At 59.2% G+C, this 62,252-nt stretch overlaps 3 protein-coding genes and 4 long non-coding RNA genes across 13 annotated transcripts; 3 read left to right on the top strand and 4 right to left on the bottom strand.

Annotated features, from left to right (window-relative positions):
* Positions 1-2,762: 2,762 nt before the first annotated feature.
* Positions 2,763-13,428, top strand: PTPN7 (protein tyrosine phosphatase non-receptor type 7). 5 transcript variants are annotated; one of them, XR_011535386.1, is made up of 11 exons: positions 2,763-2,901; positions 3,926-4,098; positions 4,585-4,768; positions 5,041-5,125; positions 6,605-6,681; positions 7,846-7,983; positions 8,300-8,410; positions 9,077-9,234; positions 10,675-10,788; positions 11,724-11,869; positions 11,962-13,428. XR_011535386.1 is itself a non-coding variant. In XM_070602565.1 (11 exons), the coding sequence occupies exons 2-11, from the start codon at positions 3,977-3,979 to the stop codon at positions 12,143-12,145; spliced, it is 1,314 nt and encodes a 437-aa protein (XP_070458666.1). In that variant the 5' UTR covers positions 2,763-2,901; positions 3,926-3,976; the 3' UTR covers positions 12,146-13,428. The 5 variants fall into 5 exon arrangements, 3 of the variants coding, with proteins under 3 accessions (XP_070458666.1, XP_070458667.1, XP_070458665.1); XM_070602565.1 differs by having other exon boundaries at positions 10,680-10,788; XR_011535387.1 differs by having other exon boundaries at positions 2,764-2,901; positions 5,044-5,125.
* Positions 13,151-14,494, bottom strand: LOC139080684 (uncharacterized). The gene is made up of 3 exons (XR_011535388.1): positions 14,354-14,494; positions 13,979-14,056; positions 13,151-13,467 (listed from the first exon to the last, which is right to left on the bottom strand). It is a non-coding gene; the product is annotated as an uncharacterized lncRNA (long non-coding RNA).
* Positions 14,495-14,555: 61 nt separating this feature from the next.
* Positions 14,556-22,720, top strand: ARL8A (ARF like GTPase 8A). Its single transcript, XM_070602567.1, has 7 exons — positions 14,556-14,866; positions 19,191-19,271; positions 19,616-19,689; positions 20,661-20,754; positions 20,869-20,936; positions 21,137-21,207; positions 21,658-22,720. The coding sequence occupies exons 1-7, from the start codon at positions 14,744-14,746 to the stop codon at positions 21,705-21,707; spliced, it is 561 nt and encodes a 186-aa protein (XP_070458668.1). The 5' UTR covers positions 14,556-14,743; the 3' UTR covers positions 21,708-22,720.
* Positions 22,721-25,943: 3,223 nt separating this feature from the next.
* Positions 25,944-31,250, bottom strand: GPR37L1 (G protein-coupled receptor 37 like 1). Its single transcript, XM_008544138.2, has 2 exons — positions 30,180-31,250; positions 25,944-27,365 (listed from the first exon to the last, which is right to left on the bottom strand). Exons 1-2 carry the CDS (start codon positions 30,807-30,809, stop codon positions 26,547-26,549), a joined length of 1,449 nt encoding a protein of 482 aa, XP_008542360.2. The 5' UTR covers positions 30,810-31,250; the 3' UTR covers positions 25,944-26,546.
* Positions 31,251-43,412: 12,162 nt separating this feature from the next.
* Positions 43,413-44,781, bottom strand: LOC139080587 (uncharacterized). The gene is made up of 2 exons (XR_011535198.1): positions 44,536-44,781; positions 43,413-44,356 (listed from the first exon to the last, which is right to left on the bottom strand). It is a non-coding gene; the product is annotated as an uncharacterized lncRNA (long non-coding RNA).
* A 2,474-nt stretch (positions 44,782-47,255) lies between these two features.
* Positions 47,256-49,199, bottom strand: LOC139080600 (uncharacterized). Of its 2 annotated transcripts, XR_011535209.1 has the most exons (3): positions 48,992-49,199; positions 48,564-48,846; positions 47,256-47,574 (listed from the first exon to the last, which is right to left on the bottom strand). It is a non-coding gene; the product is annotated as an uncharacterized lncRNA (long non-coding RNA). The 2 variants fall into 2 exon arrangements; XR_011535208.1 differs by having other exon boundaries at positions 47,256-48,846; positions 48,992-49,198.
* Positions 49,200-49,370: 171 nt separating this feature from the next.
* On the top strand, positions 49,371-57,845 carry LOC139080599 (uncharacterized). Of its 2 annotated transcripts, XR_011535207.1 has the most exons (5): positions 49,371-49,690; positions 53,591-53,796; positions 53,913-53,992; positions 56,453-56,700; positions 57,008-57,845. It is a non-coding gene; the product is annotated as an uncharacterized lncRNA (long non-coding RNA). The 2 variants fall into 2 exon arrangements; XR_011535206.1 differs by lacking the exon at positions 57,008-57,845 and having other exon boundaries at positions 56,453-56,713.
* The last annotated feature ends 4,407 nt before the right edge of the window (positions 57,846-62,252 follow it).

Genomic DNA, 62,252 nt, shown 5'->3' with positions numbered 1-62,252 from the left:
GGGGAAGCCGGCCTGGGCTGGCCCAGGAGTTGGGGGGGGTCGGAGGACCTGGTAGCCTAGGGCTTCTCCAGAGAGGAAGGGGGAAGGCCAAGGAGGGGGACAGGACACGGGGAGTGTGCAGGACCCAGGAGTCCTGGCCTCAGCGACTGACCCTGTCCTCGAGATCCCCCTTTGGAATTTTATAGGGTGGCAGCCTTTGACTGGGCTGGCAGCAGCCTGGCCTGCTCCCTTGTGCTGAGCAAGGACTTCTGAGAATCCCGGATAACCCGCCCCTCTGAGGGGCTTCTCACACTGCGGACAGGGAGGTGTGGCTCGCAGCCCTGGGACTGGGGAGCGACTGGGGGAGGGAGGTGGTGTGCTGGGCAGCCCTCCCTGAAGGCTGGCTGGAGAGGGTGGGCAGTGGGGACGGGGGTCTGCAGAGAGATGAGACTCACACCCAGACGCTGCCCCGGCCCCCCTCCCACAGCAGCCCTGGCAGCCGATGGCTCCGGAGCACCGTCAGGCCGGTGCAGACACTTCGCAGGACTCAGAACTCCTGACATGAGGCAGGCGCTGGCCTCACCCCTGGGAAGGGAGAACGGATGAGGATACAGCCTCAGGGCGGTTCCGTCACTTCCCCAGGGTCACACAACTAAGAAGCCACAGTGCAGACTGGCTGCACGCAGGTCCTCCTGGCTTTCGAGGACTGATGCACTTTCTCTGGAGTCGAGGGTGGCTGGGACCAAGTCCCAACGCTGGCAGGCAGCTCATCCAGCCGAGTGACGAAGGTTTGAGAGCTGTCTGGCGGTTCCACACCAGAGACCGGGAAGGTTCTGGAGGGGGAGTCACTCCCAGGGCCCTCTATGCCTCCCCGCCCCCCTCCCAGAAGCCTGGATGGGGCCGAGTCCACCCCAGAGAGGGCAGAGAGATGTCCCAGGCTGCAGGACGATGACACGTGTCTTGTCCCATCTGAGGCTTGTGGGTGGTGCCTCCCCTGGTCACACCTCAGCGGATGTCCAGCATTTCTCAGCAGAAGGGAGAGAGGGAACGGGCAGGAGGCAAGGGATGGCTATGCCTGCTCCCCAGATGCACCCAAGGTCACTGGGAGCTCCTCAGGGTCTTGCAGATGTCCCACCGTGACCCCCACCCAACCACCTTCCCCGTCTCCTGCCCCCTCTTCCTTGCTCTCCACCCAAGAGCTCAGCTTCCAGCTCCTCAAACCGCAGCCTCGTGAGGGGAGGGCTATGCCCTCAGCCAATAAGCCTCAGACAGGGAAACCCAGGGGGCCCTGGTGGGCCAGAGGGGCGAGGGCTTTGCCCACTTCCTCGTCCCCACCCCTGTGGTATCCTGGCTTCCTGTTCTTGATAACAACCAGCAGCTTGGCCCAGAGGGGGTGGCCCTCTTTCCCATCCCCTCCTGCCCCTCTTTGATCCCCAGGGCCCCACTATCCACTAGTGGAAACACCAGCGGGTTGGGGGTGGGGTGGGGGTGGGGTGGGGGGGTGGAGGCCGAGGCCAACCTCAGTCACTTCCCACAGGGACAGCAGGCATTCCCAGACTCCTGCCCTCTCTCCCCGTCCCGGACACCAGCTCTGCTCTCAGGGAAGCCCCCCCACCCCCAGGGGAGCACGGATGCCAGGCTCAGACAGGGGCTTGTCCCAGTGCCCACCGCCAGAGCTCCACAGGTCATCCTGTCCTTTATCTCAGCCCTCCTCCCCGACGGGCCAGTGGAAGGCCAGCCCCTCCCCACCGCCCCCTGCGCGTGCCCACCCCCTGTGCCTATTGTACATCATTTCTTCTTTGCTGTCACCGTCTGACGGCTGAATCAGAGAAGTGGGAGGCAGAGCGAGGACAGGGATCGCGCGAGTCGGGGGCCGGGTGGAAGGGCGTTTGGAACGTTGCAAGGTGAAAGGAGACGAGCAGAGAGCATGAACCTCTGGGCTGCTGGCCAGCAAGGGGCCCGCCGAGCCCAGGCAGCAGGGGAGAGGGGGGCAGTAGAGTCTGGACTTGGGGGCAACTCCCCGGACCCCAGGCATGCAGGCGCCCCAGCGGCAAAGAAGACATGGGAGGCCCCTGGAGAGAGGGCCAGAGACTGTCCACGCTCCGTAAGTCTTCTACCTAGAGGTCGGGGCTCTGGGAGGAGGCCTGGAAGGGGCTGGGAGCCGGGGAAAGGCCCCCAGACTGTCCGTCAGGCTGTCTCTGCCGCCTGCTTCCCGGCTGGCTGGACCGTCTCAGACAGCGGCCGCTGAGAGCTGGGGTGGGGCGCAGGCCTGGGATGACCTTCCGGCCTGGCCTGGGCCTTCCTTTCCCACGGGGAGCGAGGATTGCTGCCTCTGTTCTTCCCCACCCCACCTCAGGTCTGCGCCCACCTCCGCTCTGGGGAGACGCAGCCGTGCTCCCCGTGAAGTCCCATGGCGGAAAGGACAAGGGCTTCCAGGGCAAGGCTCTGGGGCCGAAGCAGAGCAGTGGAGACTCGTCTGCGGCCAAGGTCGGCTTCAACAGGAGCAACCTGGGTTCTTGGTGGGACAGCCTGGAGCCGGGGGTCAGCCGAGCTCTGCCCAGCATGCAGGCAGAGGCTGGATGTGACAGAGGCCCACAGGAACGCTGCAGAAGGAGGAGAGTTTGGGAGCTGGGGCACCTGCGTGGTCGCCCCTCACCCATTCCCAGGCAGCAGGGCTTGGGCCCATGGCGAAGGTGCTGGGACGCGGCCAGCCCACCCCAGAGGGGCACAGGCAGGAGGCACCGACCCCTGGTGGCAGCGGCAGGCGCAGGAGGGCAGCATGCAGCTGGGGTGTGCGTGGGTGGCAGCGAGGAGGGGCTGAGGGAGGAAGCTGGCTTCCTGAAGCCTCCTCAGCCCTCAAAGACAGACCGACAGACAGACAGACAGCTGGCAAGAGGCAGCCTGGGGGACACAGCTGCTTCAGTAAGTACCTGAATGGGGGAGGAGGAGTCCCAGGCCCCGGGGTTGCGGACCCCTGGGGTGACGGGAGGGCATCCCCAAGGAGCAGGTGCGAGAGGGCACGTCGGGGGCCACAGTGCTGGGGAATGGGTGCTGACCTGGCTGACGTCCCCGAGGGGCAGGGCAGGGGGCGGCAGGAGAGCAGAGGCTGAAGAACCCCCTCCTGCTCCTGGGGGGGCCTCCCTCCACCACGCGCATCTGCAGGGCCACACTCTCCCCTCACTTCCATCCCAGCGGGCGTGGCGACTGACACCCCCTCCACCTGGGGAGCTGTGACCCTGGAGGTGGGGGCTGTCCCCCGGGAGGAGGTGGCCCCACCACCTCTGTGCCCCCTTGCGTGCCCCCAGCTGTCGCCTCACCATGCGCTGTCGCCCAAGGGCTTGGTGAGGCCATTTCCTGTGACGGTTGCAGAGGCGGGAGATCGGGGGGATGGGCAGAGGAGGAAGGAAACACCCCCAGCCTACCCCCTGGACAGAGACCCCAGATGCCAGGATGAACTTGGGAGGGGTAGGGTTAGGAGCGGGTCCCGCGGGGGGCCAGCAGCCCGGCATGCCTGGGTCCCCGACCAGCCCCAGTGCTGCGAGAGGCCTCAAATTCCCCATTCAGACAAGGCCCACCGGCTAGCCCTAGACAGGCTCTGTGGGCCTCCCTCTGGTTGACACAGAACACAAGGGCTGTGTGTCCTCCAGGACCACACTTGGGGCTCCAGCAGCCTCTTCTCCCCTCTCTGCCTCCTTCTGGATTCTTTCCCATCTTCACCCCCAATCTGGAACCCTTGCTCTAACCCAACACTGCCTGCCGCCCTGGGTCCCCCTGTTGTGGAGATCCTGGCCTTCCCCCAGTGAGAATGACACCACTGCCTGGGGAACAGAAGACACGCCCAGTGAAAACCAGTGCCGGGGGGCAGAAGGCCAGCCTGGGCCTGGGAGCCTTCCTCTGGCCAGTCGGGCAGGCCCGAGGTCAGTGGCTGAGGGGCCCTGTCTTGCAGGTGAACCCCATGGCTGAGTGAGCCTCCCCTGGGCCCTGCACCCACCCCAGCATGGTCCAGGCCCGTGGGGGGCCCTCCAGAGCACAGGCACCGCCCTCGTCTTTGGAGGCAGCCATGACCCAGCCTCCACCCACCAAAGCGCCAGCCAAGAAGCATGTGCGGCTGCAGGAGAGGTGAGATCTGTCGTGGGAGGGGGCCTTCCCAGCCCCCAGCACCATCTGCCCCTCGGGCTCCGACCGCTGAGTCCAGAGGGCCCTGGGCTGTTGACACCAACCTGAGAAAGAGACCAGATGTGTTTGCTTGCTCATCGTTTACATGCCCTTTACTTGTCTGGGGCACGAAGTTTCACATCCACCAGGATGGGCTGAGCAGCCCCAGAGCAGGGCCATCTTGGGTTTGGATGTGGGTGCAAGCTTTAGGGGCCGGGTCGGGGGTTGGCAGAGGTGGGCAGAGGGAGGCAGCAGTGGGGTTCCTGGCTGCCCTGTTCTGGCTGACAAAAGGAGAAGGACAGGCAGCAGGGGCCGGAACCCTCAACTTCACGGGGCCTCGGGGTCAAGGGGACGATAAGCAGCCACGTCCTCGGACAGGCCCCACAACCTAATAACTGAGAAGAGCCCGCGGGCTTGGGCGCTCACTGGACCCCGGTTCTGGGCCTGCAGGCGAGGCTCCAATGTCGCTCTGATGCTGGACGTGCGGTCCCTGGGGGCTGTGGAGCCCATCTGCTCAGTGAACACACCCCGGGAGGTCACCCTACACTTCCTGCGCACAGCCGGACACCCCCTCACCCGCTGGGCCCTGCAGCACCAGCCGCCCAGCCCCAAGCAACTGGAAGAGGAATTCTTGGTAAGAACTCGGGGTCCCCCCAAGCCCCTCTGCCCTCTGAGTCAGAGGCAGCTGGCACCGTTCTGCCCTGGGCCCTGCGGGCATGTCTCCTCCTTGGGCCCTTAGGAAAGAGAACCTCAGGGCTCAGGGGGGTAGACCGCACCTGCCCTCTCCTCAGCCCTCCACCTCATCCTGACCTGCCAGGAGGGAGCCGCCGGCCCAGCTCTGCTAGACGAGGGTGGAAGGGGTGGGGAGCCTGGGGACGGGTGTTCACTGTTCCCTCCTCCTGCCAGAAGATCCCCCCAAACTTTGTGAGCCCTGAAGACCTGGACATTCCTGGCCACGCCTCCAAGGACCGATACAAGACCATCTTGCCAAGTAAGCACCGTGGCTGGGATCCGTGGGGACGGTGCTGTCCCTGGGGCTGGAGAGGTGCCAAAGGCCAGACGCACAGCCCTCGACAGGGATGAGCCACCTGCCCTGGAGCATCTTCTTTCAGCAGAGAAATTCCAAAACCATGCCTGTCCGGGGGCAGGAGGAGCAGTAACCATAACCCCAGCGAGGAGACAGGCACTCTCCTGTGCAGATGCTTCCCGTGGCCAGGCATGCTCAGCGTCCCCTAGAGTAATTCACTGCTCACAAGGACCCCATGAAGTCGGTATTATGGTGTCATTATCCCCATTTTACAAACGAGGAAACTGAGTCTCAGAGAAGTTGCATAACTTGCCCAAGCTTGCACAGCTCGTTGCACCAAACCTTCTTCCTCCTCTTCCCCATGGGAAACGCCCAGCAAAGGTTTGCAGTAAAGAGCTGCCATCGGGACAGCTCCCCAAGAGAGGGCTTTGAGAAACTCCATGGAGGCGGGGCAGGGTCTGCGAGAGAACAGTGACAGGCTGGAGACCGGGGGTCACGGAGCTATAAGGAGGTGACCCTGCAAGATTGGCAGACCGGGGCATCAGCACCTCCTGTTGTTCAGCGGGAGGAAGAGTCCTTGGGGACTCTCCCTCTCTCTCCCCTTCCTCCCTCACGGCAGCCTTATCTGGCAATTCACCTCTGCACGGCCAGGGGCCAGGCCGAGGCCTCAGCTCTCTGCTCGCACTGCATTCGAATCCTCGGTCCCGGTCCTCTGCCTGCACGGCTGGGTCAAGGGCTGTCAGCGCTCAGCCAGCTGGAGGGAGAGGGAGCAGCCTGCTCTTGGCCTAATTAGGGCCAGCCTGAAGCCAGGGAGGGGGAGGTCCCCGAGCCTGAGGTGCCCTGGCCCCCTGCCTACCTCTGCCCGGAACAGGCTGGCGCTGGGAGAGCGAGCCCCTTCTCCGCTCCGCTCCTCTCCTCGCCTCACCTCTCCTGTCCTCACAAGCCAGCTTCTTCATCCTGCTTGGACTGGAGAAAGCCCTCGCCTGCAGTGGGAGAGGCTGACACCCCCAGTGGGGGTAGGAAACCTGGGTTCTAAGGCCGGTTCTCCATCACGACTTCAGACAAATCATCTGAATCCTGCATTCACCATCAGAAAACGTTCTCCCTCCACAACATCCCGTTCTCTGCTCCTACGGGCACAACCCTATTCTCCAGCCTCACTGACCTCAAGGCTAGCACACCACCACAGCATCCCGTTAGGTTTTGGCGTCTCCGTTGCCTTTCCTCGCTGGTCCAGGCTGGACAGCACCCCCCCCCCCGCCCCCCACTCTTCCCAAATCATGCCACTTGGATCGCGTCACTCTACTGCTCGAAAACATCCTGTGGCTCCTCACTGTCTGTAAAGTCATCCAGTGGGTACCGGGCCACCTGCTCTTCTCGGCCCCGCTGGAGTTGCAGTGGTCACCTTTTGGCCTCTGATTTCCCCTGATTTCTACCTCCTAGATCCCCAGAGCCGTGTCTGTCTAGGCCGGGCACAGAGCCAAGAGGATGGAGACTATATCAACGCCAACTACGTCCGGGTGAGTGGCCCGGCTGTGGCGGGGGCGCGAGGAACGGGGGCGAGCTGTGTTTGAAGAGGCCCACAGAGAATCTGCCAGCTGCGGCTGGTGGCTCGGGTGCCTGGGTTTCCTGACCCCGACTCATGGCCTCCTTGGCCCTACCAAGCTGGCACGGACACCGAACAGGGCCCGAGACACCAACCAAGAACACAGAGCAGATGTCAAACAACCTGAAAAGGAGAGACCACCCGGTCTCCTTACCCTGCCCTGTCACCTCCTCCATGCCGACCTGTAAAGGTGGAGGAGCAGGCATTGTTGAACCCAATTGCCAGCCTCTCTGAGGTCTGCATGGCATGTGCCAGCACCCACGGGAGCTCCCCGCTGTCCCCCTTTCCTCTCTCTCTGGCCTTAAATGCCCCCCGAGCAGCCCCTCTTTGTGGAGATGATTTAACATCAAGCTGTAGGAACCCGAAGGCAGCTCCACCTCCCTTCCCACCTCCGTTGGCCCCAAATAGATGTAAGGCAGCGCTCTCTAGTGGTTCAAAGTGGGCAGGACAGCGGGCCGAGATGAGAAGTCGCTCGCCAGGGACGCCGTGAGGAACGTGTTCTCCCCTTGGCAGCAGAAACCAGGTGGACAGGTGCTCCTGCATCCTCTTGAGGAGCAGGAAGCTGGGGATTCTGAAGCAGAGAACAAGAGCTGGCAAGTGGGCGCCACATCTTGCTACTAAATGTATACAAGTAATATGCAAAAGTGAAACATTCATTCAACAGACACACTGTTTTCTCACTTTGCAATAGTATAAAGCAGGGGAGGAAGGGGCACATGGTACAGAGGTCCTGATCCACGCTAGACTCTCAATGTTCTTTCTTCAATTTAATGTGCACAACATTCATGCAAGATAGATATTATGCCCCCTTTATGGATGAGAACACTGAGGCTACAGAGCTGGGTGAGCTGCTCACGGTGGCACAGCCAGAGACCAGAAGAACGTAGATTTGGAATCAGCTGTTCCTCACTCCAGAGCCTGTGTCCTTCCCACCACGTGGCTTCCTGTGTGTGCTTTTGGTGCATGTGTGTCCAGGTGTGCGTGTTCACAGCTTCAGCCTGGTCCTAGGACTTGCAGAGTCTGGGATCCCCAAAGGTCCACACTCACTGCTTTCCTGTCCCTTCTGCGCACCCCCCAGGGCTACGGCGGGCAGGAGAAGGCCTACATTGCCACCCAGGGCCCCATGCCCAACACCGTGTCGGACTTCTGGGAGATGGTGTGGCAGGAAGAAGTGTCACTCATTGTCATGCTCACTCAGCTCCGAGAGAGCAAGGAGGTAAGAGGCAGACCACAGCCCTGGGGACCCCAGAAAGGGCTACGCTCCACCACGCACACGCCCCAGCTCTGGGCCGCTCAAGACCAGGGGCTCCCTGGTGGCTGAGACCACCTGTAGCCGGGCCCAGCGTGCAGCTCTCAGAAAAGTCCCTGAGATGCCCCTGTGGAGGCTGGCACAGCCGGAACACAGGACGGGCGAGCACTTCATCTGCAGGCGCCAAGCTCTGGAGCCCCCAGCAGGTGCTAATGACCCCCCAGTCCCTGCTCCAGCTGATGGACGCTTTCCCCTTCTGACTCCCTCCCTCCCTCCCTCCCAGAAATGTGTCCTCTACTGGCCCACGGAAGAGGACACCTACGGACCCTTTCGGATTCGCGTCCAGGATGTGAAAGAGCACCCAGAATACACCGTGCGGCAGCTCTCCATCCAGGTACCACCCTCTGGGGCCAGGCCTGGTCAGGTCACCCCCCACTTCTCTGGAACTCAGATCTAAACCTTCTTGAACCCACACCTAAGAGAAGTGCTTGAGGCCCAGAAGACACACAAGGGCGCTGTCCTCAGGGAGCCTCCAGTCAAACAGGGCAGAGCCACCAAACCCAGTAGGACCCACCAGAAACCATCCATCTCTGCTGAATGGGCCAGGAGAGGAGAGCCGGGGTCCCCAGGAGCGACAGGAGGTCCACAGAGATGTACAGGGGCGCACATAAAAGTGCCTTAAACAGCCCATACCACTGTAGAGCGCTTTATGCTTTTCAAAGCATTTCTCTATCGACGCATTACCCTCCAAGCATCCTGGGAAGTAAACCAATACCACTGCACTGTCCCCACTTTCTGGGTGAAGAAAATGAGATTAAGGGACTTGCCCAAAGTCACGTGCTAGTCGGTGTCAGAGGCAGGCCCTGAACTAGGGTCCTTCTGCTCTCCCCTGACAGTGCTCCTCCCAGCGTTCGGAGGGGGGAATGGTGGGGTACGATGACCTGCTCGGGGCCGTGGCTGCCCCACGGAGAACTCCAGCCCTCACCCTCCTCTGGCACAGAGAAGGGGGGGGCAGTGTGCCCCCCCCGACCCCGGTTCTCAAGCCTTGTCCCCACCCCAGCACCAGGAGGAGCACCGGTCTGTGAAGCACATCCTCTTCTCGGCCTGGCCTGACCACCAGACCCCCGAGTCGGCGGGGCCCCTGCTGCGCCTGGTGGCCGAGGTGGAGGAGAGCCCAGAGACGGCCGCCAACACCGGGCCCATCGTGGTCCACTGCAGGTATGTGGCGTCTCCCTCCACCGCAGCCCGTGGCCAGGCCTCCTTCCACGGGGTCTCTCCTGGGAAGGGCTCCAAGCAGAGCAGTCGGGCAGGCCCAGTTCTCACTGGGACAGGAGCCTCTCGGTCATCCAGCCAGCGCTCTGTTCTTCTTCCCTCCTTCGTGCAGAACCTGGTCTTCTGGGCTGGACATCCAGGCACAGTCCAAAGAGGGGAGGAAAGATCAGGAAGCTCCCAGGCTGCTGGGGGAGGAAATAAACGTGGTCCCTGCTGTCAGGGAACTCATTCATTCATTCAACAAACGTTTACTGGAAACCTGCTATTGTCAGGCATGGTGTTCGATGCTAAGGAGACAGGATTCTGGCCTGACGGGTATAGAGTCTGGTGGGACAGACAGCAGATAACACAATTAAACACACAGTGGATGAGAGCTGTGACAGGCTGTGTGCACAGCACAGAACCAAGTCACCCCACCAGACTTTGGCCAGAAGCGGCTTTCCAGGAGTAAGGACGTCTAAGCTAAGACCTGAAAAGTGAAGAGGGGAAAGGGAAAGTGCTCTAGGCTGCTGGAGCAGCATGTGCAAAGGCCCAGAGATGAAATTTAAAGGGGGACACTTTGCTGGGAGTAAATTAGAGAGTGGGTGCTTGGCAGTGATGTGGTGGGGACAGTGACGAGAGATGGGTCTGGAAGGTGGGCGAAGTCCAGGTGGTGAGGGACCTCGTACGACGGGCTAAGAAACTTGGATTTGCCACTTGAAAAGAATACTTTGGCTAAAGCATATCAAGTATATTGAGGTGGACTAGGGGGTGACACAGGGGACAAGCTGCAAACAGGAAACCATTTGGGGTGCAGATCCTAACAGAACAGAGAGGCAGAAGTGCAGACAGCAAGGGCTCCCCACCCCACAGGGGCTTGAGTGCCGGGAGTCACGGGGCGCCTCCACCAGGGCTGTGCACGGGAAAGCTCCTAAGAAAGGAGAAGGCTTTGAAATAAAGGACAAGACAGCAGAGTGGAGAGGACTGTGGGGAGGAGCCGGCTGGGGACAGGGCTGAGTGTGGGCAGCTGTGAAGACGTGTCTGCGGGGAGGAAGTGGCGGTTAGATAAGGGGCTCAGGGGTCAGCAGGCCCAGCACAGCACCGTCAGTTGGAAACTGCTGTGCACTGCCAAGCGAGGAGAGCTCCTCACGCCTGCACCAGGACCAAGGGTGACCTGGAATCTGTTTAATGAGGCGGGTACAATGTAGCCTCCTCCAGTGTAAAGCTGTGACCCGTGGAGGCACTGCCACCTTCCTCCGTCCCCATGTCCTCCGCCCAAACACAGTGCCCTTAGCTCCTACTGTTTTCCCTATGGTTGGGGGCCCGGCCCCCACGTTCCCCGCTCACCTGACCCCCCATGTTCCCTGTTCTCCCGTGACCCCCCATTCGCTCCCTGGCTACGTCCAGTGCAGGGATTGGCCGGACCGGCTGTTTCATCGCCACCCGAATTGGATGTCAACAACTGAAGGCCCGAGGGGAAGTAGACATTCTGGGCATCGTGTGCCAACTGCGGCTGGACAGGTGGGTCCACGGAGGTAAACAGCACCGAGACTATTAACGAGCGAGCGGCATCAGTGCCTCCCGGGGTCAGAGCAGTCACAGACGCCCACCGCTGAGCACTTCCTGTGAGAAAGGAAGGGGCCCCTTTTGCTTAAAGACCTATTTCTTTTGTGATTAACACCCAGGAGAGAATCTCAATCTAGAATCTTAGCTTGGGGTTTAGGACTAAAGACGCCGTTCTGTGGCTTTCCCCGGGCCTTCGATCTTTTTTGTTTTCGTCTTGGTTCTTCTAAATTCCCTACTCAGGGGAAAGGCAGCGGAAAGGGTTGTGGCTGGTTCTAGACACCAGGCGGCCACAGGAAGTGCACAGACGCTCACTGGCTTTGGAGACAGGGACCAGGGTGCAAATTCTGACTCACGCCTCCCTGAGCTGTCACTGAATTTCTCTGGGCCCTTCTTTCTTATCTAGAGAGAAATAGTGGCCCCATCCCCCCAAAAAACTGTTGTAAGGAATGAGTTAACTTATGTGAAAGTGTTTGGGAAACATAAGAACCTACTAGACAAATGTACGGAATTATTATTGGTACTTTCAAGGTTATTGGAAAGAGGAAACCTTAGGCTCAGGGACATCCCTGGCCTGGTCTGAGGAATCAGGGGCTGTTTCTACCCAGGAGCTGGTGGTTAGAGAAGACCAAGTGCTGGGCGGGGGGGGGGGGGGGGGGGGGGGGGCATCTCCTCCTTGGCACAGCCAGTCCTTGGGCTCAGCCCTGGGTAAGTGGCAGGGGGCTTCCCTCGTGGGGAAGGGCTGAGGGGCAGCCAGAAGGAGCAGGAGGCAGAGGATGAATGTATGTGGAGGAGCTGACAGATTCTTGGGGAATGTCAGGCTCTCCCTGGAGGACAGCGATGACGGCCGAGCCGACCCTCGTCCGCTCAGGTCTGTGTGCCTCTCCTCCCAGGGGCGGGATGATCCAGACCACGGAGCAGTACCAGTTCCTGCACCACACCTTGGCCCTGTACGCTGCCCAGCTGCCGGGGGAGCCCAGCCCCTGACCCCCGACGCCCTCCACCAGCCCAGGCGCCGACTTCTCCCAGGCCTGGGAAGGTGGGTCTGGGGAAAGAGGGCTTTGTGGCCTAGGGTCCTCCTGGGTGCGCATGGGAAGAGGATGCCCCCTCAGTGAGCATGTGTGGTTACAGGAAGCTGACCAGCAAGGACCGAGGCCGGAGTGCAGGTCTTCACCACTGGCCAGTCCTCTCCTTCCTCTCGTGGACACTAGGGGCAAACTCCCACGTCCCTCTGAACTTAAAGATAGGAGGTGGCGTTGACAACAGGTCTGAGATAGAAGCCCAGGGGTCTGGTCTTCTCTCAAACCCTCTGTGAGCTTCAGTCTCTTCGTCTATGACATGGACACCTAAGTGCTTTGCTGCCTCACGGGGAAAACAATCAGAGAAGTTCCTAGAAGCCGTTCCAGCTGTATCCCCTTCCTGGGGCCGGCAAGAGAGTGACCCCAAGGTCGTTCTCCATGACCCTGCCCATGTACAGGCCAAGTGCCAGAGCTGGGATCAGCCTGGTCCTGACTTTGGCCACGTTCTCGACATCCCAGCAGTGACGCTGTGCTTCCTCACTCCACATCTGCGAGAGGTGGATACCCCCCAGAGAGAACAGGGACCCAGACTTCCCCTGCGCCCACTCATGTCCCTGGGGGCAGGCGACAGAAAAAAACGGGCCAAGCAGCTGAAATTTCTGGAAGAGGGAAAGTGTGGGGACCCTCAGAGGCCCAGAGGGCTGTCCCACCTCCATAGTGGCCGGCCACTCACCTCAGTTGCTCCCTAGGGAGGCCCAGCATCCTCTGTCTTCCTTCCACGACCTCAGAAGACATCCTGGGCATCCAGGAAGTCCAGAAGAAAGAGGAGAGAGGAGGAGGCGGAGAGCACGGCCTGGTTTTAGATAATGGGCACCCCACGGCCCTCTGCCCCCTGCGTGCACAGAGCACACCTGGAGAGCGTGGTTGTTTCCAGGAACAGTCTGAGTTAAGCCATGTGGGGCAGAGCTGGGAGCTCAGACCAAACCGGGACCCCGCACAGTCTACCCCAGAGAACTAACTCCCCTCATCATCTCGGCATCAACACAATTTCCAGGGTACCCCAGATCTATCTCAGGGCTGATGTCCACACCCCAGGAAGCCATCAAAGCCGTCATCCGTGAAGCCAAGATGGGCTGCCCATGGGGAGAGGGAGGCACCCCTCCTGCAGGCACAGAGCCCCTGGGGTCTGCCTCTGCCCGTGCCAGTTCTCTGTGGACCCCTGAGGAGCTGGAGCTGGAGAACAGCTGGGCCTCCTCATTTATGACATCTCTTCCAAGGAACACACAGCACTGAAACCGAGGCTCATTTTCTTCATGTTCCCGCAGGGCCTTATTGAGCGCCTCCCTCCTTCCAGCTCCGGGAGGGGGCTCCCCATACCTGTACCCTCCCCAACCCCTCTGAGGGGCACCCACAGTCTGTGCCCGGGAGGCTGGGCAGAGAGCTCGGACCCAGCCAGGAGGGCAGCAACTGCACAGGCTCCCCACCCCGGGCGCTGTGGCCCCAGCCTGTTCCAGAACTTAGAGAGTGCGCCTCTGGAAAAGCAGCTGTGTGGGAAAATAAAGGCTTCTGGGATGGCTGATTCATTCCTTCTTTCCATCTTCTCAGGCATCTGGAGCCCCTTTACAGCAATAGAGAGAGAAAATCCATAGACCAGGAGCAGGCTGCAGGCCCTTCCCTGGGGCATGGAACCTTCTAGCCCTTCCAGGGACACATAAAACCAAGTGAACCTGGAGTCAATTTAGGAAACGGGGCAGAGGTGACCCTTAGGAGCTAGAGAGAGACTTAGAGCAAAATAGAAGGACGACACAAAAAATCCAGAGCATTATGCTAGGCCAAGGCTCTGTGACCCCTCCACCTTGGCCTCTGTCTGCTGCTCTGGGCTCATCCTGGGGCCATTTGACAGGTGCGGTTGACACTGACCATTTATGCACCTTTGACTAAAGCAACACTCTCCATGGATGAACATCAAACACTCAGGAGCACCCAGCATGGGGCGGGGACTGCCCTGAAGCCTGGGAAGTCGGGGTACCGCCAGCTGGGGTCAGCGGGCCCTGGGGTTAGGGGCACCTCCCACCATCAATTCTCCTCTGGGAGAAAATTTTGGTTTTTCCCAGAACAGGCCAACTTACCCATTTGCCGCACATCCTCCTCACTGGAGACCGCTCCCTCCCCGCCAGCAGGATTTTATCTTAAGTATCTGGGTGATCCTAGCGAAAATCAGCATCAGACCCAAACATTCATTTCACCTTGGACCAGAGGCTTCCCAAATGAGGCACACTGCGGTTTACAAACCAAGATGGCGCATCGAAACCCGCCCAGACGCGGTGACTTCCCGCTGGGAGCATTTTGAGAGGGTGGGACCTGGTACCCAGAGATGCTGGGAGGCAAGGATTTAGGGGACAAAAAGTTTCTCTTTCATAGAGATCTCTCTCCTGTCCTGGAACGTGGGTGAACCACCCTTCTCCGCCCCGCACATGTTCCCGCATGACGGAGACCTCACCCACCTCGGGCCCACGGCCTTTTAAGCGAGGGGATGCCAGGGCGCGCCAGCTCGGGAAGGGAAACAGAGGATCAGACTGTTTTCCCCAAGCGCCCCCGACGCCAGCTGTGGGTCCGGCCCTAACCCGAAACCCGCCCCCGACCCCAGCGCCGGGGGAGGAGCGCGCGCTGGAGCATCAGCGGGACGCAGGAGGGCGGTGGCGGAGGAGGAGCGGGAGGGAGAGCTGGCGGAGGAGGGGCTGGAGCAGGAGGAGGAGCAGGAGCGGGAGGAGCAGGAGGGCGCGGAAGCCACACCCATCGGCGAGCCGCTCCGGGCGCGAGTCGTCGGCGCCGCGCTGAGCTCCGCCCGCACCGAGCAGCGGGACCCGGGCCGCACCGGGAGGGGCGCCGCGACCATGATCGCTTTGTTCAACAAGCTGCTGGACTGGTTCAAGGCCCTGTTCTGGAAGGAGGAGATGGAGCTCACGCTGGTCGGGCTGCAGTACTCGGGCAAGACCACCTTCGTGAACGTGATCGCGGTACGCGGGCCGGGGCGCGGGGCCGTCGCCGCCCTGCCGACCGGGTCTCCGCCCTGCTGACCGGGTCTCCGCCCGGCACGGCCGGGGCGCCGTCTGCATGGCCGGCTCGGCCGCGCGCGGGCGGGGAGGAGCGGGCCGGGCGCGCGGGGCCTAGCACGGCCGTGGGGACGTGGGGCGCGACCCGCCTCCTGCTCGGCCGGGATGGCGCGACGCGGGGCGGGGAGGGGACGAGGGGACCGGCGGCCCCGGAGGGGGTCACGAGACGGGAGGGACCCTCTGGCGGCCGAGACAGGCCCCCCGGCCCCGCGCACGGGCCATGACAGGGCGAAAGCGCCCGGGCCTTTCCGCGTGCGGGGGGTCGCGGGACCGGGCGGCCTGGGGAGGGGGTCCGGGCGGCCAGCCCCACCCCAAGGGCTTAACCCCTGCCTGCCGGAAGAGGAAGCCGGCGCCCTGGAGGGGGAGGGGAGGGGAGGGGAGGGATCCCCGCGGTGGGGGATCAGCTGAGAGGCCTTTGGCCCAAGCCCAGCCTCCTCCCCTCCAGGAACCTCCAGGCCGGCGGCTCTGGCCGGGGGTCCAGGGAGGGTGGCATCGCTGGCGGAGTTTGGAGTCTGCACCTGCTCAGAAGTTGCAGGGGGAGGTGCCCCCGCCCGGAGGATGAGCTGATGGGGCACTGCCCACTCTGGGGACCTGGGAGAGACCGGCTTGGGGCTCTGGGTACTAGGACCGAGGAGGGCGATTGTAAGTCTTTCAGGGCCGGGGGAGTGGTGGGGAAGGAGTTAAAATCTCGTCTCAAAAAAAAAAAGAGGAAGATGAGCTTTCTGGGTGTGAGCTGGGGCTGCAGTCATGGCTGCGGCCTGCATTTCAGATCCCGCCCAATGGGGCTCCGGGAGCAGAGGAAGGCTGGGGACAGAGGCCTGGGTGGTCCAGGGACCCGGCGCCAGTCCCCAGACGGGGGTTTCTGAGAATTGTAGGTTGGCCAGTTGCCGGCTCAGAATGCCGACGAGACAGGGCAGCAAAGAAGTGTGGCCGGCTGGCCCAGGTGCCTCCTCCTGCCCGAGGTCACCCATCCTGCAGAAGAGGCCTCCCAGCAGGGCCCAGCACCCAGAAGGAGCACTGCCCGAGGCAGGAGGGCGCGGGGCAGGCTGGAGGGGCGTGCACCCCACCATCACATGTTGGGCACTGGCTTCCTTTCCCAAACATGTGTCGCAAGTGACCTCTGCCCCTGCGTCCACCGGTGGCTCCTGACTCCTCACCTGACAGAGCGGGATCTTCAGGCCCGTGCTGGGCTCTGGGCACGGTGGTGTCAGGGACCCTCTGCTTAGACTGGGCGTTGACTTGGGCTCTTGGCTCCCTGAGCAGGAGCACAGCGCCTGGACACTGGGCCTGCGGGCCTGGGCGGCTCGGCTTCTAGGCATTTAGATCTGGGAGCTGTCTCTGGGTGAGGCTGGGCTGATGGCTCTGCTGAGATGTCACCTCCAGTCCCGGGGGAAGCTCTCCTCATGGAGTATTTGTTGGAGCCATGTCCTGGACAGGGATCCAGGGACCCCGGTGGGTTCTGCTTCCTGGACAGGAGGGTCTCCTCTAGGCCGGCATTATATTGGAGAGTGGGATGCTCCGGCAGGTCAGGAACAGAACCCGAGAATGGCAAATTCCACTGCCGGGGTCAAGAATTTCCGTGATGTGCAGGGAAGTCCTCCTCCCCAGCCATGTGTTCCCCTTTTCGATGTTAAATTTGTTGCTTCAACTTGCACATCCTTAAAGAGCAAGCTGAATTTCCCTCTAACGAGTCCTCCCAAGAAACACCCCCCCCCGGGGGGGGCTGTAGTGGGCATCCCAGCGACAGGGTAACCCTGTGTTCCCAGGTCCTCCGGGGCTGCCACGCTGGAGTTTCTGCCCACCCTGCGTGTGGTCACCGTCGAATGTCTTTCAGAAAGAAACCAAGAGTCGGAACCCCTGGGCTTGGTCCTCGTGCCCACCACTGACTCCGAATCACCTTTGTCTGTCCCTTTGGCTCCTGTTTGTCTCAGCCGCTCCCCCAGTCGGTGTTTGCTCCTCGCTGTCTGAGGCCAGGGTGTAAATAGAAGTTGACTTGATGTGTCCAGCTACTCCGCAGGCTAAGAAAGCTGGAAGGAAATTATATAGAGACTTTACGGTGCTTCCAAGAACCTGAAACTGATCTTTTGAGTTCTGAAAAGTCATGATGCTAGAAAGTAGGAGATGTTTTGCCTGAGGGAAACAAGAGGACCATTTTCAAAAATTTAAAAGTGGAAAAGACTGTCCCGTGAAGGAACCAGTCTTGGGGTCCCCCGGGGGGGGGGGGGAGTTATAGGAGGATGGACTTGTGACTCATTATAAAGGACTTTTGGAGAGTTGGAGCTGACCAAGAAGGAGTGAGCGGGGGGATTCGAGGCTGAAACGAGAGGCTGGACCGGATGCTGTTAGGGTTACTCGTGACCTTAAATGAGGAGCTTGTGCGATGGGGGCGTCAGCAGAGAGATGAAGTCCTAAGCTGGTTCCAGCTTAGCTCTGAGTCGCAGCTGCACTGGAGCCCGTGGTGCTGGGAGCCTGGCTCCCTCAGGGTCCTCCAGCCTCCTCCTTTGCCCGGGATCACCCCTGCCAGGCCGGGCTTTTCATGTATGTGGGAGCCAAGAGCGATGAAGGGTTCTCACGCTGCATTGAAATCATTTCCAAGCACCTTGTGAGCCTAATTGGCCAATCTCTAGACAACCTGAGCACTTCTCCCCCATGTCATGGAAGGCGGCCTTGAGGCCCTGAGGTGGCAGTGTCTTGTCCCAGCTCCTCTACAATGAGGGATGACAAGAGATGGGCTTCCATCCTCAGACTCTGAGCTCCTAATCAGCCAATGGGGTGGGGTGGACTATATCCAGCAGGTGCCCCACCCCCGCCTGGCCCCCTCGGGTCTGGGTGATGAGACCAAGACCATCCACGGTCCTCCCTGCTCAGCCAGGAGAGAAGCTGTTGTCCTCGGGGACACTCCCTTTGCTCAGGGATTCCTAACTTCCAGGGGCTCTTGGACCCTTTGAGATCTGATAAGATTGGAGACCCTTTCCCCAGAGAAGTGTACATACAAACAAAACCCTGCACATGCGCATCCTGTGCAGTTTCAAGGGGTCCCACGGCTCTCTGACGCCCGTCTGGCCTCCAGGTTAGGAACGTGGGCTCCACCGTGTCGTGAGCATCCGTTGGGGGTCCTCCGGTCTCACATCCAGGGGTCTTGGTGAATGAGTTTGGGGCTTTCCTGCAGATCAAAGGGAATGAATCTCTCCTTCAGGTGGGACCTCCAGACTGAGGGCTCTGCGTGGGAAGCCCTCAGCCCCCACACCTTGGCTAGTGGTCAGAGTCCCTGACCTCTTTACGTGACCCGAGGCCTTCTTCCTCCCAGCTGGAAGAAGCAAATGGCACGGGGCAGGAACAGTGCTGTCCCCTCAGGGGCCAGGTGCCAGAAGCCCCGTCTCCTCCAGCCTGGCCTGGGGGTGAGCAGAAGTGTCCTTCATGTCAACATGCGATGATCTTGGGGGGATATTGGTCTGGCCTTGTTGAGGCCTGTGGCTAGTTCAGAACAGTCTAGAGATCTCGGAGACAATTTGGAGGGGGAAAATAAACATTCTTAGGATCTGAGGATGGGTGGCGGGAAGTGGAGTTGCCGTCAATTCTAGTTATGCGGCAAACGTCTACAAACGTTAACATAAACACGTTCCTCTCCACAAGGAGCTCTCCGTCTGGTGGGAGACACAGAAGTCAGCAGATCATGTAGAGTGTGGATTATCCATCCTAACAGATGGAGTGTGGACAAATGAGCCAGAACTGTGGATAATCCTGAAATTGCTTGCGTGCACTGCATTTTGGGGGTGGCCGATTTACCTTCCCCAGATTTTGACTGGAATATTTACTGCGGCTTTGAAAGTCCGTCCGCTCCCCTCGAGATCTCCGTGCTGTTTCCGGGGCCTGCACAGGGTTCCTGCGCCGGAGGTGGTGGCGCCTCTGCTCGGCTGCAGACCAAACTCGGTAGCGGCTTCTGTTCAGCAGAGACGCGGGTGAGACCTCTGGTCTCCGGGAGAGGCCCTGCCATTGCCTCCTCCCTCCCAGGAGCGCTCCAGGATGGGGTGCACACCTCGGTCGGTTACGCCCGCCCTGCTGGAAGGCAAGGGACGCTCAGGAGCGCCCCCTGGCCCCGGGGACGCCCAAGAAGCCCTGGCCTGGCCTCCACTTGACTCTCACAGCCTCTTGTCCCCCGCCATCAGGGACGGTGCATCGGGGTCCTGTTGATTTTTGCCCCTTTTCCAATTCTGGCTCTTCCTTCCAGTCAGGACAGTTCAACGAGGACATGATCCCCACCGTGGGTTTCAACATGCGCAAGATCACCAAAGGGAACGTGACCATCAAGGTGAGGGGGAGGAAGCCGAAACTCCGGGTGCAAGTGAGGGGGCCGCAGAAGACCATGCAGGCGCTCGCGTGTATATGCACGTGCCTGTGTGCACACATGCGTGTGCACGCGTGTGTGTTGTGGCAGGGGGTCCCGAAGGAGTTGGGGGAGGGCCCTGAGCTCCTGGGAGGAGAAGCTAAAGGAAAGCAGAAGTGGGTCATCCGGGCAGAGGGCAGTCGCAGGGGTGGAGCGAGGAGAGCTGGGGGGCAGGGGCGGGGGCGGGGGCGGGGAGGAGGGGTCCTTGGAGCCCAGAGCGTTTGGTTGCCTGCCTGTCGCTGAGACCGTGTCGCCCTCTTCTCGCCCAGCTCTGGGACATCGGGGGCCAGCCCCGATTCCGCAGCATGTGGGAGCGCTACTGCCGGGGAGTGAGCGCCATCGTGTAAGTGCCCGCGGGTGGCCGCGGGGCCCCCCAGCCTCACCCGGGCCCCAGCCTGAGGACCTGCAGGGACCGAACCCGATTAGTCGTAATCCTAGTTCGTGAGCACCGTGCGTGCACAGCTGCCTTCGCTGGCCCGCCTCCTATCCAATACACGCTCTGGGCAGCGCACCTGTCTGTGACCCAGGGCTCAGGTGGCATCTGTGCATCCTTGTTGTCCCCCTGCCTCCCCCACCCAGGGTCACCACCTTCCTGAATTTTGTGCAGTTTAAATGGTTCATTCCCTTGCTCTTTAAAAATAATTTCATCCTACATATATATACCCAAACAAAAAATTATTTGGTTTTTCTTGTTTTTAACCTGATTTTGTGTGTGTGTATATGTGAGGAAGATCGGCCCTGAGCTAACATCTGTTGCCAAGCTTCCTCTTTTTGCGTGACGAAGATTGTCGCTGAGCTAACACCTGTGCCAGTCTTCCTCTATTTTGTATGCGGGATGCTGCCACAGCATGGCTTGACAAGTGGTGCATAGGTCCGCTCCTGGGATCCGAACCTGCGACCCCTGGGCCACCAAAGCAGAACACATGAACTTAACTGCTACAGCACCAGGCTGGCCCCTAACCTGATTTTTTAAAGTATCTTTCTCCAAGGAAATCTGGGGCTTCCTCTGCCTTTCTCACACAACCATATCTGGTCTTCCCGTGAAAACATAGAGGGTCCTTTGGGAGGGACTTGCGTCTGATCCTCAAGGGCCCGAGCTTTGCATGGGAGTAGCAGCTTCTCCAGGGGGACCTCAGGGAACAGGATAACTGCAGGGTCCCTGTGGCTTTTCACTCCCATCCGTTCAGAAAACACGCCCTGGGCAGGCCCGGGAGCCCAGAGGGGCAGAGGTGACCCAGCCGGAGCGTGGCAGTGTCTCCTCCTCCCTGTCTGCCCGTGGTGTCAACACGCTTGTTCCCACCCTGCCATCCCCAGGTACATGGTGGACGCCGCTGACCAGGAGAAGATCGAGGCCTCCAAGAACGAGCTGCACAACCTGCTGGACAAACCCCAGCTGCAGGGCATCCCGGTCAGCACTCCCGAGGGACTGGGAGGGGTGGCAGGGGGCGCAAGGGGGAGAGGAGGCGGGGGCGGCAGCCAGTCCCCCACCCGGACACCCGACCTTGTGCCTCCCTCTCTGTAGGTCTTAGTCCTGGGTAACAAGCGAGACCTTCCGGGAGCCTTGGACGAGAAGGAGCTGATCGAGAAGATGTGAGTTTGGCGACTTCTCTGTCCTTGCTCCCTGCTCCCCGCGTTCCCCGGGCACCCACCGAGCGCCAGCGGCTTGGTGCTGCCCTGAGTGTCCGCCACACGATGGCAGCAGAGCCCACCTTTCCGGGAGCCGTGCCCTCCCTATGTGGCCTGGCCTCTGGGTTGTCCTGGCCTCAGTGACTCTGCTCTGGTTCCCCCAGGAATCTGTCGGCCATCCAGGACCGGGAGATCTGCTGTTACTCCATCTCCTGCAAAGAGAAGGACAACATTGGTGCGTGGGTTCGGGGCGTAGCCACGGGCCGGGGAGGAGAGCAGAGGCCCCCTGGGTGTCTCCGTGGTGGCTCTCGATTCGGACTCCTCCACTTTCCTGGGAGCCCCACACTCTGGTTCTCCAGGGAGGACAGGCAGCCAGAGGCCCGATGCTGAGCATCTTCCCCGCTCTGCCATCAGTTGGTCCCATGATTTCGGGCAAACCACTCCCATCCTTGTAGCATCACAGGGTTGGTGGGCGTCCGACTCTGACACCCAGGGCTCATCTCTTTCCCAGCACCCGGACGCCCCGCCACCCACTGGGGGCTTCCTGGAGCTTGACAGCTCTGGGTTCCTGGTGCCCATAGAGCTGACCCGGCTGCAGTTTTGGGGGGCCCCGGGCTCCCTGTGTCCACCTCCCCTGCAGGTCCAGCGCTGGAAGCCCTATAACCTTCTCTCTCGTCCCCACCAGACATCACCCTACAGTGGCTTATTCAACACTCGAAGTCACGGAGAAGCTGAGGCTGCGGCCCTGCCCCCTGGGACCAGGACCGTGTCCTCCAGACCTGAAGCCGAGCCCCCCGCCCGCCCCGCCGTCCCCCCTGAGCCCTCCCCTCCTCTCTGGGTGTGAGGAGGGGCCTCTGGGGATCCCAGAGTCCTGTTCTGCTGAGGTTGGAACTCCTGATTTTACTGTAAAATAAACCGCTCCCATCTGGTCCTAACCTCACCCCCCACTCCCGGCCTCTCCTCCCCCACCACCCTGCTTCCCTCCCTCAGCGGCCCTGGCCCCACAGCCCCTGCCCCCTCCGTCCTGCTCCTCGACGCCCCTCCCAGCACTCTTCTGTTACTGTCTGTGTGTACAGTATATATATGTATATATATTTTAACTTTTAATTTAAGCAAAGACTAAAATCAACCATTTGATGCTGCGGGGGCCAGTCAGGATCTGGGTGGGCGGTCTGGAGAGAAGGAAAGAGACATGGGTTGCTTGGGGTAGGCTCAGACCAGGAAGGGTGAAGGCTGGCACCTGGGCAGGAACCAGCCTGGGCACTGGTGGCCGTCCCCAGGTCCTCCCGTTGCCACTCCCAGTCTGGCTTGTCCCTGCGGCGCTTGAATGTTACAGGCTGACGGGAACCTCCAGAGGCGCCCCTCTCGGCCCCCAGCCTCCGCAGGGCCACCAGGCACAACCAGGAGCCGGAGACCACCGGCCGAAGGGGCAGGAGGCCAGCGTCCCCCCGACCCCGGCTCCCGGCTCCCGCCCCTCCCGGGCCCCCTCCACGGGCCGTGTCATTTTCTGTTCTCATTTTGCAGAGTTGCACAAGGAGAGAACTCAGCAGGGGTGGGGGGGTTGGTCCTTTGAGTTTTGTTTTCTGTTTGTTTGTTTATTTAATGATTTGTAAAGTGATGTTCCTCTTCCTTTTTTTACACTTTTCAGCTCATATTTAACCTCTGTTTGGAAGACGATTCTTGTAACTGTACATTTTTTTGCCTCCTAATAACGACAACAAGAATAAAATTACCGATTTTGTGTTGGGGGGGTGTGTGCTGCCGATTATTTTTCCTGAGATGGCGTGCCCTGACTGGCAGGTGGGGGACACTGGCGCCCATCACCGGGCACGCACCCACGTTCGCACACAGTGGACCTCGCCGAGTGGCCTCCCCCGGGCGTGTGTGCTCCCGCCTCACCCTTTCTAGTCACTTCCGTGAGGCCCTAGCCTGGAGTCTGCAGCCGCCCAGTGGAGCCCAGGAGAGGCGCTTAAGGAACTGCCCGGGGCCTGGGTCGTCGAGGCAGGACCCTGGCTCTGCACCCCAGTGTGTGCAGACTGAGCCTGTTTCCTCAAGTCCGTTCGGAGCCCCCCTTGCAGGCAAAGCTCTGTCCCCACCGTCCCTGGAGCCAGCTAATTGTCCTCCAGGCAGGCACTCTGGGCCCGCAGAGACTGAGGGCTTCCCCTCTGCACTTCTCTGGGAGTCGATGTCGCTGGTGTCCGGGAGCGGGCTGTCCCCTCTTCTGCCCAGTTCCAGCCCTCGCCCCACCCAACTTGGTCGCCTGCAGCTGCTGCCTCGGAGCCCGGGAGCTCTGCTTACCCCAATCCGAGGCCATCTTGACCCAGTTTCTTGGAAGCCCCACCTCCCCCTGCTCCGCCTCCCGCAGCCTCTCTTCACCCTGGAAACGAGCAGACCCCTGCAGACTCGCATCCCTTCTCGCCCTGCCTCCTGGGAGGAAGGAGCCGTGTTTCCCTGGGTGCTGGGAGCGGGGACCCCAGGGCTCTGGGTCCTGGCCCTGCCTGTTGGCTCTGAACTTCTCTCGCCCGTCTTTGGTGCCCAGGGCTTCCTCCTGGAGGCTCCCTCTGATCATCAGAGTTGTCACAGTGCAATGACCTGCCCGGAGACAGAGTTTGCTGTGGGCAGAGGAATTTGAGGAAAGAATGTGGATGGAGTTTGGCGAGTGGAGCTGAACGATCTTAGGAAAAGGAGACGTGGCCCCCTGGTTAAGGAGGTTGAAGCTGGGCCCAGGCTGTCCCCTGTGCCCTCCTGGCAACAGAGGTGGCAGGGCTTGCTCCTGGCCTGAGAGGCTGGGAGGGGACCAACTGTCATTTATCTGGGGAGCAGGTCAAGCATGTTTCAGGGTCCATCTGCCTTTCTTGGGTCCTGTGTCCTCTGATGGGGGGCAAGGTCCAGGGAAGGCCAGATGGGCTGGTTACCAGCCAGCACCGTCCTCCCCTGCCTGCACACAGCAGGTGCCTGATGTGACCGAAAGAAATCGTTGAACAGGGAACAGGCCATGCGTCTACGTGAATCGTGGTGTTTGGGGCCCTTTGAACTGCCCAAGCCTGGATGAGTTTAAGGATGCCTGGCCAAGCCTGCTCTGTGGTGTTGTCAGAACTGAGTGCCCAAAGGGAAGGAGGGAGGAGGAAAGGGCGCCCAGCGTTGTGCTGGATGTGTGATATTCTTCTCATCTGGTGATTGTGGTCCTCCAGGAGCCAGGGATTGTTCCCATTTTACGGACGAGGAAGCCAAGACCAGAGGTCAGTCACTGCATCCAGCCCGACTGTCAGGCTCAGTGTGTGCTCTGTCCCCACTGCCCCAGCTGAAGGGGGCTCAGTGCATCATCCCTCCCGCCTGCATAAGGGTCTGAGGGCTGTGCCCTGCGGGGAGTAAGAATGTCCACTGACTCTGAGCATCCCAGCTCGAGTGCACCACCCAGCCCTGTGCCAATCCACCCTCCACCCCAAGCCTGGGACCCCTAAGCAACAAATGCCACATTGTTCCCCCAGCTGGCCCAGGCTGCAGGGACAGTGGCTCTTTCCCAAGGCCAGGCTGGCCTGCTGACTAATCCTGCAGGCCATTCACGTCGGCAGGCCTGGGAGGCAGCAGTGGTGGCAGGGCCTCGCAGCCACCATCTCCCCCTTCTGCTCTGAGCTGGCCAACCAGCAGCAGGGAGAGGCAAAGGGCGCCCTTTGTGGAAGAGGCGCCCAAACAGGATGCCGCAGTGACCCCCTCTCTGCCCTCAGCCTTCCATCCTCAGCCCCCTCCCGGCCCCAGACTTTGCCTCGGCTCACCCTGGCCCCGTCCTTGCATCCTCTAGGAAGCTGCTGGTGCATCAAAGGCTGGGGGTGGGGGTGGGGTAGAGAAGGAGTTGGGGGGTGTCGAGGAAACGGCCTTGGGAACTTCAGGGAGGCAAGCCCGCCTTTGGGGCCCCCTCCCACGTGGTCCCTGCATCTTAAGTTTCTACAGACAAAGCTGGGGGCTTCAGTCACTGTGGCAACAGGTCTGCAGAGAAATGGGTGGGTGTCGTCCCCCAGCACAAAGAGTGCGCGTGGCAGCGCCATCACTTAGCAACGGCCTCCCTCTCTCTTGGCGTCACCGTCCTGGGGGTGTGTGCCAGGGAGAGAACAAGGCTGTTAAGATCCCGGGAGAGGGGGAAGGAGGCCTGAGTACCAGGGGGCTGAGGCCAAGGGGTGTGGGTGGAGTGGACAGAGGAGAATGGAGCCCCGGGCACCCGGCAGGCCTAGCCCCTCACCATCCCGGGCCCCTGGGGACCCTTCTGAGGCCCCATGCAGATGTCCAGGTAGGCCTGGCCAGCGAAAATTGCCGGTGGGACCCGGAGCTTGCTCTCAGATGGGGAAGGGTGGCTCGTCCCCAAAGCTGGTGATGGGGGCAGGCAGTGATTTGTGGCCTAAGCTGTGGCATGCCTTCTGGTTGATCTTGTGCCAGCTTCTCTGGGCCCAAACAGGGGAAGTGGGACACCTGGGTGGGACCAGGGGAGGAGCTGAAGGGTCTGCGGGCCCAGGATGGAGCTGGAGCCGCGCTGCCAGGAAGGGGTGTGGCGGGGCGGGGCAGGGGCAGGCAGCGGGCAGCCAGCTGGGCCGTCTTTCGGCAAAACAGTCCATCCTAAGAAACCGAACAAGAGCGGCTCTCAGAGTGAGGGGGGGCTCACGGAGGGAGGGCCACTGCTTTCCCTCGAATGGGGCTTTGTCGGGAGGGAGGAGCTGAGGTGGGGGCTCCAGAGGAGATGGGTTTCCCCTCTTGACTTCCCAGGGCTGGAGGGGCTGAGGCCGGGAAGAGGACTCAGCACCCCAGCTCCCAAGCTCTCCGTCCCCTCCGCCGCTCAAGAGCCACAGGGCCAGGTGGGACATCAGCCACAGGCCGGGAAGGGCCAAAGGTGGCCAGAGGAGCCCCCTGGAACAGCACCCACCCAGGGAAGGTGCATCTGGGCGCTGCCAGGATGTGGCACAAGAAAGTCCAGTGGGACCCGGGTGGCTGTACCTAGTTTATTGTTTTTCAGCTGGGCTTTCTACAGGGGAACATCTAAGAAGGGAGTGGGGACACGGCAACCCAGGGGAGTCAAAGAGGGAGGAAGGGGGAGAGAGAAATCCTCCAGAAGAAGAGAAGGTGCCAGAGGAGGAGGCTTCCAAGACTGGGGGAGATCCCATCCAGAGAAGAGCCAAGTCGGGCTGACCCCCACAGGGCCCCCGTTCCAGGATGGGGGTGGGGTGGGGCAGGAAGACGATGCTTAGAGAGGGCACAACTGTATGGTTGGGTTCCAAGACAGAGAGGGAAACAGAGTGGACCCGGGTGAAGTTCTGGCTCCTGGCTCGGGGCCCTGGCACTTCTAGGCAATTCGGAGGACCTGGAAGCATCCGCATCGGCCGGTTGAGAGGACAGAGCTGGGAGGCCCCACTGAGTGGCAAGGAAGGCCCTCCTTGGGGAAGGGGCTTTCCTAGGCCCGAACCTCAACAAGAGGGGCCAAGTCCACATCTAGACAGCAAGACCACGAGGACAGAAACGCCAGACACAGGCTGGGGTGCCCCTCTCTGCCCCCCTCGCCCCACTCCTGGGCCTCCCCACTGGGGCCTGGCCTCAGCAAGGCGTGCCCAGGGGCAGGAGCGGGGGCGACTCCCTAGGCTTGTGGAAATAGATGGAGGACGACATCTCGGTCTTGAGCTTGTTGTCCGAGCCGTCGGCAGCCGAGGCCTCGGAGGCCCCGCCGCCACACTCCTCGCAGCAGCAGCAGCAACAGCAGTCCAGGAAGGCCCGGCCCAGTGGCCGGCAGATGCACAGGAGGAGCACGGGGGTGATGGCCCCCTTCAAGAAGATGGAGAACTGGTTGATGAGGCCCAGGAGGTCCAGGGTCTGGCGGGTGAGCTCTGTGGAGAGGTAGGCCACCACGATGTTGCAGACGTTCTCAGGGAGGGCGCACAGGGCGTAGACCACCGTCAGGCCCACCACGGTGCTGTTGAGCTGGCTCTCGCACTGCTCGTGCTTGCCTGCCCGGCACTCCGGCTTCCTCCCCGGGGGGCCCCGCACCCGCCACGTCACCAGCTGGCAGGTGACCGTGAAGAGGATGGGCAGGCAGAAATAGCAGCCGAAGTACCACCACATGCGGGCATTCTGGTAGGTCATCACCAGCGAGTAGAGAGACTCAGGCAGGCTGGCCGAGGGCTTCATGACGCAGGAGTCCACAGTGCCCGCCGTCGGGGCAGGCTCCTGCGCCAGCTGCCACAGCAGGAGCTCGGGCATGGCCAGCGTCATGGAACCCACCCAGATGACAGCCAGCTTGGCCAGGATGGACTGGCACCGCTCGATGGGCCGAACCTTGGGCAGGGTGCTGGTGGCCACGTGGAAGCGGTCGATGCCTAGGGCACAGAGGCTGAAGGTCATGACTCCCAGAGAGGACACCTGCGGGCAAAGATGTGGAGGAAGAGAGAAGCCTGCGGTCAAACCTGGGGGCGAGGGGAGGGTGCTGGTTTCTGGCTTAGACGGGGAATCGAGCGTAAGTGTGGAAGTGAGAGTCGTAACAACCACCCTTGAGCAAGCCCTTGTCACACGTCGGGGCTTTCACACACGTCATCAAGTCCTCACAGCCAACCACCTTTTGCAAGAAGACGCCGTGGTCCAGGCAGGGTGAGAGACCTGGTGGACGGCTGAGGTGAGGTCCCCACACAGACCCCCTGGCTCTTCCCACCTCGCTTCTCTGCCTCTGGGGCAGGGGGTGAGTGGCTGGGGTCCCACAGACCCTCACGCTCTCTGAGAGGCTTTGAAAATCATCTCTAAGGAGGAACCGAGACAGAGACAGAGACAGCCTGGGTCTGGGCAGGTCCTTCCACGCCCGCACCCATCGTGTGCATGGAGCGAACGGTCTTGGGGCACATGGTGCGCAGGCTCAGTCACACTCACACACACTCAGTCACACACTTGTCCCGCTGGCCCCCGTCCGGCTGTGCGGGGAAGCAGCCCCCTGCTAGCCGGTCTGCGCCCCCGCCCCCTGCCACCCCGCTTTTCATGGAGGCACAGGAAAATCACTCGGAGCCAAGAGGAAGAAGACAGAGCCGCGGGGAAGAACGTGCCAGCGAGAATAAAGGACGAGGAGAGCCGGCCTGGCTCTGGGACGACGCTCCTCCACACTCGGAGATTGTGCTCAGACCCCCTTCCGTCCAAACGCTCCCTCTTCTCGCTGGGGGAACACAATCCCTGGCTTATTAGCGCGGCCACCACCGAGTGTCCCTGTGGAGATCCCCCGCCCCTCTCTTGGCAGGGGAACCCCGGCCTGTGGAGGAGGCGACTTCGGGTTGGGCAAAAACACCACCGCGCTCCTTCTTCCCTAGTCTCAAAAAATGCCTCGAGCTTTATTCCAAGCTGGGTCCCTCCTGAGACACCCCCCCAAGGGCTTCTGGGGCAGCGTATTTGTCCCTCAGCTCCCTCCCCATGACCCAGCCTGGAGGGGGCCTGTCGGCTCAGGGACCATCTCCGCCCTTCAGGAGTGCAGAGGGGGCACCCAGGGGAATTCAGGCCAGAGTCTCCCCATGAGGTGTGTGGAGACCCACAGGCGGGCACGGCCGGGCCTCCCCTGACTTCCCAGCCTCGTGCAAACAGGAGCTCGTGCCTGTCTGCTCCCATCCCCTCCTCCTCTCACACCATCCCCAGTTAAAAGCCACCACTTATCGCACTATTTTAACTCTAAGCGTTTATAGACGTTACCCATTGGATCCTTCAAGAATTCATTTAGATCGTGATGATTCTCCTAACTTAATTCCCCAATTTACAGATGAGGAAACTGAGGTCGAGGAGGTTAAGTCACTGATCAGGCCACTCAGCCAGTGAGGGCAAAGCCGGGGGTCTGGTCTGCCCTGTCCCCAAGCCCTGCGTCCAGCCTCTCACGGCGCATCCGGGCGTGGAGCGCCAGGTGACCACTAAGACGCGAAGGCCACCCCCCAGTGGGAGGGTCTTCTCTGGGGTTTGGGTACCTTTGGGCCACCATTACGGGGTCTCCCTGGGTCGGGAAGGACAAGAAAAGGCTGTACCAACTGCCGGGCCTCGGAAAGTCAGTCCAGATATGAAATCGTCGCTCATACACAGGGAACTGGGGACAGAGCTGGGAATAGGACCTGTGTCTGGATGCCTGATTCTGACCCCGTCTCCACCCAGGCAGGTCACCCATGTCACACAGCATCGTCCACTCCCAGGAGGACTAGCAGCCTTCACGATGGGGGGGCTGGGGCAGAGTCACTCCAGTCCTCATTATTACCACCCACACAGCCAAAATGTTAAGGCCACTTGTTTATTTTGTGTCCCCTTCGGGATACAGTGGCGTTGCTGTGTCCCACATAAGCGCACATATATTGGTGTATTTTTGCGATGTTTTAAGCTGCCTCCATGAGATCCACGCCTCCATCAACACCGCGGACTTGTCTTGAGGAAGCCCCCGGAGGCAAGGATAGCAAAACCCTTTAGAACTGTAGATTGGCCCACCTGGAAGGGCCGTCTGGTCTACCCCCTGGCTGGGAGCTAAGGAAACTGGAGAGGAGCTATGACCGGCCCAGTGACACCCATATGCCAGTGACGGGTGGACACTGGAGCCCCCCTTGCCCCCAGCCGCAGCACCCAGAATCAGGTCTTCCCTTTCAGAGGATTTGGGAGGTTGCTGATGGTGATGGCAGTGATGACGACAGTCACAGTAAAAAGGGTCTGTCCTCCCAGCGTTTGCATTCACGGGGTGGGTATTGACTTGATCTGGGGGGTCTGTAGGGAACAGATCTCCCTTTAGATGCTACTTAGGGAAGCAGGATATTGAGGGGTAAAGAAGGGGAGCCGTGGGTGCAGGGCAGCGGCCATGGGCACGAAGGGAGGAAGAGGAGACACACAAAGGACAGAGAGATTCTTGGATGGGGAGAGGGGAGAGGATTAAGGCAGGGGAGGGGCAGCTCAGAGTGCAGAGAAACGGGGAGAGGTCCACCTCCCACCTAGAGCAGGAGGCCAGGCTGGGGCTGGAACCGGGGGCCCCGCACACCTGCCTCCCCGACCCTTCCCCTGAGCCTGCTTAGTTCACCCGAGAGCTGCCAGGAGCCAATGCTGCATTTGTCTCCTCGCCTGGTTTGGAGGAGAAGAAGGAAGGCAGAGCTCGGGGCCTCTGGGGTACTGCATCCCACATACCCCACTCCTGACTGCCCGGTGGATGGCAGCCCTCAGCTGAGCTCTAGCAGGACGCACGCTCACCTCCATGAAGGGCACGGCCCGGCAGGAAACCTCGCCCAGCAGCCTCTGCTTGGTGATCTCGTTGAAGATGACGATGGGGAGGCAGAAGAAGAGGACCAGGAAGTCCCAGAGGGCCAGGCTCGCGAGGATGGAGTTCCAGGCGCTCTTCAGGTAGTAGCTGTGCCACACGATGCACATGACCGACAGGTTGCCCACGATGCCCACGGCAAACACCACCAGGGCCAGGAGCATGATGGAGTAGGCACTATAGGAGGCCTCGGTCACCGGGTACAAGGGGTTCTGAATCTGCAGCCTCCGGCCCGGCGGCCCCGTCAGATTGCCCCGCGGCTCCTGCCCGCTGCCCGGGGGCCGCCCGTCCTTGTCTGGGCTGGGGCTGGTGGCCACCCAGGGCTCGGTGGGCTGCAGGCCGGCGGGGTGGATGGGCCGCGGGTACTCAGCCCACTCCTGGGGCACGTACTGCTGCACCCCTTTGGCCGCCTCATCCTCGCTGCCCCTCTTGGACCGGCTCTGCTGCTCCTGGGCCCCGGCTCCATGGTTGCCCAAGGGCAGGGGTGGACCCCCGGAGACTCTGCTCAGCCCCACAGCCGACCCCAGAGCAAGGGAGACAGCCAGCGGCCACAGCCACCGCATGGCAGGACACGCAGGAGGCAGCCGCCCCTCGGAGAGCAGGTGAGGGCAGGGGACCGAGGCACTGGGCTGACTCGGGAGAGGCAGCTGGCCGGTTGGTCCCCCTCCAGTCAGGCGTCTGGCGTCGCCAGCCTGCTCCAGTGGCCCTGGGCTGTTCCCTCCCACCCTGCAGGCCCGGGCTGGGCAGGGCCCTCTGCTGGACACAGCGCACTCTTTGCTGCCCACACATCTCACCCGCCAGGGCGCTCCTTCTCCACCCCAGAGGGCAACAGCATCTCAGGCCTGCGGGGCCCTCGGAGGTCACCTGCTGCAAGCCCCCGAAGCAAGAGAGGCCACAGGGGGTGCTGGGGGTCCCACGGTGAGGAGGACAGGACCGGACTGAGGCGCAGGCCTCCCGACTCCCCCTCCGGAGATGGTTCCAAGGCAGCTCCCACACTCGACACTGGACAATACCAGCCGCTGTGGTTTGCTGAACCCTGACCAGGCCCCAGGGCTCGGCGCTTTCTCCATTAACCCTCCTGACAGCTCTCGGGGGAGGTGCTGTGGGTACCATATTTCAGATCAGAAATCTGAGGCTTGCAGAGTCCATCACTGAGCACAAAGCTGATGCACGGCAGAGCCAGCCTGAGCCCCGAATCCGACTCCAGAGCCTTCTGGCTCAACACTGTTCTCAGTAGGTATGAGTTCCTCTGCTCGCCTCCAACCACACACACAAGACATCACAAAAGGCCATGTCATGCCAGGCACACGGTGGACGGACATGTGCAATAATTAATATTCCCCCAGCCCCTGCTGGGCTCTTGACACTCAACACACAAAAATGCAGGAGATGGGGCCGGCCCTGTGCCATAGTGGTTAAGTTCACGCACTCCGATTTGGCAGCCCGGGGTTCGCCAGTTCGGATCCCGGGTGGGGACATGGCACCACGTGTCAAGCCATGCTGTGGTAGGCGTCCCACATATAAAGTAGAGGAAGATGGGCAGAGATGTTAGCTCAGGGCCAGTCTTCTTCAGCAAAAACAGGAGGATTGGGGGCTGGCCCCGTGGCCGAGTGGTTAAGTTCGCCCGCTCTGCTGCAGGCGGCCCAGTGTTTCGTTGGTTCGAATCCTGGGCGCGGACATGGCACTGCTCATTGAGCCACGCTGAGGCAGCGTCCCACATGCCACAACTAGAAGGATCCACAACTAAGAATATACAACTATGTACCGGGGGGCTTTGGGGAGAAAAAGGAAAAAAAATAAAATTTTTTTAAAAAAAGGGGGAATGAAGATGGATGAACCTTGAAAAAAAAAATGCAGATCTCTGCCACCAAGGGGCTGTCCGTACACAGGGGGAAATGAGCACGCAAGTCAAGTTACAATTCATTGTGATGAAAGGCAGGGATGCCAGGGAGCCTAAAGGAGCCTGGAGGGATCACAAAGACCCCACCAGACGAGGTGACTTTTGAATGGATCCTGAAAGCTGACTGTGAGCCTGTAGGATGGACAACAGGAGGAAGGGTACTCCGGGCGGACTGCACAGCTCACGCAAAGGCACAGAGGTGGGACGGCGGGTGACGGATGAAAGACAGCCAGCGCATCAAAGGCCGAAGCAGGGGTGCGCAGGGAGAGTGTGGGAGTCTGGGGCAAGGAGCCTGGACAGGTCAGCAGAGGAGGGCCCCGGAGGACTCTGCATGCAGGCCAAGGAGGTGACATGTATCCTGAAGGCAGGGGAGAGTGCTGTGGGTGAAGGAAGGACGGATCCCTGACGGGCCGCCTGGAGCGGGAGCATGCAGGAGCCGGGTGCCTGTGGGGAGGCAGCCGTCCGGAGGCCGGCCAGGAGCACGGAGTCCAGGAAAACTGAGAGCATTGCGGGGCCTCGCGCTTGCGTGGGAGGGAAGGTCAAGGCTGACCCCCAGGTGTGGGACGGACAGCGAGCCCCTCACCTGCGCAGGAGACAGGACGAGAGCTTGGTGCGAGGGTGGAAGAAAAACTCCGCTCTGCACACCAGGGACTCCACGCACCATGGTCATTTGGGTAGAAATGCAGGGAAGGGCTGTCTGCGGCCCCTGGGAAAGGCTGCAGCTGGACACGGAGCTATGGGGGCAGAGGGGGGACGCAGGTGAGGCCCAGGAGCCCCCACACTCTCGACAGCCCGAGGGAGGGGCACTTAGGAAGACAGTGGAATGAACACAAGGAGAGGGCAGGTGGCTGTGCTGCGGGTCATCAGAGCCCACAAAGGAAAAGAGGAACTGGACCTGCGTGGCCGGAGTTAAATGTCACTCAGACAGTCAGTCAGCAAACATTAACCAGGGCCTCACGGGAGCGAGATCAACTCAGAAGTGACTTATCTAGAAGACTTCCTGACCAGGAAGCCTCCGTCTTACCCAGAGGGGCCCCAACACACTGCGTAAAGAAAGGAATCCAGAGGGGCCGCCCCGTGGCCGAGTGGTTAAGTTCACGCGCTCCACTTCAGCGGCCCAGGGTTTCACCAGTTCGGATCCTGGGCACGGACATGGCACCGCTTGTCAGGCCACACTGAGGCGGCGTCCCACATGCCACAGCCAGAGGCACCCACAGCTAGAACATAACAACTATGTATGGGGGGCTTTGGGGAGAAGAAAGAAAAAAAACAGATTGGCAACAGATGTTAGCTCGGGTGCCAATCTTTACTCCCAAGAAAGAAGGAAGAGAAGGAAGAAGAAAAGACCCACATACCCTCAGACAAGGGAGGGAAGCGTCTGTGGACTTTTCAAAATTTTATTTTTCTGGCTTCTTGCTGTTTACTCCTTTTGTGGGGACAGGAGATACGGTGGCTGGGGGGCCGCGCTCGTCTGGGATGCAAAGTGTCACACGAAGACGCAGAGGGACGTCCAGAAGTCAGATCAGCCAACGACTCAGCTGTCCCCTTTGCTGCCGCCCCTGCCCAGGCCCCACGGCAGAGGAGGGGCCAGGACTCCTGCCTCCACGTCCCGCGTCCTCGGGAAGCGGGGAGAAAGGACTGCGGGAGATATGGGGGGGTATCCCGCCTCATCCTGGGCATCACGCCGTCATCCTCGGAATTGTGCTGCTCTGACCCCGCTGGAGAACGGCCCCCTGACCTGTCCCAGAGTGGTCAGGTCCTTCCCACCTCCAGATTCCCATGGCGCTGAGGCTGCACCTCCTTCTGCCTGTGGCGTGGCTACTTGGGTAAACAGAGCCACCGTCCTCCAGATCATCGCCACCATGTGCTGAGCACTCGCCAAGTGCTGGGCCCCATGCTGAGCACCTGAAATAATTACCGTATTTAATCTGTACCTTATTACCCCAAGCTCAGAGAGGTAGAGTAACTTGCCCAAGGACACACAGCTCATGAACACCAGCCAGTTTCCAAACGCAGGTTTGTCTGACTCCAAAACGGAGACTCTGAATCACACGTTTGGGGAGCCTGACAGCATTTAACCTGGGAAGAGATCCTGGAGAGACCTGCCCCAATGCTCTTAGTTTTCAAAAGTGGAAAGTGAAGCCCAGAGAAGTCGAGTGCCAAGGCCAGTGCTCCACAGTCGGGTGCACGCCAGCACTGTGCAGGCCCTGGCCCAGGGCTGGCGTGTGGGGACTGAGGATGCATTAGCCCTCCGCCACTTCTCTACACCCGTGCATACACCCGTGTTGCACCCAGGAGTGTGCCTTGCCCTCGATAAACACTGATCGCTCCCTCTGCTGGTCCCAAGCATCCTGGGTTCCATCAGGATGGTCACAACGTCAGAGGCCACTAGGTGGAACCAGACGTTCAGCGATGGAAGTTAAGGGACGCCTTGACTAGCCCCGGGGGGCTACCTGGGCCCACCTCCTCCAAAGACACTCGGCTGAGGGAGCCGTCATGTGACTGGCAGGTTCCCAGGGGCCGCCACCCAGGGGGCAGGTGGGGATGGACCTCTCCTTTCCCCCACGCTCCTGAGGGCACCCACTGTGGGTCCCGCAAAGGCGCTCCTCTCCCGTCCCTGCTTCTGCTCCCCGAAGGCTCCTCTCCCAGGACCGGCTGCAGCCCTCATCTGGGGGCCTGCCCTGCAGAAGCCGAGGCCCTCCCAGCCCTCAGACCGTCTCTCCCGTCCCAGGAATTCCCCAGCCTTCTCCCTGGGAATTTCCCCAACGCCGGCTGCTGAGAAGGTGCTCACCGAGGAGAGACAGGGCAGGGGAGAGGCCGGGCTGTCCCCGGGCATTGAAGCGGGCTGAGGTGGCAGTGCCACCCAGGAAAATGAGAAGAGCTAACGTTCTGTTGAGCAAGACCACGCACCACGCATTCTCCAGCCGAGAGCATCTTCCGGAACGAGACCGTCCGGATTTAGCTCTTAAAATGGCCCTGCCACTTGCTAGCTGTGTGCGTGTGACTCTGGTCAGGTACTTAACCTCTCGGTGCCTCAGTTTCCTCATCTGTCACATGGGGATAATAACAGGCTTGGTGTGAATATCGCCTGAGTTCATGCGTGTAAGTCACATTGTACGCACTGAGTGTTAGCTACTGGCTGTGCAGCTCATTTAATTCTCACAACCACCTTACGAGGCAGGGTACTATTATGATCTTCATTTGACAGGTTTGGAAACTGAGGCACAGAGTGCAGCTGGCAGCCAGAGAGGCAGGAAGGGCAATTCTGAGACGAGTCCTCCCTTGCCAGAGTTCTGGCCTGAACAGGGACAAGCGTCTGGCCTGCACCTGGCACCAGACTACGCAGGGGGGTGTGGACACTCTGACCCCCTAGGTCCCACTGTGCCAGCTCCCCATGCTCCGCTCCTGGGCCCAAGGGGCCCTCGGGTTCTGCTCTGGAGGACGGGCGGAGGGCCACCAGTGGGAAAGTGGTTTCTGAAGCTCAGGGGCTTTGGGACCCAGCCCAGCTCTGCTGCCAGCGAGCCCTGTGATGTCGATAACAGCAACTTCACTCGCTTTACCAATACTGGTTGAGGACCTGCCATGCACCAAGCCGCGTGGAACACGCCGGGGCTGTGCCCAGCACGGCACGACCTCTGCCCCCCGAAACTCGCGCTCGCGTGAAGGTGGCCACCACTGAGAAAACTAGCCCCAAATAGCACAACTCCAGACCACGAGGAAAACAAGCGGAGGGCACTCCATCACAGACCTCTCTGCCCTTCTGCTGTCCCCTCAGTGAAAGGTCAGGGTGCCATCCTGGCCTGGGGTCTCCCGAGGATGCTGCTGCAATGAGAGGTGGGTACCAGGGAGCTGTTTGACCAGGTGGCAGCTGACGCCGGTGGTTCTCAAAGTGTGGTCCCCGGACACCTGGAGACTTCCCTGACGTGCAGACTCTCAGCCTGAGCCATCGGGAGCTCCTGGGGGCCCACAGCCCATGTGTCAGCAAATCCTCCAGAGGAGCCGATGCCCCCCGAGCATGAGAACCCGTGGGTGAGGTAGTCCCACTGCGTTGTGATGTGTCCGTGGGGGCTTCTTTCCCAGCAAGGCCGTGCTTGTAGGACGGATGGAGGGAGGGACCCGGGCCTCGGGGCTCCAGACCTCGGCTGCACTGCAGTCCGTTGAGCAGGCCACATGTTCCTGTCTGCTTCCTCGGCGCCCGGCCCTCCGTAGATGCCTGACACAAGGCCCCCTTCCTGGGGGGGGGGTCTCTCACTTTGCTTTCCCAGCCGTGGCAGCTGGGGGCCCAGGGAGCCAAGTTCCAAACTCACCTCTCCCCTCCCCGCTCCTACAGCACAACCAAGGCAGGCGGGAGGGTTCAAACACAGGGGAAGGCTGGGGATGCCAAACTGACACACGCACAGCCAACACAAGGACCCCGGCGCTCTGGCCAACGAGGTGCCTTCCTGCCTCCCAGATCCCAGAGCCCTCCATCGCGGTCCCCGGCGGGCACCCAGCACTGGGAGCTCACTATGGACGCTGCTGTCTAACGGGGTCATAGGACGTCCTCCCCTGCTCACCTAGAGACTGCCCTCTGGGCTGGGGGTCCCTAGTCAGGACCCTTTCAATACAGCATGACTTTCAGGACCCAACCTGTTGGCCCTATCAGAACAAAATCCCACATTTTCATGAGATATACACACACAGTCGGGGGGAGTAAGTCGTGTCCCCATTTGTTCCACAAATGTTTGTGGAATGCTGTTCTGTGCCAGACACACAATTGATGCTCAAAGCATTTGTTACTAGAGAACAAGCAGCCACTGTTTGAACTCCTCCATTGACAGACAGCTCACTACCATGCGAGGCAGCCCCTCCCCATTCTAGACAGTTATAACAGTGTGGAAACGGGACTCCAGGAAAACCCACCTGTCGGTTCTGGTTGTGTCCCATGGAGGAGACAGAAAACACACACACACACACACATACACAGAGGATCTGGGTGTGAAATCCGGTCGGCAGACATAACACCAACTCCATCAGAAGCAGGACGGGCCCCAGCAACAGGCGGAAGAGTATGAGGGTGGCCAGCAGGACAGGAGTGTCAAGGCAACCAGCCGGGCTTGGATGATCAAAGAGGGCTTCCCAGGGAGAAGCCTGGGACGGGGTTTCTTCCGGAGCAGAGTCTGGTGGGAGCGAGGGAGCTGGCTTGGCAGGAAGGTGGTGGGGCTGAGGCTCCGGGCAGGAAGGTGGCAGGTATGGAGGAAAGGCTGATTCCAGGAAGACCCAGCCCAGGGGCTAGAGCAGAATGTCACCCCCCTGGAGGAGAGGGCCTGGCCCCCAGATCACAGGACGAGGCAGTCGAGGAGTTGGGCAGTGGGGCGGTGGGTGAGGCTGGAGGAGCCTGGAAGCCCTTGGAGGGCCATCCTTGTCTGCCCCTCCCCAAGTGACCCCAGGCACGTGAGGCCTGAGTCCTTGTCACGTCAGGCTGTCCCTGCTGGAACCTCCTCTGGATGGATCTTTATCTCCTGGAGGCTGGGACCTACTTCTGAAGCCCGGGGTGGGGCAGGAGGGTGGGATAAAGTCTTGGGGCGGGCCAAGCCTGGCTGTGACCGCAGGGGTTTGGATGCAGCCCTGGCAGGTGGGGGAGCATCCCAGTTTCTGTTTAGACGGTGACCGTCTGGGCCATGAAGTGAGCTCTCGATGGCAGTTCCAGGTCCTGCCTCTGAGCTGGCTGACCCACAGCCCCCAGCCCCCTGCCCTCAGGTCCTGGCTCTGGCCGGCCCTCCCTCTGCAGCCCACACCGCACAGCCTCGGGGCGGTGGGGCCAGGACCAGCCGATTATTCGTTGCCAGGTGCCCTGGCCGGGTCCTTTCTGCTCTCTTGCCCCGATGTCCTGACACAAGCTGCCAGCCAGAGCTCAGCTCAGAAGAATGCAGCCCGGAGCCAGGAGGAGGGTTCACCCTTCCCCACGGCATCTGCCTGGGCAGCCGGCTGGGTGGGCGCTGGGGGAGACAATGGGGAAGTTTCCCACTGAGTGCTGAGCCCAAGAGCACCCCGCCTTCCTTCCTTTCTGTCTAGGTTGTCCTGGACGCAGCGTGAGGTTAGATTCACACGTCACCATCCCCTCACGCCCTTGCTGTGTAGCCTCAGGAGAGTTCCTTGACCTATCTGAGCCTCACTTACCTCTCTGGACTGTAAATGAGGTTAGTAAGGCGTTGCTCAGAGCCCATTCTGAACACTGAGTTATGTAACTAAAGGGGCGTGCCCGACACAAAGGGGGTCTTTAACAAATGTCGGCTCCCTTCCTCTCTCCCTTTATCCCATCCCACCCTTATGCCTGCCTCACCCCCAGTCCTGTGCTCTCAAAGGGCAGCGCTGGGATCTCCTCCAGGCCTGCTGTCCAGCCACCGGGCGATGTGGCTCCAACCCAGATCGCTGAGGGACTTCAGCCACGCTGCCAAGACCCCAGCATCCGAGGGACCCAGGAACGGGCTCAGGGGTTCCCCTCCCCCTCCTAGGGGAAAGGCTTACTCTATGCCCACCTTAGTCGTTGCCCCAGAGCAGGATGGACGAGAGCCAGAGGGTACTTCAGAGGGAGGGTGACAAAGGCCCCTGGCTGCACCTCCCCTAGGAAACATGAGGATCCCCATATGCAAAGGAGGCTGAAGGTGGACTCAGAGACCCCACCGGGTGGGGCCTGTATGACCCTGGGATCTCAGCCCAGCCTCTGTTCCCTGGAACTGGCAAAGCCAAGCTGGCTGCCAAGATCTTGGGTGAGACGTGACCCGGGGATGAATGGAATGATTTCCGGCCACAGGCAAGACTCCTCTCGCCTGTGGCTCCCTGGGCCACAGGGGTCAAACCTCGCTCCCTCTGAGATCTCCCGGGATTCGTTCCCTCTCTCTCTCTCTCTCACTCTCTCTCTTGTGTCTAAACCAGCACCAGAGTCCTGTGGGTCTGCAAGTCTCACCCACAGACCTGCTCATCATTTTGCCTGGATTTGGGTCGTCTAGGGAGCTGAGAGGGGAGCCCAGCCCCTCCTCCAAAGCGACCCTACATGAGTAGAGTGCAGGGACGCCATGCCTGCCCCCCACCCCCACCCCCCGTCTCCCCAGAGCCCGCACAGCTCCTGGCACAAAGTGTGCCCGCGACACACACTCACCGTTTTTGTCCTTAGCGGGGCTGTGCCGAGGGTCAGGGCCACGCCCAGGGCTCGGCACTCATGGCCAGTGCGCCCTCCCCCGGGAGGGCCTGAACAGGGGCAGGGGGCTCTCCTGACCCCTCCAGGTTACGCTGGAACAGATCTAGACGGTCCCGTCTCCCTCTGCTGAGGTCCCTCTGGCGCCCAGCCTTGAGCTCCAGCACCTGGGAAGTAACACCACCAGCTCAGCCCCTTCCTCCCGTGTCAGAACCCAGAGCCCTGTTCTCCCAGACCTGGGGCAGCTTGCAGGGCAGGAAGGTTGGGAGACAATACAAATTCATTGCCCCTTCCCGGTCTGCCTCTGGCTGCGTCTGACCCACCAGGGCCACCAAGGCGGCACTACCCAGAACGACCGCCAGGCTGGGGGCTCATGAGGAAAGGTCTGACCAGGCTCCCGGCCCTTTGGCAAGATGCCCCTGCCAGTGACACCAAGATCCATGCCTGCCTTTGGATGGAGAACCCTGGTGGCCCCGGCCCCCACCTGTCAGCGGGGCTTTGCTGGGAGAACTCAGCCCCCTTCACGCTCGTGTTCCAAGGACAATACACCGTGGGTGCTTCCGTTTGTTTGCTTCTGTTTCTTGTTTTTGCAGAGGACGAGCGAACATTTTGGACCACTATTGACCTAAGGTTCACAGAAAGCCAGCCCTGGACACTGGAGAGACATATTCAGGTCTGTTGCAATCTCCTGGGCCTTTTCTCTTTTGCCACGTTCTGACCCGTGGTGGAGGAGAATGGAGATTGCCGTGACCCTGGCGGGGCCAGGAAGGGGCACACGTTTTCGTCTGTGCAGGTGCACATTTATGCGTGCGTGTGTGTGTGTGTGTGTGTGTCTGCGCTCAGTGTACCTCAGTGTGCATCTCCCTCCATGTGAGAGTCACAGAGCTCTCCATGCGCAGCTGTATAAAAAGGTTTCTATTTCTTTCTAGAATGTTTGGGGCAGGGGTGTGGTCCAACAGATGGCTAGCAGGTTATAGGTGTGTCTGGTTGGAAAAGGTACCTGGCCCAGGGCCCTCTGATTGGCTGTCCGTGAGTCACCGCAGTTGGGTTCCTGGAGCGAAGCTAATTGGCTGTCCTGGAGTCAGGTTCATGCCCTACCTTATCTTCAGAGCCTTCCCCTGCCGGCTCGGCCCAGACGGACAATGTTCCCGGTGTCGGCAGTGACTCCCGGTCAGTGGGCCGTGCCCTTTGGGAGCTTTCCCAGCAGTGCATGGGGCGGCCCTGACCTCGAGGTGCCTGACCCTCCGCCCTCCTCTGCCCCGTGGCACCTGCTGTGGGAGTAATTGGAGGGGCCGGCGGGCCGCTGGGTCTAACCTGGCAAAGTCACAGAGGGGTTTCCTTGGCTCCAAAAGACCCACCTGAACTGGTTGGCAACATGAAAGTGTTTGTGGGTAAACATTCTAGAAAGTAACTCCAGACTCTGGGAAGGGCCTCTGGGGACTTGGGCCGGGGGAACGTAGCCCAGGTGCCTCGGCCGTCTGGCAGAGAGCAGGAGAGAGGCCGGTGGAAGGGGTCTTCTGCCCTGGCTTTCCAGACACAAGGGACCCCGGACTTACAGGCCACGGGATGTGTCTGCCTCCCGGTCACATGTACACACAGAACGTTTCACTTTTCCTGAGCCCTCCGTGGGCGTGGCTTCATGCCCTTGCAAGAGGGCGGGGCCCAGACAGTTGTCCCATGTTTGAGACGGACCAAGGAAGGCCCTGGAGGGGACACGCACTGCCCAGGGTCACAGGTGGAGGCCAGAAGCCAGTGGGAGTGGATACAGGGCCATCTGCCCCCACAGCACTTGACAAAGCTCGCTTTCTGCCTGGCCACTGAAACAGCTGCAGCCCTCGGTTCTCCATTAGGGGCCCGGGGACCACTCAGCCCCAGTACTGGGAGGAGCTGGCCCTCCCCTCTGTCTCCCTACCTGAGCAGGATACAATCTTTGTGTCTGGGCAGTGGGGGCAGTCAAGCTGGGGAGGCCTTGGCAGGCCTCTTGCCAGCTCCCTGTGGCCGCTTGGCCGTCTGTCGGTACCCTGGACGCCCCGCTCCCCCCACCTGGGCTGGCACAGTTGCCATCCAGGGTGCCTGGGCAAAAAGCCAGAGGAAATTTTCCACCTGCCTGGCTTCGTTGTCTGCTCTGTGGGCTGGAGCCTGGGCCTGGAAAGGGGCAGGCCCCCTCGGGTACCTGGAGGACAGCTCCTCCCGTGTCTGGGGCTGCCTCGCTCAGGAACAGCCAGCTCTGGCCTTTTCTGCGGCAGCCGACAGGGTCTCTCTCTTCCTCCTTCGGAGAGACGCAGGGGCTTCATTTGGCCCCGGGCAGTGAAGCCCACCAGGGTGAGCACTGAGGCCAGGGTTAGAGGAGACTTGGCTCATCCAGTCGAGCCCCTGCCTTGTACAGATGGGGATACTGAGGCACCAAGAGAGAATGGACGTGACCAAGGTCACAGAGGGAGGAGGTTGCCGAGCTGGGACTCAAAATGCTTTCTACAATCCAGAGTCCTTGACACACTTCCAGGCTTCCCCAGGGCTCTCCTGTGCCCTGCCCGCGCTCCTCCATCCCAGGCCGACCGGGCTGCCCAGCCCCTTGCACTCCCAGCCCTCTCTTCTTGGCACAGGGTCTGTGGGCTGGGCTGCCCTCCACACCCCCTCAGCATGAGAGCAGCTCTGGGGGCCCTCACCACCCCCAGGTGCTCCTGGGCTGGCTGAGCTCTGCCTGGTGGCCTCAGGGCAAGGATGGGGCCAGAGCTGCCCTAGGAGCAGCCTGATTGACGACTGAAACTACTGATGAGGACTGGTGACCACGGGAGGCCGGAAGACTCGGGGGTGAGGGGGAGACTAGGGCAGAGAGCCGAGGACTCAGCAGCGGGGCGGGGGCGGGGGCGGGGCAGTGCTGAAATGCAGGGCCCCTGGGAGGGGTGGGGCAGGGGCCTGCTGGCCCACTGGAGCCTTGGTCCCTGCCTCGGGCTACCAGCAGGGGACAGGGTCAGCTTGATGATCGTGTTCCTGTGTCCCCAGACCCGGAGCCGTCTATCTCTCCCTCCCATGGTGAGATGACACAGGTGCACCTGCTCCTGGGAGAAAACAGCAACTGGAAGGCCCGGGGCGGGGGTGGGAGGAGGCTGAAACTGGGTGAGTCACGTTCTTGCTCTGTGGCCACCAGGGACTAGACGGGGCGTGGAGGATCAGGGAAGGACAGCTCTGGGCCACACACAGCCTCCTGCAGGTCCCATTCTCCCCTTCTCAGGGACTCCTGCAAAGGTCCCCGGAAATCCCCTACAACCTCTTCATTTTACTGAATTAGGAGGCTGCGCTCTAGAGATGGCCCAGAGAGGACAAGTGACTTGTCTAGACGCACACAGCATGTTCATGGTCTTGGGACTGCTGAGCAGTGGGTTCAAATCTCAGAGCCAGGAATAGAACTCCCTGCAGGCTTGCCCTGCTCCCGCCCCGGGTCGGACCCGCTGCCTACTGGGGAAAGAGGTTTGTAATTATAGTCATTGCTAAACATGCAGTCAAGCCACAGAGCTGCCCTGGGGACACAGAGGACATGTGGCCCCTCCGTCTCCCTGACGTCAGCCCTGTGTCACCAGTCCCTGGGAGCCCTGCCCAGTGGTGTGACGTCACGGGGCTGAACGGTGGCACCCTGGAGAGAGGAGGGCGAGGGATCCGGGTGGGGTGAACCGGCCCTTCGAGGGGTAGCGAGCTGGCTGCAGGGGTGACCCAAACTCCCGGGTCCTCCTGGATGCCCGCCCCGTGGCTCTGAAACCCGGCTGCCTGCTGCTGCTCCCAGGGGTGACTGAGTCAGCCGTCCCTCGCCAACTTATGAGTAACGCAAAGTCAGGCCTCCCTGCCTAGGGAGGGTTGTGGTTATGAGGGTGGAATTTAGAGAATTCGGAGTATCGGGTCATCCTGGCAGATCTCAGCTTCTCACCCGTCAGCTGAGACCTGGTGGGTTTCTGGCCTTGCTGCACCTCATCCGTAAACCAGGACAAGGACAGCCACCAGCGGGATGGTCGTGAGGGTTAAACAGGATGCCCTGTGTGTCCAGCAAGAGGCCGGCGTGTCACCTTATGGGCTCACTTTTTGTGTCAGACACAATAAAAATATTATAGAAAAGGACTCTACTATTAATAATGATAATCAAAGTCCTGAGCCTGCGTTTACATCTCAGAAGAATAGGGTAGAGTGCTTGCCTGCCGTGTATTCAACAAACTTCTCTGGGAGCCAGTGAGGAGGTGCCCCCCGGCCGACGGCCCGTGGAGGTAACGCGGGGTCCCCCTCCAGGAGTGGGGACTCGGGGTGACAGCGAAGAGAGGAAGGTCAGCAAGGGCAGGAGCTTTCTGGCGACTCCCAGGGCCTACACACTCGCCCCTCTGGGACTCCTCTCAGGCAGCTTTTCCTCCTGGGTCTCTGCATTCACCCCAAACCTCTTCCTTCCCATGGAGTCTCTCCTCCAGAGCCCCTGAGGGGCTGAGCCTGAGCAGCACCCTCTCTGGCAGGTGAGGCGCCTCTCCGAGCCCCCACAGCGCTGGCTTCCTCTTGGCGTCCTCTGTCCGGTGCTCAAGGCAGCATCCACATTCTCCTGACAGCGGTCCTTGCCCGTTCCCTGAGGCTCCCTGGGCCAGGGTCTTGCTTCTTGAATTCCCAGCAGAGATGAGAGTAGAGGTTGGCAGCCTGAATGTGTAGGAGAAATGGGTTCTCCGGGAGACACACGTTTCTCTGGGTCCTGTGCCAGGAAAGGCCTGGCTGCGGGATAGCGAGTGCCCAGGACTGCCGTGGCCGATGCTGCTGTCCCGTCAGGACTGTAAGAGGCCCCTGTCACCCACCGCAGTGTCTGGGCTCAAAGGATAAATTTTACAGTTGTCTGGACGTGAGAGCCCCGGGCAGGAAGCACCGTCTGGCCAGCCAGAGATTTCGTGCCGCTCTTGTTGATGGTTTCCTGTCCTGATGCCTTTGTCCACTTGCCCAGCTGTGCCCTGGGATGTGAGCGCAAAGCCCCGTCCAGCCTGGGCCTCGGTGATGAGGGGAGGGAGCAGCGATCAAGAGACCTGGGCGGAGAGAGACCCGTGAGCTGCGCAGTCCAGCAGCCCCTCCCCGTGACGAGCTCCTCTCCTCTGACACTCAAGGGGCATCTGGGCTTATTTCCCCCAGGAAAGCCCAGAATAAAAAGCAGTAAAGGCACACAGATGAATTCTATAGCCCGGCACACATGTAGAGAGGAAATTACCTTACAGTCGGGGCCATGCGTGTCTCTAAGTCTCGAAGCGTCCTCAGTGGGGCCAGCCTACCCCTGGAGTGGGTCTTCTAGTGCCCAGGGGAAAGGTGTGGAGGCTGGAAACCCTCCTCCCAAGTACGTGCAAACGGGGGCCCTTGAACCAGCAGGGTCTCTGAGGACCGCAAACACGCACACGGGGCCGGACGCCCCCTCTCCCAGGAAGGGTTGTAGGGTGGGGAGCTGCCTGTCTGCTTCTCCACGGCAGCCCCCCTCCGGCGGGGAGGCCCGTTCTGTTTTCTTTGCAGTGAAGTGGGGACGAGAGGGAGAAAGAATGAGTAACCACGGCAGCCAATCCCGGAATGAGACATCCAGGCTGGGAGAAACCGGGAGGAGGAATCCGGAGGGCACCTCCTTCAGTTCATTCAGCAAACATTCTTTAAACCTCACAGGGTGCCAGGCACTGGGCTAGGCCCTGGGGGTACAGAAATGGAAAAACAGTCCCGCCCTGTGGAAGCCGACAGGCAAACTCCTGCTGGCAGTGACCCAGGAGGCTGGGATGCCAGGACAGAGGGAGCCAGGAGTGCTGCTGGAGCCCAGGAAGTGCCCAAACCCGGCTGCGTGGTGGGGGCGCTGGGGGGGCAGGTGCCGGAGAGCCCACCTCTGACCTGAGCAGCGTCAGCCAGGGGAAGAGGAGGAGGTTGGTTCAGGGAGGAGAGACAGGCAGTTTGGGCACAGAAAGACGAGACAGGGAAGACCGGGATATTGTAGAACTCTGAGTATTTTAGTGTACCTTCTCACGAAAAATTATCCAAAATTTGGAAATAAGACAAAAAATGACTGTGTGATCTTTCAAAACCGTCCCAGAGTATTGCTGAGGCGGCCCAAGGACCCTGGGATGCTTTAGAGACCACAGCTCTGCAGTGACTTACCATCCTGCTGAGGCGGGCCCTGGAGGGGGCGGGGAGGGGGCTCTGTGAATTCAGATGCTAACTTGTAGGAAATTGATGAGTTGCAAATGGTTTTTAGCTGGAGGAGAAGATGACGTGAAAAGGTTACAGCATTATCGTCTTACAGGATGTGGACCAGTGTGTCCCCAACTTGGCGCTGCGATTCCGGGATTCTTTCCCCACAAACTCTATACACGTGGTCTCCTGCACCCTCTGCTGAACCAGCTCTACGCCTATTAATGAGTTAAACAAAGCTTTGCTGTGCGCTTACATTGATATGGGAGATCCTTGTCTTCGACTTTGTGGAAATTATACTTTGATGGAGAGCATACGAGGTCGTGGGAAAGGAGGGCTCCGCGTGTGTCACTAAAATAGAGGGGAGAGAGGGTGTTTAACGTCATAGGACACCAACAAGTGGTGTGGGTAGTTTCTTATAAACAAACCTGTGTTACCCAGCCCAGCGGTGCCATGGTTAGTATCCACAGGGAATGAAAGCATTTGTCCACGCAGAGACTTGCATGGGGACCTTCAGGGCAGCATTATTCATACTCGCCAAAACCCAGAATCAACCCAAACATCAGCTGACAGGTGAATGGATAGCATAGTATAGTATATCCCGCAGTGGATACTGCTCAGCAAGAATGAGGAGAGTCTGCTGGTATATCCAATGTGACGAGCAGATCTCAGAAACGTTACCCTGGTTAAGAACAGCCGGACAGAGATGAGTCCTGACACTATTTATAGCCTAGAAAAGGCAGACCGGTAGTGACAGAGGGAAGACCAGTGGTGGTCTGGGGCTGGGGAAGGAGGGGGAGATGGACCATGAAGGAGCTCTGGGGGGTGATGGAAGTGCCTGAACTTGGTTGTGGTGGTGGGCACAGGGTTGCATGCATGGGCAAAACTCGTCAAGGCAGACACTTAAAAGGAGTGAATTTTATTGTACGGAACTGATATCTCCAGTAAGCTGCTTGAACAAAGAGGGAGAGGAGAAAGGATGGAAAAGGTCCAAAGAGCATGGGCTGGGCAGGAGGGCTCCCGAAGCAGCAACAGGGCGTGTGCTCTTCTGCTGAGATGGGAGGGAGGGAGAGGAGGGCGGGTGGACAGGCAGGGTCTGCAGCAGGGAGCAGGGGTCCCAGCTCTGCAGTGGAGACGGAGAGCACTCACTCCGCTGGCTGTTCGGGCCTTCCGTCTCCTGCAGGACGAACATCACTGTAGCTTTTCAGAGGGAACAGCAGACAGGCCCCAGAGGGCTGCCTTCTTGTCTTGACTGTCTGTACCGCGACGGTTAATTCCCATAAGCTCTCGACTCTCAGGTTCCTCATCTAGAAATACGGATATTCGTCCCTTCCCTGCCTCTATCAGGGTCACTGTGAGGACAAATCAGAAAATGCACAGGAAAGCACTTTACTGCAGGGCTATCGATGAGGCAGGTGAGAGACGAGCTGCGGCTCTTATCTGTTCCACACGGGCTCACTCTGTCCTGCTTGTGGCTCGTTCTGTTACGATCTCCATGCAGACAGGGGCCTAATGGAGACGTCTATGTTCTGCACAGTCCCTGGGGCGGTTCTCATCCCACAGAAGGTGGCAGAACCCTTGTGATGTTTAGAGGTCTTTTCAACAAGGGATTTAAAACTTGAGGGCTCTTTTTGGTGGCATTTTCTGCTTCTCTGGGCCGAGTGGCACCCTGCTGCTCATGTTGATGATCGTGTGGGGGAGGAAAACCTTTTCCTCTACCTCCTTAGATTCAGTAACTGGGATGTGCAAATTAAACAAAGAAAAGACAGATTAACAGGACAAAGGACATACAAATTTTATTTGACATCAATATTTTAATTTTTATGTGCATGAAGACCTTCGCAGAAAAGAAGTGAATGGGGCCAGCCCGGTGGCACAGTGGTTAAGTTCGCACGTTCCACTTCTTGGCGGCCTGGGTTTCGCTGGTTCGGATCCCGGGTGCGGACATGGCACTGCTTGGCAAGCCGTGCTGTGGTAGACGTCCCACATATAAAGTAAAGGAAGATGGGCACGGATGTTAGCTCAGGGCCAGTCTTCCTCAGCAAAAAGAGGAGGATTGGCAGCAGATGTTAGCTCAGGGCTAATCTTCCTTAAAAAAAAAAAAAGAAGTGAAGATGCAAAGAGAGAGTTAAACTTGGGGGCTCATATACCGTTTGAACAAAGGGTGATAAAGTGTGAAGTGAGGTCTGGCCTTCTGGAGGTGGCCCATTGTGGGAAGGTTAACATGGGGGGGAAACTAACAGAAGAGAAGGGTTATTCAGTAAGGGTTTAGCTTGTGCAGGCTCATCTTGGCACCTTGGTCTCCGTCTGCAGTGACAGATGGTTCTTCCTTTCCTGGTGCCAGAGGAAGGACACCTCCACAAGGGGAATTTATGCCCTGCTTTTTTAGGCAGACAAGACGAGGACAGGGCGCTTTTCCTGTGTCTGCTTTTTCTCAATTGCCTTCAGTTCAAAATAATCTTTACGCCCAAGTGGCGTATTTGGGGGGCACGTCCTGACCCACTTCGATGTCTAACAGTGACTCGGCACTTTCCGTGTCCCAGGCTTGTTCTGAATGTTTCTGATGCCTTAACTTGTTTAATCCTCCAAACCTTTGCAGTGAGTACCGTGATAAGCATGCCCGACTTACACGCGAGGAACCAGGGAGCAGAGAGATTGTGAACTCACCCTCAGTTCTCCAGCAGAACCCAGAGGAGCAGAGCCCAGATTCAAAGGCAGGCTGTCTGTCTACCCCAAGGGCCTCCTCGCCCAACCTTGTCTGCACGTCAGCCGTTTGCAAATCCTTTGATCTCAGGGCCCCTTTAGACTCTTAAAAATGATGGAAGACCCCAATGATCTTTTGTTTATATGGGTTATATCTATTGCTATTTATCAAGTTAGAAATTAAAATGAACAAATTTTAAAAATCTATTTTAAAATGGCAATAATAAACCTATTATCTGTTGCAAAAGCAACGTTTTTATTCAACAGAGGACTTACATAGTCCAAAACAAAAAATTTCTTGAGAAGAATGGCATTGTTTCACATTTTCCCCAGATCTCTTTGGTATCTGCCTTAATAGCACACAGATGGACGCACCTCTCTGCTTCGGCTCTTCCTCTGCTGTGGCGTGTTGCTTGAGATGCGTGAATAAAACCCAGCTTCACACAGATGTGTGAGGGGTTGGAAGGGCGAAGAGTATTTAATATCCTTTTCCTACATTGTGCACATCCTTTGACACGACATCAATACTCAGCAAACGGACTCTCTTAGAGGCTGGTTGCGACGTGGACTGGAGGCTGGATCAGTGACCTTTGTACTCTGTGACGTTAGCATCCGTTGTTCTGTCTTGGTGGATAATTTTCAGAGTGATGGACATGTGCTGTTAGTTTCATGGGTGTAGACAAACATCAAGATTTATTAAATTGCACAATTTCAATATGTGCAGTTTATTGTATGTCAATTATACAGCAATAAAGCTGTTTAAAAACAAAAACCACCCCCACAGCCAGATTGTCCTTACTTACTCAGAAAAGCAACACAGCATGAAGGAAAACAGCCCATCGGGGTTTGTCTGGCGCTTCGGAGCTGTGAGCTTGGGCGTGGTCATGAATTCAGTCGTTTCACAGGTATTGAACGCCATCAGGCTCTCCCAGGTGTCGGCCTGAAGCAGTAAACAAGCCATGGTCCACACAGCAGCTTACAGCTGGTTGGAGGGACAGGCGGTGACAAAGCCGGGTGGCACAGAATAGCTCTGTGGAATAGCTGGGAGGGGCAATTAATCCAGGCGGGTGATCAGAGAAAGCTTCCTGGAAGAGGTGCCGTCTAAGCAAAAACCTCGGTAGGCATACTTTATGAGTTAACCAGGCGAAGACGGGAAAGATGAGTTTCCCCAGCAGAGGGAATATAACTGCAAAAGCCCAGAGACGTGCAGAGTGGCTCAGCAAGCCTGCGGTGCAGCAGAGATAGCCTGTGGGAGGAGAAGGAGGGTGCCAAGAGAGGTCTGCCATCAGGCCCTGCAGGGCCTGGTCCAGGAGAGCAGCGGAGAGCCGCGGAAGGATGTCAGCTAAGAGCACTGAGATGAGAGATACACTTTAGAAGGGTTTCTCTGCTGCAGAACGGAGAATAAATTAGAGGGTCCCCGCGTGCGGGAGCCAAGCTGAGGCCTGGAAACCGGCTGGCAGGCTGTTACAGGGTGGCCAGAGGCGCCGGTGGTCTGCGAGAAGGTAGGCACGTTGGATATAGAAAGCGATGTTTACAATCAGTTTTAACGACAAAGATAAGGCATGTTCTTAAAAGCAGAGCAATACGGGGCAGCCCGGTGGCGCAGCGGTTAAGTTCACACGTTCTGCTTCGGTGGCCCGGGGTTCACCCGTTCAGATCCCGGGTGCGGACATGGCACCACTTGGCAGGCCGTGCTGTGGCAGGCGTCCCACACACAAAGTAGAGGAAGATGGGCACGGATGTTAGCTCAGGGCTAATCTTCCTAAAAAAAAAAAAAGCAAAGCAAACCGACAGCATTTCAAGTAGAGACTAAAGGCCACCTCCATTCCCAGCCTGGAGAGAAAGCCCCTGAGGGACCAGCCTAGGTGGAGCAGACCCGGCTGAGCCGCGGGGTCCAGCCGCCTCGGCAGCAGCCCCAGCTGATGCAGCTTCTCCACCGGGACCCAGGCCGCCTCATCCTCCTCCCATGAAATGCTCTGGGGGTTCTTTTCTGAGTTCAGCCTAGATTCTGTGTTTGGGGCCCCCCAACAATTCTGGGAGTTACCTTTACCCCTTAAAAAAAAATCTCCTTTTGCTTAAATGGATTCTATTGTTGTAATTAAGAACACTTGAGACTTAGGCAAAGGGATGACTAACCGGCAAGGGGGCTGGAAAGAGCTGGAACGAGGCTGAGAGGTCTAAGTTGGGTTTGGAGGGAAGAAGGCAGAAAGCTGCTGATAGACAGAGGGACAAGGCAGCCGCGCTGGGACCAGAGGTTTCAAAATTCTGTTAGAAATAGACTAGAAGAAGCTGTGGGGGACCAGGGAGGTCACGGGCCATTTGAACCTGACTTAAGCGGTGGGGCAGTCCCCAGTGGTGACAAAATTCAGGATGCGGTCACGAGACGGATGGCTGAGCAGGAGACAGATCTTTGGAGTCTCGATCAAGGAACGAGAGGTTCCTGGACTGGATGGGGTTTCTCTGCGGGCTTTGAAATCACCCAGAATAATGGCAGGAGGAGGAGAGACCCCCAAAGCAGGTCCCCTGTTTTATTTCGGGGTGGCAAAAATTACACTCAGAGACTGAGACTGTCTTTGCCAAAATTTTATTTATCGCGGGGCCACTGTGGGATTTATAATCGTTTCACAAACCAATAGGATAGATAGAATCAATAGATAGAATCGTTTCACGAGCATACAGGATAATGTCTCTTAATAAGCCAATAAAGGAATAACAACGCACTCCAAACCAACGACAGATTAATCACACTATTGTTCCAGGCCAGGGGAGATGAAAGGAATAAAGTCCAGATTTAATCGAGGTGTGCCTTCCCAACAGGGCGACTTGACCGACAGAAGAGCTGACTCCGGGGGGCCAGCGCAGAATAAAAGTCCCCTGTCGCTAGAGCACGTTGCTAGGGAACAGGCGTCGGTGTTGGCGGGCAGGCTGATCTCCATCACAGCCGCTGTGTGGTTTGTCACCACCACCCATAAGGGCGTGGCTCTGCCACAGCAGGAGTTAATGCCCCACGGTCCTCAGAGAGTTTATTTAGGTCAGTAAAGACTGCCCCACCCAGACCGAAACTCTGGGATAATTCTCACAAACCCTGGGTATCTATGGTCTGAATGTCCCCTCCCCACTGTCACTTCTCCACGTTCACACTGACCACCCCCGGCAGCGCTCGTCCTCAGTTGGGGTCCCGAGTTCTTATAACGACAACAGGCGAGATGATGGCATCCTGACATGACTTACTTCATTCCTATATCAAAACGCCTTTTTGTTTGTTTGTCTTTGTCATTAGCAAGTGGATTAAAACTTAATTCACTTAAGTCATAAGCAAGCGGATTTGAAATCGTATCAAACCAATACACGACGTCCCCAATCCAAAGAAAGAGGTCAAGTAACCCGCAGGTCACAGAGCGGAGTGACAAAGGGAGGGCAGAGCCGAGGGCAGGGGCCTCACAGCAACAGCTGGACGTGACTCTGCTGTGCAATGGCCACGCAGCGCCTGGGGGCAGGGAGTCACAGACACCCCAGGGATGCTGCTGGGAAGGGGGTCCCAGGGGAGCCAGGTTCCCTGTTGAAGCCATAGGTGCTGGGACTACTCCCTGAAAGGGATGAGTTGAGCATGTAGAGTTTTCACGGATCAGGACTTTCAGATGACAAGATGGAAAGGTCTAGAAGACAGGGAGGCAGTGGAAGGCTGAGTCTGGGGAGAGGAAGCTCAGAACAGCTAGGGAAGAAGCATACAGAGAGCGGAGCCATGCCCTACGTTTTAGATGGTGACCTGCACACCCCAGGGGGTGCTCAGGGCTCGGTGGCTGTGTGACCTCGCTCCCCAGGGAGGACAGTCTCCAAAGGAGGCTGTTGATGAGGATGGTAGTCTCTGGGGGAGAGATCAGGCCCAGACAGGGATTCTAGACCAAGTGGGGAAGTTACTTACCTCCCTGACACTCAGTTTCCTTATTTGTAAAATGGGTACAAGAATACCTAACTTGCCAGGTCATTGCAAGTTTTAGAAATACAGATAAAGCAAGGCATTTAACCAAGTGTTGGCCCCAGGTATGTTCTCAGTAAACACCACATGCTGGTTATGCTTGTTGTAATCAAGTCCCTGTGGGGAGGCTGAGGCGTGGAGGAGAGATATATGGGGTGAGGTCCTAGGGCTGGAGAGACCTCGACTGGCGTCCTCAGGAAAGGTGGTCCCGGCTTCTCCTGGGACCCAAGCTTTCACTCTCTCTCAATCTAGAGTACTGGAAACACAGAGGCACCCATCACCAGACAGGAAGTTTTCTTCTCGGGGGACCATCCCTCACATCCCGTTGCCCAGAGCCCAGGGCACCCCCGAGGCCCTGCCCTACCCTTCAGTGCCCCTCCCATCAGTATCTCTGACCCACTAAACGCCCTGCCCACCCCACACACCTCTTAGCCTGCGGCAAGGCAACATCTTGGCGGGAGGAGTACCCATGGGCAGCAGAGGAGGGTCATGAAGTCCTCGGCCAGCCGCGGCCATGGTGACAAGCTGGAGGCCTGGGCACCGTGGGGAGCCGGCCCAGAGAAGAGCCTGCTCCTTCTGCCCTCCATCCTGTCTTCCTGGTTGCCCTTTGCTCTGCTGCCCTCCCCCCAAACACACCCCCAGCTCTGCACCTGGCTCAGCCCGTTTCTGTCCCTCACTGGCTCTCTTGGGGCCCCATTTCACCCGTTCCCACCTCTTTCTGAAAAGGGACAATAAGTTTTAAAAATTTGGAATGTTATTAGCATTGGGGCTCAGGGCAGGCTGCCCCAAAATATCCCACAATGACATATTGATTATTTTGAATTTAAGTTACTTGTTTCGACATAAAAATTTGACCTTCTTCTCTCTGTTCTCCTAAAAGCAAGAAATGAATCTCCCATGTGAAGGGTGCTCCCTGCATCTTTGTTCCCAGAGCCAGGGATTCAGGGCTGAGAAGCTGCATAAACAAACCTTGTGACTTTTACTAATTTACTACCTCAAGCCTAAACTCTCCTCAAATTCCTCACTAATTACATACCCCAAACCTAAGTGTCTTTGTCCTGTCAACTCCACATAAACTTGTTGTTTCTTTATATAAAAGATATAAAAGCAGCCTGCTTTACCCATCTTGGGGAGCGTCACTTTTCTATGATCTCCCGTGCACAGGCATTAAATTGATTTTTCTCCTGTTAATATGGTCTTGTGTCAATATTACTGTTATTCATCTGGTCATAAGAACTCAAGAGAGGCAAAGGAGGGGGTCTCCCCTCCTGACATCAGTTTTACAGGTGTGCATGCATGCACACACGTGCACACACGCCCACACCCCCATTCTTCATCTCCCCCTTCTATCTGTCCCTCCCCGTCTTGTTCCCGCCCATCCCCCTGGACTGACTGTGTTTTTCCTCACTCCTCTCCTTCTCCCCAGGTCTGTTCCTGGCTGTCCCTTCAGTGATCTGAGCTCCCTTCTTGGCATCTGTGGGAATGAGATCCTGAACAGCCCAGTAGGATGCTGCTAAGTGGCACGGCAGAGTTGGCCTCTGAAGCCACAGAAACTTCACTCTGAATTCCACCCCGTCTGCCTGCCCAAGTCATGGAAGCTCTCCACGCCTCGGTTCCTTCACCTGTAAAATGGTTTGTGGAGATGCGGGATTAGTACCTATCTAGATTTCAGCTCAAGACAAGCCCACAGGATGACAGCTGATGTCCCCAGAGCTCATCTCTTCTCTCCCACTGCCTTGTCTGTCCAGGTCTTCAGTCTGAGACCAAGAACAGGTCACTCATTCAGTCCTGATGTCCCCTAGTCCTGGCATCAACTAGCTGGACCCAGGTACCAGCCTCCCTTGCCCGCCCCCCTGCATGCCCGCGGGCCTCCTCTGCCAGGGCAGCAGCCTGCCACAGCCGGCCCGAGCAGGACGGGGTTGGGAACATCTCCAGCCCCTGGCAGGGCCCAGTGTCAGTTTCAGGCCCTTCTGGGGTAGAAGGAGGTGTGGGGTGGGGCTGCCAAAGTCAACACAGCCCGTCTCCACAGGCGGGGCCTGGTTTGGCACCTGTGGACCTCGTTCCCAGCCCACATGCCCGGGTCCTGGCCTCTCCTGGGGTCGGCTGGGGTTTCTCTCCCCCCAGCTCTCAGAGTACAAAGCTTCTCCGTCTCCATCATGCAGTCTGCTCATCGCTCTCCAGGACCACGGACCTGCCAGCCGCTCCCTTCCCCAAACCCCAGACAAGCCCCTGGAGTATTTGTCCTCTGCACATACACCTAAGACAGAAACTACCCACCCCCCACGATTCACGGCCACATTAGCGTGACTTTACCATTCCAGCTAAAAGCCCTGACTGTTCACTATAGGAACTTCCAGAAAGCCCTGCGAACTCTGCAGCAGTTTGCTCCCTAAAATTTTCACCTAAAATGCTCAGCTTGCTCTTTCCACGAATCCTTGACTTGCACAGTGATCCTCACCCCATTACGTCAAGGCCCCTCACTGTGAAAGTCCCATCTGGAACCAAATTTCCAGCTCCCCATCCATTCCGACCTTGCCCACCCTGACCCAGGGGCTGCCCAACCTTATCCACACGGCAGCTCTTCACTGAGGGGAACGGCAAACGGGGCTTGTTACCGGGAGGTCGTGCTGGTGATGTTTGGGGAGTGGGCATTCGACACTTTCTACTCATCTTCTCCCCAAAATGAGCCGCTCTGGTCTCTGCAGGTGCAGCCCCAATGAGACCCCAAACCTGGCCACCACCCCTGAACAGCATGTGTTTTCTCAATTCCTCGGGCCAAGCCCAGCTCCCCGCCCTACAGCAGCCACTGCCTGCCTAGGCCAGGCCCACCCAGGTCTCCTCACCTGTGGACAGAAGGGATGGGATGGTGGGAAGGGAGTGGATTTAACTAACAAATGGGTGAGGGTTGCAATTGGGGGTGGGCAGAACCCCACCCCTCCAGACTCTCTCCCTCAAATGAACGGGAAGGGGGCAACCCTCCCCCCCATCCAACAGCCTGATTTGTTTTGCAAAATTTGAGGGTGTTCTACACCCAGGCCCCAGGGAAGACGCAAGAGCAGGTGGAGACAAGGCCACTCCACACCCGGCTCCCCCCTCCCCACAGTGTGCGTCCCTTCTTCACTCTACTTCCAAATCTTCTCCAGGTCTCCTAGCCCCCAGACACTCTGCACCCCAAACCCCTAAGCCCTTCCCCTGGGACCTGTGTGCTCAGGTAAGAGAACCTGGCAATGAGCAGCCAGCCCTTCCCCCAAACAGACGGGGCAGCAAACACCCGAGGCCTGCCCTCCCGGGGACCACAACAGCTGCATTTTGAGCCTGAGGCTGGAGCAATTCAGAAAGAAGCCCCGCCTCGCTCAGGGCCCAGACGTGCCCCCGGGGTGGGGGTGGGGGGGGCAGCGGGAAGTTGCCAGTGCCCTTTGCCCACAAGGGGCAGGCTCAGCGGGAGCCACCCGCCGCCTCACCCAGCACTGCCCGCCCTCCCCGGGCAGGGCCCTCCTTCCTCCCCCCCAGGGCTCCCTCCCAGGCCGGCCGGGTCCCAGGGCTGCTGCACAAAGAGCCCTTTGTCTGGCTGGAAACAATGCCTCTCCCCTGTATGGCAACACGGCTGTGTCTCATAATCAAGCTTTCAGAGGCTGGATCAAAGGGCACTCCAGCAGAGTTGTGCTCGGAGCTGCTGACAACCTGTCATCCACCCTTAATCCTCACCTGTCCCCAGCCCACTGAGAGCACCTTTCTCCCCGGGGCAGGGCCTGTGTGCACCCTGGAGCGGAAGGGAGCTGGGGGGGACCAAGGAGGGCAGGGTGGGTCTCTCCCGCTGGCACCTTGGGCTCAGGTTACAGCCCCTGCCAGCAGAGCACTGGGTGTGGACGTGCAAAGAGGCACTACCTGGGGAGAAGGAGAGGGTGGTGCCTGGTTTGGCCCGGGGCCACCCCCATCTCCCAGATCCCCTCTCAGGCGGGCGGGCGGGTGTGGGCAACCCCTCAGACCCGCCAGAGCCTCTCGTCCCCATCTGCTTGGGCGCTGGGTGAGTCTCTGCCCAGAGACACAGGGCTTGGCCCCTGTTGTGCCCGTGGCTCTGCAGCCCCTGGCCTGTCACCTCCCTCCCCACCTTTGCCCACCTCCCAGGTCCTGTCTCTGCTCCCGCAAGGGCCACCTCGCCTTGTGGCCCTCCCCACCGGTCCCTGCGTCTCTCACAGGGGAACCAGGGACGGTATCCAGGGGGCCTTCCCTCCTCCGTTACCCTGTGTCCACCCCCTCAACTCACAAACTCCCTCTTTGCCTCCACCAGCAGACCCTTCGTATCTCTGTTTTGGAATCCAACAAAGACAAGCTCTAGACCGCTTGGAGATTAAAACCAGCCCCTCCCTCGAGGCTGGAGCCCCCTCTCTGGGGCCAGCGCTGCAGTCAGAGCAGAAAATCACATGATCGCTGCTGGAAGAGGCGTTGGGCCAGTTCCTCCCGGATCACACGCGAGTTCTGCGCAGCTACCCCATCGTTCCTGGGAGATCATAGATTTTCTTGGTATTTCAAAATAATGTAAGCATCACTGATCTGGCCCGGTCTACATCATTTTACAGATGGGGAAACTGAGGCTCAGGGAGGGGAACTCACCCAGCGGGCTTCGTGGTACAGCTGAGGCCACAAGTTATGGCATCACGACCATGATGTGGGTCCCTGCCTTTCCTCCAGAAGAGCCCTCCCAGCAGCCCCACCTCAGGGGTTTGTGACCTTTTACAAGGTCAAGGTTAATTCAAACGTCTGGGAGACACATGGTCAAGCAGAGATGGACCAGATAAGAGCTGACCGAGGAGGCTATGAATAAACACATGGGTTCAACCTGCAGGGTGCAGGGCACTGAGATAGCAACAGGCTGCCTCCACGATGCACGACACACGTGCAGACCTGTGCTCGCGAGGAGGGGGCCCAGAGGAGCCTCGTGCCACCCCCGCCAGGCTGGCTGTGGGCAGAAGTTCAGGACCTCCGCTCCAGGACCAGGGGACTCGTTGAGCGTTCTGGGTGAGCCCCAGCTGAGGTACGAGAGGGACCTCACAGGTAGGTCAAGGACCACAGACCACGTGTGACCTGGGCCCTGGTGTGTGGCCTGGGCTCTGTGGAGACAGGCAGGAGGAAGGGGTCCCGTCCCAGAGACAGGGCTCACGGCCCCACCTGCTCCTCACACAGCAGCCAGACCCTCCAGCCGCCCCTCCCACTCGGAGTCAGAGCTGACGTCCTCCAGGGCCCCAGAGATCTGCCTGCGCCCCAGACCCCCTCCTGGCCCCTGGTGTCCTCTTCGTTCCGCTTGCAATCCTGCTCCTTGGCCCCTGGCCCCACAGCCGCTCTGCCTGAGTCTCTCCCCACGACAGGCCCCGCTCAGGTCTCAGACCTCAGGCCTCTGCTCAGCCATTCCCTTAACCCAGAGACCACCTGGGCGAGCCCACCCAGGAGCCAGCCTTGCCCCGGCTCCATCCCCAGCCCTTCCCCCTGCTTTGTTTTCCTTCAGGGAACCGATCAGCCCCTGACATAATTATTTGACTTACTGTTGATTATATTTTTTATTTTATGTATATAATCTATTATATGGTGTAATATAGCTTAGTACAAAAATATTTCATATATCATTTATATATTTTTTAAATAGAATTATCATAAATGATTTTGTTAATTACATTTTCATTACTATCTATAACGTTGTTAACTCTATTTTCATTGTTGGTCTGTGGCTGAAGCGGCACAGGAAGGAGAATGCTAGACAAACCCCACAGCCCATTTCCCCACGGGGAGAATGGGAGGGACAAAGCTGCGTCTCTCAGATCCCAGGGTGGGACGGGCTGTGCTGGGCGGGCGTTGAGGTGGGGCCGAGGGGCAGTTTGGGGCGAGGCAGGGTGTGTGGGAGGCTGGCAGGAGGACCTTGGTGGGGCCCTGTGCAGAGGACTTCAAATTCCCAAGTGAGATGGGGCCGGGGTGAGGGCAGCCCCCAGGCGCGATGTCGCCTCCTCCAGCGTCTTTTCTGACCACGCACACCAATCACCTGCTGACAAGCGTCCCATTTTAATTCCCCATGTGGACACCCTGCCGATTTCTGGTCCCGTGCCTGACCTCCCGTGAGAACAAGGCCCCACAAGGGCAGGGGCCGGGCCTGCCTTGTTCGCCATTGCATCAGTCCCAGGGCAGCACGTGGCCGCAGCCGCGACTCAGTGAAGCGGGTTGAGTGCAGCCCCGTGTTACACCTGTGAAACCAGAGCACAGAGACGTGAAGTCACTCCCCCAAGGTCGAACAGACAGGGAGTGGAGGAGCCAGGATTCATCCCTCCACCTGTGCTTCCCATTTATCGTGCCTGCCTCTCCCATCCCGTCCCCACACTGCAGCCACTGTGACATCTTCAAAATGAAGTCAGATTCCTCTGATTCAACTTCCCATTCTGCATATGGTCATCTCATCAAACCCAGGGCAGTGCGGCTGCCTTCACTGCCTCTGCCAATCTTCATTTTCTCCCACCCTCACCCGCACCCCAGGGCCTTTGCACCTGTTTGCTCCTCTCTAGAAAGGTTTTCCCATGGCTCCTTCTGATAGTCTCCTTACAAAGGCCATCCTGACCACTCTTTAAAGCTGCCCAGTCCCTCCAGGGTCACCCTCCTCAGTGTCCTCCTTGCCATTTCCTCCACTGTGCTGACCACTCACTGTGGTTATTGGTTTATGGTCTGTCCCCAAGCACCTGGAGCATAGGCCCCATGAGAGCAGAGACCACGGACGTTGCTGTGGCTCTGGTGCCAGACCTATGCCAGGCACAAAGTCGACACGCACACGAGATTTGTTAACTGAATGAAAGCATGAAGGGACGCATTTGGGAAGAAGGCCCAATGGCAGCGAAGATATGAGATTAGAAAGGCAGGGTGGCGGCCGAGAGCCGTCCCAACGGGCAAGAGCGAGGCGGGCAGGAGGGCACGACCCCAAGGCTCCAGGCTGCACTGGGGAACCCGACTAGGGGGAGAGGGTTGGTTCCTGAAACTGGCAAGCCGGGAGAGCTTAACCCAGGGCATCTCACTCGCTTATCGACTTTCTCTGAAGCTGTTATCACTCTGGACTTCAAACAGCTGCCTCTTATCTTGGCCCAGCCCAGGCCGTTATCAGGTTCCAGAATAACAGCTTTCCAGGCTGCTAGGAGCCCAGTGCCAGGCCTCCAGCCTGGCGTGGGGAGGCTGTGGTGCCCGCCATCCCTTCACTCTTCGAGGCCGCGCTCCCGGCCCCTAGGGGCCTTCACCACAGTTGGGAGAGACAGGAGGCAGGTGGCTCCTCCGGGAAGCCACCTTGGGCACGGTTAGAGCTCAGAATTTAGCCCAGGGGTCCAGCCGTTCTCACTAACCCATGAGAGCAGGTGCTAGGCCTCATCTTACAACCTGAGTCAGGGGTTCAAGCTTTACGATGGGCCCCCTGGAACCCCAAAATGCCCCAGGCGTCAGACCCCTCTGAGAAGGTCCCACTCTGCAACACCCTTCCGTGCAGAAGAGAAGTCGGCCAGGGAGAAGCAGCCCGAGGGGGCTTGGTCTGCCTGTCCAGAGGGATCACCTCTCCCCCGCCCGGAGACAAGTCACCTTCAGGACTTCGAAGGCACATGGACAAAGGAGAGACGGGGTCACCGCCACACAGACCAGGCCCTCGGGGTTCTGCATGCTCACCATCGGAACAGACTCCCCACTGAGCTCAGACAAAGTCCAGGAGGCCAGGCTGACACCTGCTTGCCTCACTCCACACCAGGTGGTGACTTGGCCCAGGCCCTGACTCTGCCACACCCTGGGGCAGGGGAGGGGAGGGCACGGGAGGGGGCTCAGCACCACGTGCTCTGAAGGACTGGTGCCCACTGCCCTCTGTTAAGTGTAGGAACCGGTATGGGTTTGGGGCATGGGAAGCTTCCTGAGGCATCTGTAAGAGCTGGCTGGACCCCTCACTTCCGTGCACCGTTACACCCTGAGCAGGAGGATGGAAAAAAGCACACCTGGCAGTAGAATTAGGAACATGACGTCCGCGCCTGGACAGAACAGTTTACCAGTAAATAGAGGCCAGCGTGATGGGAGCAGAGAGGGAAACAGAGCCAGGCTCAAGATGCGGCTGGAGAGAGAGGCAAGTGTCAGACCACATGTGGCTGCCAAGCTGGGTTATGGAGCGTGGACTTGACCCGGGGACCAAGGGAAGCTGTCAAAGCTGCAGGTAGGGGTCGCCAGCACAGATCCGCAGGTCTGAAAGTGTGGGGAGGGCACAGAGCTGCAGGAGAGAGGCGAGCACCTTGAAAGAACCCACAAGTGCCCGTGTATTTTCTGCATAGGAAGCTACTCAAAGCCAAACTCCTAGCCTCAGTGGCGGCCCACAGAAGTGTTTAAACTGCCTTTGAGAAAAAGGGGTCTTCACACTCCAAAAGGCTGGGCAGGCCCCAGCTACGGGATAAAATGCAAGCCTTTCGTGTGGTCCTGCACCACCTTCCGTGACGTGGCTTGGCCTCGGGCTCCAAGCCTGACCCCCCAAGTCCTCATGCAACCCCCTCCCCTGGGGACCATGGTGCCCGGTGCCTCCACGCCATGGCACGGGCTGCCCCTCTGTCCAGGCTGCCCTCCCCTTCTTGGGTCTCGTTCCACAACCTGAGCAGTGCCTCACACAGGGCAAGCTCCCCATCAACGCGTGTTTGTTTTACACACAGCAGAGTTCATTGCTCCCATCCCGTGAAGCACACACCTCTGACACAGCAGGCAGGTCAACAGTCTACACTAAGCTGTTTACCTGCACCTCCGCCCAGACCGCGCTCCCAGAGGGCTGGGACCAGGTCTTTGCCGTCCTGCCGTCCTCACGGCCCGGCACCTGGTAAGTACCCAGTGGTTGTGGAGTGAATGAGTGACATCTCTCTGAACACTCCCCTGTTGCCTTTGAGTGGCCAGAGCACAGTTATGCTCCCTTCCATGCCCCCACCACACTCTTCTGTAGCCAGGGCTCAATCCAGGGTCCGCAGATGAACCCAGGTCCAAATTCTGGTTGCACCATCTCGTGCTGGCCGGGGTGCCCCCGCGGCTGCAGTTTCCACTTGGAAAGTGAGGGCAAGAATGGCACATATGCCAGTAGGAAATGCGAGAACACGACCAGGGAATTCAGGGCAAGAGTTGGTACAACTCGAATCAGGGGTCCCTGTGATTCTGGCCTCACCCATGCCCTGGGTGTTGCCCCCTCCCGGGATCCTCAAGCCAGCCCTTTAGCCCGTAAAGTCCTTGGCTCTTACGGGACCAGAGGCCCTAGGTGTGGTGAGAAGAAGATCCCAGGTGAAGGCAACATCCTTTGAAAGTTATAAACCAAAGGATGAGAAAAGCAAAAACAAAAGCAAAAGGACTCTGGCTGGTGACTGCCCTGGAGGGGCCCGGCTGCCAGGGAGTGCCATGTGCACAGGCATGGCGGGGCCGAGTCTCGGTGGCCAGGTTCTGGGCGGCTTGTCTGGCCCAGGCTGGATGGGCACCTCTGCCCTCCCGGGGCTCACCCTCTGGTGCTGCTCTCCAGTTAGGGGTGGGAGCCCTTGTCCTCAGGAACCCAGGCTGGCCAACCAGCAATGCTCGCCTTCTCTGGGCCTCCTAATTCTTACTTGTCAGCTGGGATAGTGATCTCGACCTCTGAGACTCTCGATGAATAAGTTAGATAACGTGAAGGTGACCCTAGAACGTATCCAAGCTGGGACACAGCTGAGCCTGAATGGGCACTGTTAAGGATTATTCTGGAACAGGAGGCATAGCCCGGCACTGCCCCAGGCATGCCGGAGGTGCGCTCCCCCCACCTCCGGCCCCGTGTGATAGCTGCAGGCGACACTGTGTCAAATTCAAAGAGCTTTACTTCCTCCCGTGCTCATAACAGAGAGAATCCCTACTTCACAGGTGGAGAGATCAAGGCACAGAGAGGTTAAGTCACGTGCCCGAGACGCCCAGCTGTGATGCTCGAAGTGGACACCCTACGCAGAGTCGGTGCGCCTGTGTTCTAGCGCTGTCTGGCCTCTGTCAAAGCCACACCCCTTCCCTCGGTTTGGAGCCACCCCACATGGGCTCCCAAGTCAATATGCTGTAGCGGG

The sequence above is a fragment of the Equus przewalskii genome, chromosome 31 (assembly GCF_037783145.1).
Source record: "Equus przewalskii isolate Varuska chromosome 31, EquPr2, whole genome shotgun sequence".
In the NCBI taxonomy this organism is placed as follows: domain Eukaryota; kingdom Metazoa; phylum Chordata; class Mammalia; order Perissodactyla; family Equidae; genus Equus; species Equus przewalskii.
The sequence above is the reverse complement of the archived record's forward strand: the minus strand, read 5'-3'. Positions and strand labels throughout refer to the sequence as shown.

Bases quoted from the DNA above. Each gene is read 5' to 3' on its own strand.
- ARL8A (XM_070602567.1), top strand. From the start codon at position 14,744: ATGATCGCTTTGTTCAACAAGCTGCTGGACTGGTTCAAGGCCCTGTTC. The intron at 19,272-19,615 runs GTGAGGGGGAGG...CTTCTCGCCCAG, and splicing joins AAGGGAACGTGACCATCAAG to CTCTGGGACATCGGGGGCCA. The intron at 19,690-20,660 runs GTAAGTGCCCGC...TGCCATCCCCAG, and splicing joins CGGGGAGTGAGCGCCATCGT to GTACATGGTGGACGCCGCTG.
- GPR37L1 (XM_008544138.2), bottom strand. From the start codon at position 30,809: ATGCGGTGGCTGTGGCCGCTGGCTGTCTCCCTTGCTCTGGGGTCGGCT. The intron at 27,366-30,179 runs GTGAGCGTGCGT...CTTTGCCCGCAG, and splicing joins GGGCCGTGCCCTTCATGGAG to GTGTCCTCTCTGGGAGTCAT.
- PTPN7 (XM_070602565.1), top strand. From the start codon at position 3,977: ATGGTCCAGGCCCGTGGGGGGCCCTCCAGAGCACAGGCACCGCCCTCG. The intron at 5,126-6,604 runs GTAAGCACCGTG...TCTACCTCCTAG, and splicing joins ATACAAGACCATCTTGCCAA to ATCCCCAGAGCCGTGTCTGT. The intron at 10,789-11,723 runs GTGGGTCCACGG...CTCTCCTCCCAG, and splicing joins TGCCAACTGCGGCTGGACAG to GGGCGGGATGATCCAGACCA.